Consider the following 72,089-nt stretch of genomic DNA (forward strand, 5'->3'; position numbering starts at 1 on the left):
AGACGTGGAAGAATGGTTCACTGTTCAGGTCAGTACCCGGAGCAAGAAAATGACAAGCTTCCAGACTTCTACCTTATTTGCATCCTCTAATCATACCTGGTTTACAGACAGAGGAGCTGAATCAGCAGCAGCTGTGCAGCGCAGAGCAGCTGCAGGACTGCCAGACAGAGATCCTGGAACTGAAACGCACAGCCAATGCTCTGGAAATTGAGCTCCAAGCACAGCAAAGCCTGGTATGTAAGGGAAAGACAGCTCTGTTTTTGTCACTGAAGAATTAAGCCCTGAGATGCTATTCCCTCTTCCATGACCCCAAGGACCCACAGTTCATGTGGCAGAAAGTCTGAATTTCCAATATTCAAGGAATGTATTCCTTGACTTACCCAACCAAATACTGCTGTTTACTGAGCTAGAAGCAGAAGTGATAGGTCAATAGTCTGTACTGTCCCAACAGGATTCCCTGACCTTCCCTCCTGGGCTTGAGCATGATCCTGCAGCACCTTCCAGAGACAGAAAAAGAACAGGAGGGCAGGAGCAGAATGAGAGTGGAACCTCTGAGCTGAAGGCACTGAAGCATTCCAGTGGGTTTTAACTGGCCTTTGGTTTGGGCCAACTTCTCAAACTCAGCATCATATAAAAGAATAATATTCAAACTTTGCATTCTTCCACTACCCTAAGCTTTTCCAGGATCCAGACCTCAACTGGACCCTTCACTCCACCCCATTTCACCCAGCAATGAAAATACTATGCACTGGGGAGCCTGGCTGGCTCAGTCAGAGAAGCATGTGACTCTTGATCTCAGGATCATGAGTTCAAGCCCCATGCTGGGCATAGAGGTTATTTTTTTTTTTAATTTTTTTTAAAAGGATACCATGCATTGAAGATCACACTAGCGAGTTCCAGTCAGACACCACTGTCTGTGCCACATTGGGGCCTATAGAGACCATCTGGGTGAATAATAGCTACATATTTATCTTGTGAGAGGCTTAAAAGCTTCATAATAACTTTATGGGATAAATCCTTTTACTAAACCCATTATCAGATGAGGAAGACTGAGACTCAGATTAAGTAGCAGGGGTCATGCAGTTGTTAAGAGGCAAAAGTGGAAGCTGGATCCAGCTGGTTCAATCCCAGAGCCTCTTCTCTGAACCACTCTATATGGCTCTTTCCTGCCTCAAGCCCATACTCAACTTCTCCCCTCATATGCTGTTGATCTTCTTTAATATATATTGCAGGTTGTGATGGGCAAGTGGTGATAGTAATAACTAACCCTTGCACAGTTTTGAAATTTTTTCCAGGCACTGTTCACAGTGTTTTACACATATTAATTCATTCAATCCACACAACCATCCTATGAAATAGGTACTTTGCATTGGTCATTTTTTATAAAATAAAACAGCCTCAGAGAAGCTAAGTAATTTTCCCAAAGTCACATAGATGCGCTAGGGTAGATCAAGGATTTGAAAACCAGCACTCTGGCCCCAAGGACTATGCTACACAGCCCTTCTGAATATACTCTTTTCCTTCTGCAGACAGAGTCTCTGGAATGCACTGTGGCAGAGACGGAGGCCCAGTATAGCACCCAGCTGGCCCAGATGCAGTGCCTGATTGATAACGTGGAGAACCAGCTGGCTGAGATCCGCTGTGACCTGGAGCGGCAGAACCAGGAGTATGAGGTGCTGCTGGACACAAAGGCTCGGCTGGAGGGTGAGATCAACACATACCGAGGTCTCCTTGAGAGTGAAGACAGCAGGCAAGTTCCACATGATTATTCTCAAAATCCCCCAAGTCACAAAGAAGCTCATGCAAGAGAATCTTGCCTCCTCAAGATCTGCCCAAGGTGAAACCTCCCTCATGTGTTAAAGGATCTCCTTACAAGAGTAAAAAGACAAACAAAACAAAACAAAACAAAACAATAACAACAACAAAAAACAGCTGAGGCTAATCACATGACAGTAGAAGTATTCAAAAGTATTCCAAAGTTCTAAAGCAGAATAAGTATCACATACAAAATTTCATGCTGGGGGTCCCCCTTTGTTCCTGACTTCCACCAAAGAGAAATCAGGAGCATGCATAAGATGACATTTGCAAAGTGAAATAAATACACAAAACTGTGTATTCAACTGACACAGGGGCAGTGAGCATTCCTAGTGGCAATGCTGGATCTAGGCCTGAAATAGGCTTAGGTCAAATGCTAAGAGTGTTCAGAACATCATTTGCAGGGCAAATTTTGGCACGATCTTTTCTAAGTTGAAATTTTACCCAGCTTTCCCTTGTTAAGCTTACTTCAAAATTTCCACAGGCTTCCCTGTAACCCGTGTTCTACAATAAGCACATCAAGCAACACTTGTGAGGCATGCTCAGCGTATCTGATTTGCACGGTCGAAAACTACTGTGCATGAATGTTCAACCCTCGGCGCAGTGGATAGAGGAGTCAAAGCCAGCAGTGTCCTGGAAAGGAGATGGGACTTCAATCAGATGCATCCAAACCTAAAAGTCAAGAAGGGGTTTCTACCCTAAATTTGTCCTCTAAACATCCTCATTATATTTCTGCTTTGTCATTTCCTCTCCTGCCTGCTTATTTGTGATATTCTAGGAGTCTATAAAGCTTTCTTGCTAATCTCCAAATAAAATATGTCTCATTCCTTTAGCATGGTAAATATAGCTTTGTGGCTTATAACTGTGGATATAAGAACCATGTGATGCCTAAACCCATGTCGATAGTTTGATTTTGCACAAACCGAGGCTGAAAATAGTTTTTAACTCCTCAAATACAAAAGTTAACTAATCCATGCAAAATGTCATACATCTTGGAAGACAGTTGTATGTATCTTTCTGAGAGGAAATTTAAGAATAAATGTCTTATTTGTAATTATAAAAGTACAGGATTCCATTTTTTTCTCAATTTGGCACATGAAAGGGGAAAAAATTAGTTATAATTCCACCCCCAAACACCCGTTATCAGTATTTTGGGAGCTTCCAGCTTTCTTTCATATAATAGGTTTTTCCACATAATGGAAATCATATTTACATATGCACATAGTTGAGTAAACTACCTTTTTCACTATGTCATGTAAGCATTTTCAATCCAAATAAACCTATGATTGTCCTGTGACTGTTATTTTAGTGGCTACATAAAATACCATAAGGTTATTGGCCTGTTATTGGACATTTGGGGTATAAGAATAATTATTCATACACATTTAAAAAGCAAAGTGGAGAACTCCACCACCAAAAAAATGAAATGGATGTACATTTCCTCATTCCTCTTCCTAACTCTGGCTGAAAACCCGGGAAATTACATATAAAAGAAATATAAGCAGATTCTGAAAGGTGGAAGAAGCCAAACCAACTAGAATCATATTCAAGGAACAGCAAGTGAGTTCCTTGGGTTTTCTTTTGGCCTCATATATCCCATGTTGGGAGCTGAAGAAACCAACAACCCATAAATACCAGCAGGGGCAGACAGAAAAGCAAAATCTCCAAGAGGAGAGTCAAGGGACATGAAGAGAGGTAAGGTTTCTATACTTCATCTGCAGTGATAAGATGTCAACACAAATAAGCATGATAAGGTTTATGTATATATACAAAATATAATATATATAATGTAATATATAATATATAAAATATAATACCTTGAGCAACTACTTAAGAAACTATGCAAAGAAATACATTTAGAACTTTGATTTATCTATAACTCATAGAATGAGTTTGGAAGTTTTCTTTCCCTTTTCATTTTTTAAAACAGCTTCAGAAGAACAGGTATTAGATCTTATTTAAATGTTTTGTAGAATTCTCTTGGGAGGCCATCTGACCCTGGACTCTTGTTGGGAAATTTTTTATTACTGCTTTAATTTCATTGCTGGTTATGGGTCTGTTTAGATTTTCTATTTCTTTCCGTTTCAGTTTTCGTAGTTTATAAGTTTCCAGGAATGCAACCATTTCTTCCAGATTGCCTCATTTGTTGGCATAATATTGCTCATAATATGTTCCTCTTTAAAAAGAAAAAAGATTTTATTTATTTATTTGATGAGAGAGAGAGCACAAGCAGGCAGAGCTGCAGGCAGAGTGAGAGGGAGAAGCAGGCTCCCCGATGAGCAGAGAACCTGATGCAGGGCTCTATCCCAGGACCCTGGGATCATAACCTGAGCCGAAGGCAGACACTCAACAATTTGTCCTTTCTCTTTTCTTTTTGATAAGACTGGCTAGGGGTTTATCAATCTTATTAAGTCTTTCAAAGAACCAGTTCTAGAATCATTGACCTGTTCTCCTGTTCTTTTGGTTTCTATTTTACTGATTTATGCTCTAATCTTTATTATTTCTCTTCTTCTGCTTGTTTTAGGCTCTATTCACTGTTCTTTCTCCAGCTCCTTTAGGTACAAGGTTAGCTTATATATTTGAGACTATGCTACCTAGAGCAATCTACACTTTCAATCCCCATCAAAATACCATTGACATTTTACACAGAGCTGGAACAAACAATCCTAAAATGTGTGGAACCAAAAGACTCTGAATAGCCAGAGGAATGTTGAAAAAGGAAACCAAAGCTGGGGGCATCACAATGCCAGACTTCAAGCTATATTACAAAGCTGTAATCATCAAGGCAGTATGGTACTTGCACAAAAACAGATGCACAGATCAATGGAACAGAACAGAGAACCCAGAAATGGACCCTCAACTCTGAGGCCAACTAATCTTCAACAAAGCAGGGAAGAATATCCAATGGAAAAAGGACAGTCTCTTCAATAAATGGTGCTAAGAAAATTGGACAGCCACATGCAGAAGAATGAAACTGGACCACTTTCTTACACCATTCGCAAAATGGATGAAAGACCTAAACATGAGATAGAAATGTAACAAAATCCTAGAGGAGAAAACAGGCAGCAACCTGTTTGACCTTGGCCACAGCAACTAGATAGATCTCCAAAGGCCAGGGAAACAAAAGCAAACTTGGTACTTATCACGATTAAAAGCTTCTGCATAGTGGAGGAAATAGTCAACTAAACTAAAAGGCAACCTACAGAATGGGAGAAGATATTTGCAAATGACATATCAGATAGAGGGCTAGTATCCAAAATCTATAAAGAGCTTATCAAACTCAACACCAATAAAACAAATAAGCCAGTCAAGAAATGGGAAGATGACATGAGCAGGTATTTCTCCAGAGAAGACATGCAAATGGGCAATAGACAAATAAAAAAATGCTCACATCACTCGGCATCGGGGAAATACAAATCAAAACCACAATGAGATACCACCTCACACCAGTCAGAATAGCTAAAATTAACAACTCGGGAAACAATAAATGTTGGCAAGGATCTAAAGAAAGGGGAACCCTCGTACACTGTTGATGGAAATGCAAGCTGGTGCACCCACTCTGGAAAACAGTTGGGAGGTTTTTCAAGAAGTTAAAAATATATAGAATATCATGTCATCGGTGAAGAGGGGGAGTTTGACTTCTTCTTTGCTAATTTGAATGCTTTTTATTTCCTTTTGTTGTCTGATTGCTGAGGCTAGGACTTCTAGTACTATGTTGAATAGCAGTGGTGAGAGTGGACATCGCTGTCTTGTTCCTGATCTTAGGGGAAAGGCTCCCGGTGCTTCCCCATTGAGAATGAGATTTGCTGTGGGCTTTTCGTAGATGGCTTTTAAGATGTTGAGGAATGTTCCCTCTATCCCTACACTCTGAAGAGTTTTGATCAGGAATGGATGCTGTATTTTGTCAAATGCTTTCTCTGCATCTATTGAGAGGACAATATGGTTCTTGTTTTTTCTCTTGCTGATATGATGAATCACATTGATTGTTTTACAAGTGTTGAACCAGCCTTGCATCCCAGGGATAAATCCCACTTGGTCATGGTGAATAATCTTCTTAATGTATTGTTGTATCCTATTGGCTAGTATCTTGTTGAGAATTTTTACATCCATGTTCATCAGAGGTATTGGTCTATAATTCTCCTTTTTGGTGGGGTCTTTGTCTGGTTTTGGAATTAAGGTGATGCTGGCCTCCTAGAATGAGTTTGGAAATATTCCATCTCTTTTTATCTTTTGGAACAGCTTTAGTAGAATAGGTATGGTTTCTTCTTTAAACGTTTGATAGAATTCCCCAAGGAAGCCATCTGGCCCTGGACTTTTACCCCAAAGATACAGATGCAATGAAACGCCAGAACACCTGCACCCCGATGTTTATAGCAGCAATGTCCACAATAGCCAAACTGTGGAAGGAGCCTCGGTGTCCATCGAAAGATGAATGGATAAAGAAAATGTGGTTTATGTATACAATGGAATATTACTCAGCCATTAGAAATGACAAATACCCACCATTTGCTTCGACATGGATGGAACTGGAGGGTATTGTGCTGAGTGAAATAAGTCAATCGGAGAAGGACAAACATTATATGGTCTTATTCATTTGGGGAATATAAAAAATAGTGAAAGGGAATAAAAGGGAAAGGAGAAAAAATGAGTGGGAAATATCAGAAAGGGAGACAAAACATGAGAGACTCCTAACTCTGGCATGAGGGTTGGCAAATAGATCAGTGAAAAAGAATATGAAAAAAAGAATATGGATTCTAGAAATAGACTCATGTACATGTGGTCAGTTGATTTTTTAAAATTTAGATTCAATTAGCCAACACATAGGTCATTATTAGTTTTAGATGTAGTGTTCAATAATTCACCAGTTGCATATAACACCCAGTGCTTATCACATCATGTGGCTTCCTTAATGCCCATCACCAGATTGCCCCATCCCACCACCCCTCCTCTCCAGCAACCCTGTTTGTTTCCTATAGTTAAGAGTGTCTCATGGTTTTTCTCCCTCTCTGATGACTCCCCATTCAGTTTTCCCTCCCTCCCTCTATGATCTTCTGAGCTGTCTCTTATATTCCAGATATGAGTGAAACCATATGATAATTGCCTCTCTGATTGACTTATTTTGCTTAGCATAATACCTTCCAGTTCCATCCATGTTGATGTAAATGGTAAGTATTCATCCTTTCTAGTGGCTGGTTATTTATATATAAATATAAATAAATATATATCTTTTTTAGCCTTTCATGTGTCAGCAGACATCTGGGATCTTTCCATAGTTTGGCTATTGTGGTCATTGCTGCTATGAACATTGGGGTACAGTGCCCTTTCGGATCACTACATTTGTATCTTTATCTTTAGGGTAAATACTTAGTAATGCAATTGCTGGGTCATAGACTAGCTCTATTTTTAACTTCTTTTTTTATTCACATTCTATCTTCATCATTTTTTTATAAATTTATTTTTTATTGGTGTTCAATTTGCCAACATATAGAATAACACCCAGTGCTCATCCTATCAAGTGCCCCCCTCAGTGCCCATCACCCAGTCACCCCACCCCCACCCACCTCCCCTTCCCCCACCCCTAGTTAGTTTCCCAGAGTTAGGAGTCTGTCATGTTCTCTCTCCCTTTCTGATATTTCCCACTCATTTTTCTCCTTTCCCCTTTATTCCCTTTCACTATTTTTTATATTCCCCAAATAAATGAGACCATATAATGTTTGGTTTCTTTATTTTGGTCCTTTTTAGAAAGGCCTTCTGACTTCAAATTTATAAAAGAACTCTCATATTTATTAGTACAATTATGATTTCCTTTTTTCATATTTGAATCTTTGATCAATTTGTAATTTGTCCTACTGTAAGGCATGAAGTATGATTCCAATATTCCCTGCCCCACCTTCTACCTCAAGTGAAATAGAATTGTCCTCAAATTATATATGATAGTCTATCTTTTCCCCACTGATTTTAAATGTCACACTTATCATATAATAAATCCCAATCTGTTTGGAAGACTATTTTAGATTTCTTATTCTTTTTTAAAGATTTTACTTATTTATTCATGAGAGACACAGAGAGAGAGAGGCAGAGATTTAGGCAGAGGGAGAAGCAGGCTCCCTGCAGGGAACCCAATGCAGAACTCGATCCCAGGACCCCAGAATCATGCCCTAAGCCAAAGGCAGACGCTCAACTGCTGAGCCACCCAGGCGCCCCTAGACTTCTTATTCTATTCTATTCTATTCTATTCTATTCTATTCTATTCTATTCATCTGTCTGGTTATTCAGGCATGGACAGTACAGTATTTTAATTATTGAGGCTTTAAAGTAGGAAGGACTAATATCTCTGGTTTTTCTTTTTTTAGAATTTTCCTGGCTATTCAAATTTGATTAATTTTTTCTCATAAAACTTCAGAATTATCTTGTCTGGTTGAAAAAAATCACATTTTCGAAGGGTCTCAATAAATTTATTGGAATCTCAGTTAATGTCAAGATAATTGACATTTTTATAGTGATGAATACAGTATTTCAGCCCAAGACCATGATATATCTTTCTATTTATCCTAGTTTTCTGTTCTTCAGTGTATTTTAATATTTTATTCATGTAGTCCACCTTCCTAAATTTATTCCTGTGTATTTTATGTTTGTTGGTGCTATTATAAATTATTATGTTTTTCCTTATATTATGTGATGTACAGAATAATGGGACCAAAAGATGTTGATGTCCTAATCCTACAGCCTTTGAATACAGTAGGCTACTTGACAAAGGTGAAATAAGACACTAATCAGCTAACCTTAAAATAGGAAGGTTATCCTACATGATATGCGCGAGCCCAATATAATCATAAGGTCCTTTAGTGTGGAAAAGGGAAGCAGAAGACTCAGTGTCAGAGTGATGCCATGTGAAAAAGATTTGCCACTGCTGGTTTTGAAGATGGAAGAGGCCACAGGCTAAGTAGTATAAACAGCCTCTAGAAGCTGCAAAAGGCAAGGAAATTATTCTCTCCTAGAACCTCCATAAAGGATCAGAAACAAATAACTTTCTTTAAAAATGCTGAGAAAGTATTCCTGAGAAAGTAAACACATGCCTTTCAATAGATCATGTTTAAACAATAAATATAAGCCAACACCGTAACACATTTTTAGCTAATGTAATTCCACAAGCAAACACTGAGTGCTAAAAATGTCATAAAATGTGGGCTTTAGAAAACCAAAAGGTAACCAGCCTCTTTCCCAAGAAATTTCTTGTTAGTAACCAGACCCTACCTGGCAAACTGAAACAGGAAACTAGCAACTATATTTAAAAAGAGTCTTACTTAAAACTAACATTTTAACCCATACAATGTCTGAACAATGAAAATGGGAAAATCGGTTGGGCAGAACAAAATAAAACACTGTTCTAAGTTCACCAATAATTATTAGATATTAATAGTTTCCCTTTTCTAGAGAAGAAAGGAAAAGAAGGATGAACTCATTCCTGATCAAGCTTAATGCCAGTTGGAGAGGTCAACAAGGATTTAATGAACTTAATATACTCACACCTACTTAATAATGGATGCTGTTAGAACTGTGACGACAGTTCCTTTTGAAGACTTCGTGTGAAGCTCTGGGTCCAATGACAAGCAGTAGTGGTGATGGGTAATAACTTAGTAACAGTTTAAATGCACATTTTTATGAGACAAGTAACTCTTCTCAGGCAAGTAAAAAGCAGACTAATGAGATGTTCCTATGGGATTTGATATAAACATTAGAAAGGAAAACATCCTGCCAGCTGTGACTCCACCTAGAGCAAAGGCTATATAAGCACTTCAAAGAGGAAATAACCAAGAAGCTTGGAATTCAAACACAGTCACAGCTGCTTGAGCTTTCCATCAGGACCACAGACTGAAATAAACCAAAACTGGGTGCGCACTATGGATACTAAAGGCTGTACAACAATTTCTTGTTCAACGCCACAGCAACGCTGCTCTCGGATTACAAATTTTCAGACCATTTCTTCTAACGCTAACTGCCAACACAGTGGTCTTGAAGCCAACAGCCGCCAACCAACTGGCCGTGTTCTGCGGGCTGCCAGACCCACTCCTTGTTTTTATTTCACACCCATCTGCTTAATAAACAACGTCAATGCCTGTCTACCTCTGGATGACTGCGGCTGGTGTGGTGAAGGCATCAACAGTAATGAGAAAGAGACCATGCAAATCTTGAATGAGCGCCTTGCTAACTACCTGGAGAAGGTACGGACCTTGGAAAAAGAGAATGCTGAACTGGAATGCAAAATCCTGGAGGAGTGTAACAAAGAGCTCTGTGTTGTATGTCCTGACTACATGTCCTACTACGCTACCATTGAGGAGCTCCAGCAGAAGGTAAGATTCTTAAGAATGTGTATATCAGGTTGTGTCATGATATTCTCCAAGCAATAGACATTTGCTAAAACTTAATATATTTAGTTCATTTTATTTTGGAAAAGATATTTTGTAGAATAAGAAAATCTCTTGAATGAAATTATCATCTTGAGGCAATATTCAGAGTTTTATACTTATTTGTCTTCCAGGGATACATTCTGCTATGTCAGAAGTGTGTCAACATGTGTCAAAATGTGTCACCTATTGCTGCCATTTCTTTAACAAAAATAAGAAAACAAGGATCTGAGAAAGAGCATTTTGCTCTAATAAGTCCCTTAACAGTTTCGGTTTTATCCATTTTGCAATCATCACCACTCTTTCCCCCTTTTATGCTCATTTCATCATCTCCAAATTGTTTCAATGGTTTTTTTCCAACACCAAGCCTATCTCCTAATCATAGTGATGTGCTGTTGCTACTGCACATGCCAGATTTATCCCATCTTACTTGTTCAACAACTATTTACTGAACACCACCAACAACACACTAGACATTACTCTAGGCTCTGGGAAAATAGTAGTGAACTAAAAAGCCCCTGCCCTCATGACGATTACATTCCAGAGGATGCAAATCAAATGCAGATTTTATATTTTAACAGTAATACACATACAGAAGTTTTTATTGGAGTGGCTTTTGCTGATTTTTTTAGGAAAATAACAAAAACTCTGACTTTCCAAAGCTTCCCAAGCTTCCTAAGCATAGCTATGAAAAGCCTAACTGGCCCTTCCCTGTTAACCGCAACACACACAAGCCCTTGGTTTTTAAAGAAGGATATCCTGGTGTTTGTCTCATTTGTGTGTACAATTTCTTAATTCTAGATCTTGTGTACCAAGGCTGAGAATTCCAGACTGGTCTCACAAATTGACAACACCAAACTGGCTGCTGATGACTTGAGAGCCAAGTAAGCCCACCCAGCACTGGCATTCACAACAGATTTCACCCTGCCTCTGACTCTGCACACTGCCATGAAGATTATCCCTAAATCTGCTAAACCTCCTGCTCCATACCATATTAGCACTAGCCCAGAAAAAAACTTTCACATTTGATAAATGATAAAGCTTATAACCACTCACATGTAAACAATCCTTGTAGTTTCTAACATACGAACCCATCTGATTACCTGCACAGTAATTCAGGAAAATAGGTAGGGCCAATCTGTAGTTACCTTGTTTAAGGTGAGAAAACTCTGGTTTAATGGGATTCAGCTATATCCTGAATGCACAACTAGGACAAGACACAGCTAAAACTTGGATGCAAATTTTCTAACTCCTAATCCACTGCTCTTTCTACTTCCACTGCATTGCCTTTGAGGGCAGGAGAAAGAGCATAAATTCCCTTATCTCAAAGACCAGCAATGTGGCCTCATGCTGGCAAACTGATTAAGGAATAAAAATTAAGTGGTTATTTTTATCAAATGATCTCACGTCTAAAGAGAATAAAACCCACAACAGAAATATAATAAATGAGAGGCCCAAAAGAAAATGTGGAAAGGAGTTCTGCTTGGCTTGATTTACACCATCTATATTTTTGTTTTGTTTAATTTAAATTCAATTAGCCAACATATAGTACATCGTTAGTTTCAGATGGAGTGTTCAACAATTCATCAGTTGCATATAACACCCAGTGCACCATTTACATTTTAATGCCTTCTTTTTATGTCTCATTTTTAAAGGTATGAAGCTGAGGTGTCTGTACGCCAGCTGGTGGAGGCTGATGCCAAAGGCCTACAGCAGATCCTGAATGCACTGACCCTGGCCAAGGCTGACCTGGAGGCACAAGTCCAGTCTCTGAGGGAGGAGCTCCTCTTCCTCAAAAACAAGCATGAAGAGGTTAGAGAACCAAGAGTCATTACAAGCCTCTAAAAATAGCAACTATTCCTTTGGGTTGAATTTGGCAAAAGGTGTCTCCAAAAAGTTTTTCAGCCCTGACAATACCTACTGCTATCACCACTGGCTCAATGTGTTTCAAATCCATCACCAAAACACAATATCTGAAGCCTCCTTCACCCTCTCCAGCTTTTACAAAAGGAAACAACCCAATTTTCCTGTCCTCACAAATGTCCCATCTTTTTGTAGGCATCCCTACACAGACTTCTACCACTATTGTTCTAAGTCCATATTGGCAAAAGCCCATATTTGTGTCTTAGAGACTATGGTCTCTTACTATAAATTCCACTTCTCTGCTGCTTCACCATTACCCATCCCTGGAAATGGTCTAAATTCCTTACGACTCTGATCTTGCTAATTAATTCCTTTTAATGTTTCACGTATTTGAATAGAGTCATATCTGAAATAGCCTTAAGTCATTTTATAGCATCTCAATGGCACCTATAAATCATCTATTCCTTTATTGTGAGCTATATTTCAGATACGATTAAGCTAAATTATTGCTATTAGACAAACAAGAATACAAGAGTGTCATCTATCCACTAAGTGACTTCACATTATTTTTTTTTCAATAGGAAATCAACTCCTTACAGAGCCAGCTTGGGGACAGACTCAACATTGAAGTGACTGCTGCCCCTTCTGTTGATCTAAACAGGGTTCTACAAGAAATGAGATGTCAGTATGAGTCCATCATGGAGACAAATCGCAGAGAAGTGGAACAGTGGTTCAACACACAGGTGGGGAGGGTAAAAAAGCCCAAAACAAAAAGTTGACATTGCATTTCCAGGTGATCTTTAATCAAAGTCGTGTTTTCTTTCATAATATTCATGGTCTTTAACCATGTTTCAGATGGAGGCACTGAACCAGCAGGTGGTGACCAGCTCTCAACAGCAGCAGTGCTGCCTGAAGGAGATCACTGAACTGAGACGTACCATGAATGCTCTGGAGATTGAACTGCAGGCCCAGCACCGAATGGTACCCAGAATGCCAACACAGCTGTGATGGCAATAGCCCTTGACAACTGCATGTTGCAATGCTTCCCAAATTGTGTGCCTCCAAAGTTCCTCTGTTTGCTGAAAGGTCTATGCCCAAAAAAGGCCCGTGGTCAAATAAGCCTGGGAAATGCTGGACTAAACATAGGTTGAATGGGGTACCTTCCAATAGGCCTTTAATAAGCTAATATACACTATGGATCTCCAAGAAGGAGATATATGGTATTCAGCATTCCAAACTTATTTGACTGTGGATCCCTTCCTTTAAAAGTATCTCATGGCAATAATGATCCATGGAGTACACTTTGGGAAACAGTAAGAGAGCTTTTTATTACATGCATAATAGTTTTACAAACTATCAAATTTATAAAAATAATCTTATAAAGGAGGTGGCATAATTACTAAGCAAATTTTACAGATGAGGCTCAGGGAGCAAATGTGACTTTCCCACACTAAATCCCAGGTGAGTTCCATCTTGCCTATTTTATAGCAATGGAGACACTGAGGTCCTGAGGCATTAAGTAACTTGTTAAAAGTCACAAAAGAAATGAATCTGAGCCAGAATTCAGGTTCCAAAGTTGGAACCACTTCTGCCTCATTGTACTGTCTCTATAAAGTAGGGAATTATTTAAATGCTCTGATATGAAGGGCATTTGGAAGACCCTGCCCCAAAGCTAGCTGTGTCACCAATTAGTCATATGACCATGGACAACTCATTTAACCCCTTGAACATCAGTTTTCTCCTCTCTAAATGTTGGGAAAACCATGCAAATAATAGATTATTCAAACCAAAGATTCCATTATCCCTAGGCTTATAGAATGATGGAGCAGGAAAGAACTCTAATCATCAAAATTTCAACACTTGTGTCTTAGATATAAAGGAATGGATTAAGTAAGAGAATTGTTTATGGCTAAATGCTGCTAACTTCTTTGCTAAGGTACAAATATTCATAGAATGAGATGCTATACTAACAGGTTCTTAAAACCCAGGTGTAAAATAAGTTGGAATATTTTTTTTGTCTCACAGATAGAAGTGTGGTAGCATATTATCAAGTGAATAAGAAAGAGAAGTAAATACTTAAAGGGAGGCAAAAATAAATAAGGAGGATAAAAGGAAGTGAGCTTTAGCATAGTAGATAATTTTTGTTTTGGATTTATTTGGTTAGGAAGTAATAAGAGGGTTTGGAGACTCATTAGTACCTGTCACAAAGAAACCATTGTTTAAAATGATTCATTTCACACATGACCTAGGCTCCAAGGAGTCACCATTGTAAGTCATACTTTCCTCCTCCATGGTAGAGAGATTCCCAAGAATGCATCTTGGTGGAGACAGAGGCCCGCTACACAGCTTTACTGGCCCAGATCCAGTGTCTGGTCGATAACATAGAGGCTCAGCTGGCAGAGATACGGTGTGCCCTGGAAAGACAGAACCAAGAATATGAGATTCTGCTGGACGTCAAGTCCCGGCTGGAGTGTGAGATTGCCATATACCACAGCCTTCTGGAGAGTTCAGAAGTCAAGTAAGTAAAATAAAAACAGCTTCTATGAGAAAATATGTTCACATACATGTATTACTACTGTCACTGGCAACAAGGGGCATGCACTTTGCTCTTCTTGCCAGTGATGGGAACTTGTGATATATAGTCTCAAGCTGTGCTGTTTGGAGATCAGTTGTAACCTACTCCAAATTTGAGGTCTTAGCTAAGCTGAGTCATTCTGAAGAGCCAGTGTACCGGGCTAACTCCTTATATGTTGAGTTTTTTAAGTAGAAGAGGAAAAATGGTTTCCCCAAATATTCAAATATTCCTGGCAACTTATAGATTCTCCCCCACTGAGATGTACTTTTATGAGATCCAATAGCCTGACCCTGTTCCCTTTGGAGGAACATTCTGCTCAGGCTGAAATGCCCACACCTATCCAGCCACTTGTCCTTGATGCCAATAGCAGCATGTAGATATGTGTGTTTTAACACCGTTTTTTAGAAAAAGAAATTAGTGTTTTTTCAATGCTAAGAAGCCAACCAAATCATAAGTAACTGACCTAGAGAGACCACAAGTTGTTTAGAGGAAAGCAACTCAGTCCAAACTAACACCCTAGGTGCAGACTTAGTTACAGTTGTTACAGAGACCTTTTTCCTCAAAATAAGCAGTGAATTCTGTTCATAGGATTCTTTTAACTGGCACATTTTAACTGCCACATTATACCAGCACAAGATTCACCCCTGCTAGTCACTTTGAGGAGCTACAATATACCAAAGTGCCTTGAATCATCAAAGAAAGATGATGCTTTCTAAAAAGAGTTCTGTTAACTGCTTCCAACTCCAATTCCGTAAAGTTTCATTTAAATACGCCCAGAAGGCACTTTGAAGCTTCCTGAAAAAGCCTCGAGGACTCTTCCATAAATGAGGTTCAAGCCATCAGTAGTATTGTGGCTCTCTGATAAGAAAAATATCTGATTAACTTGCTTTCCTCAGATAATAAGCCCCTTAACTTGTCCCTTATCACTGTTGACCATGTATGTTTAGTTCTCACTATACTTATTCTGCAGGTGAAGAACTAAAGCTCAGGAGGACTCACTGATTTATCTTAGGTCACCAGCTGGTGAAGGACAAAGCTGGACTACACCCCGGTCTTTAACTCCTGGCAGGACGTCCTTCCACTGTGTGTGGTAGCATTCTCCATAATAGCAGCTTACATAACCTAACGCCTCTAAACCTAACATGCTGCTTTCCCATGGATCTGGTCTCATTCTTTTTCTTCCACTAATGATAGAATAAAATGAATGAATAAGCATTTGGGAGTACTTGTTTCAAGTGATGCATGAAAAACTGCCCACCGCTATTGTTTTCTATCACCACATTACCTTCCCTCAGTCACAGGTAAAATTCTGGTTTTTTTCTAGGCTTCTCTGTAACCCGTGTGCCACCAAATGTGAGCCTTCCAGTAAGGCCAGCGCCATGGAATGCACAGCTCTGGCTTACAATACACCATCCTCAGCGTCCCACAGCACACAGGAGCCTTGCTGTGCCTACAGAGTCCTGCCTCGAATACTGGTTAAAATCTGCACCATCACTCAGGAGATTCAGGATGGCAAAATCATTTCTTCCCATGAGCATGTGCAGCCTTGCTTCCTTATCAGAATTGCCAGAGTTTGACATCCCAAGGTGAAGAAAATATCCCTCGTTCATGAAAGAGAGGTCAATACTTGTTCCTACCAGAAAGGCTTAAAAGTCCCCAGCCCCTTTAAGGTACTTAGCTTCTTATACCACAGTGGGTGTGCATTGCTAAACAGAATACCTTGTATTCTGATCCCTCCCTAAGTTGCAGCTGTCAACGTGATAATACATGAAATTTCTCTAGGAGCACATTACCCATTTCTCTGAGAGACAGGCAGTGATTTGTAGGTGCCCAGGAAGGTTCCCTACATTACTTGACTTCACAAGTGATATGCAGGTTTCTCTTTTGTTTACTCAGGTCTTGTGTACTTATATTCCTCACTAGAGCCAGTCAGACAAGTTCTAGGATTGCTTTTCGCCATGGTACATGATGTCAAAAGCTGCAACCTTCCCCCTTCTAAAATCCTTCCTTGGCCATGGAAAGAAGCCTCTATTCAAATAGCATGAATAGGGGAAAAGATCATTAATGTTCAGTTTCCTTGAAAAGTCATGAGTCTGTCTCCTGTTGAACTCCGCTGTCTGTTATCCATACTGACATACTTCATGTTGCCCAAGATATTTCTGAAGATGTCTGTTCTCCAAAACTTTGAAATGATTGGGCTCTCCAAATATTTTCATCATCAAGAATCAGGAAGAGTTGTGGAGTGAATCTAGAGCATTTTGAAGGAATAACATGGATCCTTTCACTAAATGTTTGCTATTTCTCTTTCCACTCTTTAGGGAATGCGAGTTGTTTCTGACTATTTAACAAAGAACATGGAGCTGGAACTCTCACACGCTGTTCCTCCATCTCCCTGGGACTGATGACCATGAAAACATAGCTTAGCTTCCTCCTTCAATCTATCCATCAGAGAGAAATGGATTTGATATCACAAACTTTGCAGAAAAGTAATCATTGAGTAATTGCTGCTTGCAAGCACAAGACAGTCCCAAGTGAGAATGGTATGTACATGGTACTGGCCATCATCAGAGCTTCTCACAGCAAGGTCACAAAGAGATTCAGTCAATCCCTACAAAAATTATTCAGTATTTCCAGAAGTTTTAGTAAACAATTACAAATTAAATATAGAATGTGGAGTCAAAGACCTGAAGTCCTAAACTAGTTTCTTGAGACCTTAGACAAAACATCTAGCCTTCATCAAATTTAATTTCCTTATTTGTTAAATGAGAACCTTGGCTACTTGACAGGTTTGTTGTGCAGATCAAGTGAAATTGTTCATATCATGCTACTTAGTACACTGGAGAACATGGTGCAAATGTTATTTTTACATAAGCTTTACTTTTAATTACAGCCCTAGACCTGTGTTATTATCTCATGTCAAAATTCTTTCCCCATAAATTTAGTTATCCACTCATGATTTGGGGAGTTTTAATAGTGCTTGGCTTTGAGGGGTGAAAAAAGAACAGAACAAGATCTTCTTGTCATCAAGCTTGCAATTTTACTCAGTAAAGTGTTTCTGAAGTTAGGATCTATATCAGATATCAGTTGATGGCTGGTGCCCACAGCAAAGACAAAAGCGTCCTTTAACTCATGCTCAGCAGCCACTTCCTCCAGACTAGTAGCAACTTGCACTGAGGGAGTGGAATGCAGAACTCCCAGAGTTATCTCTTTCTTGTCAATAACTTCCTTCCCATCCAAATTCCCAGATTACCCCTGGTAGCACATCACTGCATACCATCTCAGACTGAATGATGGAAATGTGGGAAGAGCAGGGGGCTTGCACTCAGAAGCCATAGGAGAGAGTCTCACCCCATTCTATGTGTATGACCTTGAGTAAAAGGGACATAAAGATGTAGGCCCTAACACACTAGAGAGATTAAATGGAATAATAATAGTGAAAGGGTCCTTTAAGTTATACAAGGCCAGGCAGAAGGGAGGTTTTGTCCCCTGACTGGAAACCAGGCATTTGTCATTTCCTTACATACTTCTTCCTTTGTGCCTGGTTAAGTGATGGTCCCCAGTGGATCACATATGTACTATCAACACTAACTGGAAAACCAATTGAGGAGAGGCTGGAGTTCTCAGTCTGCCCTAAGTTTTGATTCCAACAGGATTCAGGGTTTAGGAACCTTTCTGGACTCAGGCTAAGCTTGGGCTGCTATGGCAATGTCATTCTCAATTTATCCACAAAACAAGATCTCTTCTTCCCACTCCAGGCATGTGCCACACTCGGCCAAATTATAGGTATTTGAAACCAAAAAGACAGGATCCTAGTCCTGTAGGGCAGTTATAACACCAGGTTTCTTTCTCTGAAAGTCTATATAAAGTCCCAGTAAGACACAATCATAAAAAAGGATTGACTCCATGGAGCAATCTTGCTTTTTGTTTGCTAGAGCCTGTCTCAGAGAGGGAAAGAATATCAAAACCCATTTGGTGGTCCATAATTTTATTTCTAAACAAAGGAGGTTTAGGGATATATTTTCTCTAGATTTCATCTTTTTTCATGCTGACTCCACCTTAATATGACAGCTGGTTTAAACACTTCCAAATGCTTCTCTCTTCCCCTTCATCTCTCAATCATTAATTGCCTTCCCAATCCCTATACATGACTCACAATCTCTCCATCTTCAGCCTCTAGGGTCAATTCCAGCAATTTCTGCTTAGAAGAAGTGGTCTGAAAATTTTCGCTCAAGAGTTCAGTTAGTGGTAACCCCTTACATTACTTGTCACGAGGATTTCTCTAGTTAACCTAGAAACCACTTCTATCCAAGTCCCCTGAGGAACCTATAAAATTCAGATTCTTGGGCCCTACCCTAGACCTCCTACATTAGCATCTCCAGGTGTGGGACCTGGGCATCCAAATTTTACAAAATTTTCAGCCAAAGCATGTATGCCAAATTATAAAAGCCCCTGCTTGCTAACTGACAAATGTTTTTTGGTTTAAAGATCTGGATGACTTGCTGCCTTCGGGGATTATCTTTTAAGGCTCTGACACTAGCTTGATAGATGACCACACTCACAGACAATTCCTCCTCTACATATCTATCCATGTGTTTATGAAGGAGGATTAATACAAAAGCTAAGAAGTAACTCATTTAATAACTAATTCATTTAATCCTTACTACCACGGAAGAGCTACCACTAGTATTCCCATTTAACAGATAAAGCAATTAATGGGTAAAGCAATTCAATGTTTTCCCCAGTGTCACACAATAATAAGATTGAATTTTAAGTACTCTGATTTCCTTAAGAAAGTTAAAATAGCATGGGATACATTTCACAGTCTCCAAGAATAGAAGCAATTCACAGTAGCAACAGATTATTTTTCCAACTCTTCAAGGAACTATTCTATAGCCTGCTTGTCAATGATTCCAGTGAGAGACCATCCAAGGAATCTATGATATTAGCCTTTGTCATTCTTTTTGTCCAGAAATTCATAGACTGAGTTTTATATTTAACTTCATGTTATTATGGTAAGAATGCTTAACATGAGATGTACTCTTTTAACAGATTTTTAAGTAAACAAGACAGAATTGTTAGCTATAGGCACAATGTTGTCCAGCAGATCTTTAGAACTTATTTTATACCTTTTGATTAGCAACTCTCCCTTTCCGCTTCTCCCCAGGCAATCCCCTTCCCTGGTAACCACCTTTCTATCCTTTGCTTCTATGAGTTTGACTATTTTAGCTATATCTCATGTCTCATATAAGTGGAATCATATATCTCATATAAATGGAATCATGCATTATTTGTCTTTCTGTGACTGACTTATTTCACTAGTGTAATGTCCTCAAGGTTCATTCATGTTGTCACATACTGCAAGATTTCCTTATTTTTAAAGGCTGAATAATATTCCATTGCATTTGTATGTATGTGTGTTGCATAAACATACATACATATATACCTCATGTTCTTTTTTATCCATTAATCATCAAACAATCCATTTAGATTGTTTCTATCTCTTGGCTATTGTGAATAATGACTCGATGAGCACAGGAATGCTAATATCTCTTTGAAAATTAGAAAGATTTCTGATGACATCTAATAGCTTTTTTTTGTATCAGAGGTGAAGAAATGGGGTCCACAGACAAAGGAGATTGGTCCATGACTCATAGTCAGTAAGAGAATCCAGTGCCCTTTCTTCTACTTCTCATTCCCCACCACATCTGGAGTAGACAGCACTGGAACTGGGTTTGATGGAAACAAATTGAACCAAAATTGAACCTTCCATTCTAGTTCCTAAAAGCATCATTGACTTCTCTGCGCTTAGACCTGGAGATTTTTCTGATCTATTATCTAAATCCCGGATGGTCCTCACCTTATTGTGTCTTGCCTTCTGCAACTGTAAATAGAAAATAGCATCAAAGATAACATCCTCCAATTCCGTCTCTCTGAAGTCTTTTTTTAAAAGGCAATCAGATGCTATTGATAAGATCTTTAAGTTTTTTAGAAGCTAATTATTGTATGTTCTTATTAATTTTCATGTATCAAACAATGGATAAAGGTGTATTGCTCATTGCAGGAGTAGGTCTACCCTAATTCTGTCCATTTTGATTTAAAATGCAAGTTCTGATGATAAAGAGCATTTTATTTATTTATTTATTTTTGCCTTTTAGGTTTTTTTAAATAATAAATTTATTTTTTATTGGTGCTCAATTTGCCAACATACAGAATAACACCCAGTGCTCATTCCATCAAGTGCCCCCTCAGTGCCCACCACCCAGTCACTCCCACCCCCGCCCTCCTCCCCTTCCACCACCCCTTGTTAGTTTCCCAGAGTTAGGAGTCTTCCATGTTCTGTCTCCCTTTCTGATATTTCCCACTTATTTTTTCTCCTTTCCCCTTTATTCCCTTTCACTATTATTTATATTCCCCAAATGAATGAGACCATATGTTTGTCCTTCTCCAATTGACTTATTTCACTCAGCATAATACCCTCCAGTTCCATCCACATTGAAGCAAATGGTGGGTATTTGTCATTTCTAATGGCTGAGTAATATTCCATTGTATACATAGACCACATCTTTTTTATCCATTCATCTTTCGATGGATACCGAGGCTCCTTCCACAGTTTGGCTATTGTGGACATTGCTGCTATAAACATCGGGGTGCAGGTGTCCCAACGTTTCACTGCATCTGTATCTTTGGGGTAAATCCCCAACAGTGCAATTGCTGGGTCGTAGGGCAGGTCTATTTTTAACACTTTGAGGAACCTCAGTTCCTCAGTTTTCCAGAGTGACTGCACCAGTTCACACTCCCACCAACAGTGCAAGAGGGTTCCCCTTTCTCCACATCCTCTCCAACATTTGTGGTTTCCTGCCTTGTTAATTTTCCCCATTCTCACTGGTGTGAGGTGGTATCTCATTGTGGTTTTGATTTGTATTTCCCTGATGGCCAGTGATGTGGAGCATTTTCTCATGTGCTTGTTGGCCATGTCTATGTCTTCCTCTGTGAGATTTCTGTTCATGTCTTTTGCCCATTTCATGATTGGATTGTTTGTTTCTTTGCTGTTGAGTTTAATAAGTTCTTTATAGATCTTGGAAACTAGCCCTTTATCTGATATGTCATTTGCAAATATCTTCTCCCATTCTGTAGGTTGTCTTTTAGTTTTGTTGACTGTGTCCTTTGCTGTGCAAAAGCTTCTTATCTTGATGAAGTCCCAATAGTTCATTTTTGCTTTTGTTTCTTTTGCCTTCGTGGATGTATCTTGCAAGAAGTTACTGTGGCCGAGTTCAAAAAGGGTGTTGCCTGTGTTCTCTTCTAGGACTTTGATGGAATCTTGTCCCACATTTAGATCTTTCATCCATTTTGAGTTTATCTTTGTGTATGGTGCAATAGAGTGATCTAGTTTCATTCTTCTGCATGTGGATGTCCAATTTTCCCAGCACCATTTATTGAAGAGACTGTCTTTCTTCCAATGGATAGTCTTTCCTCCTTTATCATATATTAGTTGACCATAGAGTTAGGGTCCACTTCTGGATTCTCTATTTTGTTCCATTGATGTATGTGTCTGTTTTTGTGCCAGTGCCACACCGTCTTGATGACCACAGCTTTGTAGTACAACCTGAAATCTGGCATTGTGATGCCCCCAGCTATGGTTTTCTTTTTTAAAATTCCCCTGGCTATTCGGGGTCTTTTCTGATTCCACACAAATCTTAAAATAATTTGTTCTAACTCTCTGAAGAAAGTCCATGGTATTTTGATAGGGATTGCTTTAAACGTGTAAATTGGATAAAGAGCATTTTAAAAGCAAATGTCCTCTCCCAATGAGAGAGAAAGAGAAAGAGATTAAAATTCAAGAGAAACAGAAAGTGTCCCAGAAGAGAAAGAAAGAGCACCATCCATGTTAGAAAGAATTTGTAGGCTGAGGCAACCAGCATCCATGACACAACGCCATGCTTAGTATCAGTGCAAGCAAACCTGGAATGCACTGTTTCAACACTGTAATCAAATGTCTTTATAGGAAATGAATCTTTTGGTTGGTTGGCTAGCTAGAAATATCTGGCGTGTTCCTGAATGATTCACAAGCTTCATGGGAACAACCCACGCACCTAGTTCAAATGCGAACAACGAATCCTATTTGGCAACATTGGAAAGGTTTATGTAGTCAAATGATCATTTCAAGTTGAGCATTATATTTGGAGGGTTTTCTTAGATGATGGTTTTAAGCCACAGGCCACCACTTATATGAACATAAGAAAATATATAATATGCCAATGTTTCTAAATATTCCAGTTCAGGTGTCACCAGTAGCAAAGTTTCTAAACACACTTTCTTGCTGTTCCCACCACCCCCCTCCCCTCTCCTCTCCCTTCTTCTCTCCTTCCTCTCTGTCTGGGACAACATAAGTGGTGGATATCAAGGTGGACATGTTGGTGGCACCTGAAGTAAATATCTGAGATTAAAGTTTATCTTACTATTTCCTAGAAATAAAGCACGTTTGTGTCTCTCTTCTTTGTGTCTTTCTATAAAGAAAAAAATCAAAAGTCCTTCTTCTAAGCCAGGGGTGAACCCTCTGCTTTATAGCTCATTGTGGTAGCCCATTGGGCCCAGCAAGTGCTTGAGAGTTACCCTGCAGAGGACAGTACTTATCTACTTAATACCAACTCTACTAAACCAGAAGACCTAGAAAGACCACATTTGGGACTGAATTTCTCCAAATCCATATAGTTGATTGTAGAGAACTGCCTATCCCCAACTTGTTTGTCAGGATGGAAAGGTCTTCTCTTTGCACCATAAATGTTTTTCAGCTCATCTGCCACTGACCCATCAGAAAAAAAAAAAAAAACCATAACTGTGCCCTCCTCCATCACTGCCACTCTCTGAGAGACCACCTTCCCCAACACTCAGTATAGCTTTTGTGGGTGCAGAGAGAAGTCTCACAAGGAAAGGCAAATAAAAATCATAGCCCATTTAAGAGAACTCTGTAACTTGAGGGAGAAAAGGAGACTAGGGTGAAAATTCAAGACAAGTGGTGCCTACTAAGGCATTAGAAAAAGCCACAAGAGAACACTGGCCACTTGGGGTCAAGAAGTACAACCACATGCTCATTTGGAACAGATTCATGAAGCCAGACCAGCTGGGTCTGATTCTCAGCCCTGCCACCTACTGTGAGATCTTGGGAAAGTTACTAAACCTCTGTATCTCCACTTCCTCATCTTTAGAATGAGGCTATTGATAATATCTACTTCATAGGGTTGGCATGATTACATTAATGAATGTATGCAGAGCTCTTAGGCATGCCTGGCACCTAGTAACATTGTGAGTATGATTTCATTGTGCTGCTCTAAAACACTTACCTCCAAACAGTCACACTCAAGCTAGTGAAGTACTTCACTGGAACTGATAATGACATTGTCAAGCAAAAGCCATCCCAACAACTTAATAAAAGCACCAGATTAAGGATGGGACCTTTCTTTTTTTATTTTACTATTTATTTTTTAAGGAAAAAAATTTTTTAATTAACTTTTATTGGTGTTCAATTTACCAACATACAGAAAAACACCCAGTGCTCATCCCGTCAAGTGTCCACCTCAGTGCCCGTCACCCATTCCCCTCCAACACCCACTCTCCTCCCCTTCCACCACCCCTAGTTCATTTCCCCGAGTTAGGAGTCTTTATGTTCTGTCTCCCTTCCTGATATTTCCCAACATTTCTTTTCCCTTCCTTTATATTCCCTTTCACTATTATTCATATTCCCCAAATGAATGAGAACATACACTGTTTGTCCTTCTCCGATTGACTTATTTCACTCAGCATAATACCTTCCAGTTCCATCCACGTTGAAGCAAATGGTGGGTATTTGTCGTTTCTAATTGCTGAGTAATATTCCATTGTATACATAAACGCGGAAGAGTAGGGTCTCCAAGTCACCTGTCCTCAACAAATTTTTTAAGGAAAATTTGTATCTATTTAAGATGTTTTGATATATGTGTGTGTGTATGCGCATAGGGAAATGATTATCACATGTAGGCCCAATTTTTCTATTTTCTGGAATGTGACAGAACTCAGTTGAAAAGGACCTCCCCATAATATATCAACCTCATACTCTTTGTCAGCCAATAGTAAGAAGACGGTCCCAGGAAGAGGAGGGAAAACAGTGTGAAGTCAGCCCTATGAACAGGATCACTTTTGTGGAGATTGAACATGACAGAGCAGCCCAGATAGGACTGGGGGCACTTCTCCAAGAACAGATTCTGCTGCCCTTATCTCTCCCAGCCCCAATGTTCCCTGGAGTTAGGTTATGGGCTCAACAGAGAAAGTAGCACGAAAGTAGCAGTAGTAGGAGGAAGTCTCAAAAAAAAAACCTGTCCCAATTAACACAGAACAATCAACACATAATCAAAGCCATGAGACAGAAGCCACAGTGCCTCCTATGGTCAACAAGTAGAAAGAGTAATGCTTCTTCTAGCCAACTAAAAATCAGTTGAATATTATGCCTCAGACGCTGTGCTCAGTGCTGTACCTGAGTTAGCTTGCTCAATCATCACTACAACCTTACAATGATATTATTATCCCCACTTCACCAATAAGTGAACTAAGGCTTACAGAAGTTAACTACCTTGCTCAGCATCACACAGTGATGCAACACAGTAAAATTTGAACAAATTCGTGTCTTCCATTTTCCAAATGCCCTGGTTCTAATCACTCAAATTTGGCAGTATTATATATTTGTAGCCCAATCAAAGGCACAAATAGTTAAAGAAATGTGTTTGTCATGGAGTTCTGAAGAAGGTGAGCCCTAAAAGCAACTCAACAGTATTTATATCCAGCCCAATCTGGAAAGATGGGACATTGTACCCAAACACATTAGCACATGGAGAGTCAGGGCAGTTCCTCCTGCCACATTCCTTAAGACCCCACATCTCTCTTCTGGTTCCATTTTTACCAACCACCTTCCATATCACAGTCTGGTTTCTCTGATACTCAGACACAACACAGATGGGAATATTGTGGTTGCAGAATGGATCATCTCTCTATGTTAAATTAATAAGTTTGCATTCTGGCTAGTTCATCTGGTACCTAAGAATTAGGTTACTGTGAGTCGGCTCCTGAGAATCCCTTTGTTTCTGGTGCACTAATAAAATGGTACTTTTGAACTCACCAGCCTAAGAAGACGCTCAGACCACAGTGACTGCATAAGGGAGTGTCACCCTGTGAAGCTCTTTCTCAGAGACCAGACAGTCCAACTAGATAGCACCTCCGTCTCATTTCATTCTAAATACAGGAGTTAGGTGGTTCAGTTCATGTGAAGTTTACTATTTCAGGGCTGGCATGGAATGGCACAGCTCTATACTAGACCAAGAGGCCTTATTTGGAGGCGCATTAGGAAAGCATAGATCTCATTTTAACCCTGTTCATAGTCATAATGAGCACAAGGTCAAAACAATGGCTGCCAGCCATCCATGTTTCCAACAGATAATCTGTAGCTTAAATATCAGTCATGGGCTGCTATTCTGGAAAAATGTGTGGAGGTTCCTCAAAGAGTTAAAAATAGATCTGCCCTATGACCCAGCAATTGCACTGCTGGGGATTTACCCCAAAGATACAGATGCAGTGAAACGTCGGGACACCCGCACCCCAATGTTTATAGCAGCAATGTCCACTATAGCCAAACTGTGGAAGGAGCCTCGGTGTCCATCGAAAGATGAATGGATAAAGAAGATGTGGTCTATGTATACAATGGAATATTCCTCAGCCATTAGAAACGACAAATACCCACCATTTGCTTCAATGTGGATGGAACTGGAGGGTATTATGCTGAGTGAAATAAGTCAATCGGAGAAGGACAAACATTATATGTTCTCATTCATTTGGGAAATATAAATAAGTGGAAGGGAATAAAGGGGAAAGGAGAAAAAAATGAGTGGGAAATATCAGAAAGGGAGACAGAACATGAGAGAATCCTAACTCTGGGAAACTAACAAGGGGTGGTGGAAGGGGAGGTGGGCGGGGGTGGGGGTGACTGGGTGGCGGGCACTGAGGGGGGCACTTGATGGGATGAGCACTGGGTGTTATGCTATATGTTGCCAAATTGAACTTAAATAAATAAATAAATAAATAAATAAATAAATAAATAAATATCATGGGCTGCTGAAGCTGCAGGGGACTTTCTGGTTGTGACCTTAAGATTAACAGGATATAGGAAGAGGGTGATAGGATAGGATGTCAAATGCCCACTGTCGTCCCACACACACACACCAGAATCCCTTTTACTATAGGCTACAAATTATTGGAGGGTAGCAATCAGAAGTGGAATGAAATGTACTAGGTTTAGATGATAAAAGTGGAAGGTATCATGTTTGGCAAATTCAGGGGAGATACTGGGAGATGCAGACAAAATATGACAAAAGAAGAGTGAAAACAGATATTCTCTTATGGCCACAGAGGGAGATAAGACAAGGTCATTTACAACTCACCCAAACAGAACAGAATGTTTGGGGGCAGTGGACTGCAGGCATCATGTTCAGCACCCCAGTTATAGCACCACCTCTTCATATTAATGATATGAAGCCTATGCAGTAAACAGCAATTAGTGATAAACAAACCTGTGGTTCAGGTAGCTCTGAAAGGAAGGTCCACAGAGGTGTTCAGGAGCTGTGGCCAGAGGTAGGAGATGAGATGACAGGGGAGATACCCTTGGGTTATAATTAAAAAACAAATATTCACATCCACCCTAATGATGGTACCCACATATGCCCTGGATCTTCAAAAAAAGCCCTGGTTTTTTGTAATTGTATACCTTTCAATAAAAATCATTTATGAACTGTTTAAGTAAATATGGTTTAAATTATTTAATTTTGTAAGATATATAATATATTCTAAATTGCAAATTTAAAAATCTGCCTGTAATTTGGATAGTTTAGAGTTTATGAAATAGTTACTACAACCATCTTTGCTATTATGCTAACAACTAAAAATCCATGATATATGTGAAAATACATGTTTTATAAATGACATGGAAAATATTCTATTCACCTTAATTTTATCTTTAGCAAAAATCCATCACTAGAGTTCCTATTTGTATCTCTCTCTCTCTCTCTCTCACACACACACACACACACACACACACACCCGCGTGTACTGTATTAATCTGCCATTGCCACTGTAACAAATAGCACAGAGTGGCTCAGAACAACACAAATTTATTATATTATTTCAGAAGTCTGCCAAAGGTCCCACTGAGCTAAAACAAGTTATTGGCTGACCTATGTTCCTTCCTGGAGGTCCCAGAGGAGAACCTGTTTCCTTGCCCATTCCAGCCTCCCACATTCTTTGGCTTAGGTTCCCTTCTACCTTTGAAGCCAGCAACCTCATCACTCCAAATCTGCCTTTACCACATTCGTTCCCTGATGGGGACTCTCTTCTACCTCTCTCTTCCACTTCTTTATTTTTTTTCAAGATTTTATTTATTTATTCATGAGAGACACAGAGAGAGAGGCAGAGACATAGGCAGAGGGAGAAGGAGGCTCCCTGTGTGGAGTCCAGTGTAGGACTTGATTCCCCGGGATCACAACATTAGCCGAAGGCAGACGCTCAACCACTGAGCTGCCCAGGTGTCCCCTCCCTCTTCCACTTCTAAAGACACAGCCCCACCTGAATCATTCAAGATAATCTCCTCAATTTAAGGCCAGCTTATTAGCAACCTTAACTCTGGACCATTAACTCCCCCATTGCCATGTGCCACAACATATTCACAGGGTTCCAGATATTAGGGGACAGACATGGTGAGGGGAGGGCGTGATTCTGCCTGTTACACTCTCCTACAACTAAACCAAAAGAAAAATAAGAGAGAGAGAGAGAGAGAGAGAGAGAGAGATTTCATGTATTATCTCCATAAAACACCAAGACCCAAACTGGAGCTTGATGCATACAGTAACAAAGTCATGTGTGTTTAAATCTACCAACCAATCACGTTTTCATATTGTACTTCAAGCCTCAGGGAACACAGGTGATGTAAAGATAGTATATACTTAGGCTTATACCTTAACTAATAGTTTGAAGATGTAAACACACTCCATAACCTTCTGGGGGTCACCTTTTTATAGCAACAATAACAGCAATTAACATTTACTGAGCACTTCCAATGTACCAAACAAAGTGTTCAGTGTTCTGATGTGCATTTCCTACACACCCACTCATCTCTGAGGAGCCTCAGGCAAGAGACATTCATAACTTACCAGAGTCTCATGGAGAGTTAGTGTCAGAGCCAGTATTCAAACCCAGGACTGTGTGACTTCAGATCCTGCACTTTTAACCATCATGCAAAACTGCCTCTTCTTTTTTTTTAATCAACATACATTTTGCAATAATTTATTCACTAATTGACTTTTATGGTTTCAGTATTAAGGAAAAAGGACAACTAGCTGGAATGTTCCTGCCCCTCCAGCCAATCTGGCCACTCTCCCCTGACCTCTCCTCTCACTCTGGGAGAGAGTGGAGAGAACAAAGGAGAGAGAAAAGAGTCATGGTCCATGGGAGAAATGAGGGAGACAGAGATGGAAAGAAAGAATGGGAGTAAGATCTAATAAAAGGTGTTTGGGAATGGCTTTCACTTGCTCAAAAGAAACAGGATGCATTCAAGCCATCCTAGGGAGGAACAGTAAGACTGGTTCACTGTGCTTCATGCTACCTTAAACCCCAGTTATTATAACACAACATAACATACAGAATTCTCTGGTAATTTTGTCAGAGTGGAAAATATAAAGTGTCCATCCTAAAGTATAAATAATTTTAAACAGACAATATAGTAGGAGTAAGAATGAAATATACCAAAGAAATTGAGATATAATTAATTGAAAAGTGAGAATTTAAAAGATACCAAGGATACTGAAATAATGTATAAGTTTAGAGCATTCTTTAAAAAATATATAATTTCCCAGCATACTGTATCTGAAGCCAGAAAACAGAGTGATGTGGGCTTATTTTGTCTGACCAGAATAGACAACCATTCTAACACAGAAACACACACATGTGTTTTAATAAGCATCACTGAGCACTTTTATGTGCAGTGCATCAATTATCTAATTTAATTCCTACAATAACCCCTATCCATCAAAGTGAGTATTAAGCTCAGTTCACATTTGAGGAAATTGAAACCTGTAGAGTTGGGCAGCAGATGGCAGGGTCAAAAATCTGAACTTGAGGCTGGTCACTAGAACATTCATCAGCATAAATGTACACTAACCTTCACATGGACTGCATCTATAAAATGTAAACTCTTGCAATTAATGTTTATTTCCGGGTTCATTTGGGGACAGAAGTATGCTTGTAAGGCGAGGCTTTTTTATCAAGCCCTTGTGATCTCCTGACTACTTCATCGGTCTCCTCTTTCTCAAGACCTGTGGGATCGTGGCTACAGGGCAGACAAGGAGTGTATAACAATCGTCACTATCCTCCTCTCTCAACTGTGCACTGAAGCTTATGAATTACAAAGTTCATATGAATACATTATATGCCAATTACACAGCTCATGTATGTACACTGTACATAGACGACTACATAATTTGTCTCTACACATAGCATGCAGATTACATAGTTCGTGTACATACACTACATACAGATTATAGAGCTCACATATGTACGTTAACTCATTCACTCCCAACAACAGCCCTATTAATTACAGGGAAGACTGTTAGTCTCATTTCAATGATAAGAAAATTGAAACCAAGAGGTTAAGATTGCCCAGTGTGTTAATAGCAGAGCAGGGTCTTTAACCCCCAGGCCAAAGTCCCTTCCGCTAATCCACACTGTAACAAAGATATGGAAAAAGTACAGCAGCATCAGGGTGATTTTTTAAAGGGGCAGGAAATTCTTTGAAGCTAGAAGGGTAGAAAAAGCAATAATTCTGAACCAAAAGAAAGGAGAGAATGGAGAAAGAATAAATCCAATTTTCCCAAACCAAAAGCCAAGCCATGAATAGTAATAAGGAAATAGGTAAGGAGAATATCACTCACAAATATTAAAAGGAGCAACCAAGAAATAAATCTGCAAAGATACTGTAAACACATATGAAGTCATGGTAAATACATGGATGAAATTTGAAGCCAGTGGTCAAGTAAGGGATGGGCTCCAAGGCTCCTGTGCCATTGACACTGGACAACTTCAGGCAAATCTAAAATCTTTTTACTATGTAAATTATTTTATCTGTAACAGAGAGTAAACTCCATCATAGCAGTTAATTATTCATAAAACAGGTTAAGAGCCTTGAACAAAAGAATACTTTAGCCAACTATCTGATTAGCCTACTTCCTGCCTAAAAGCAGACTGATTAGGACATGTATCAAACATGTATAGTCTAAAATAGCATACTCAACACTGTGCTTACGATATAAGTCTGTAGAAAAGGTCAACACAGCTACATACTGTGGATACCGTAAGAGTCAGTAATAAGTCTAATTTTATGACATCTTCTTTTTCATGGTAGAAAACTAACGTGCTACTCCTCAAATATCCTTGCATATTTCACCAAATCATTCTCCTACAAAAAAATAATGAGTAAACCACCATCATCTCTCTTCTGAGTAGGTGCAGTAGCCTCCCAGCTGACCCACACACATTTACACTTGCTCTCATGCATTTTCCACAAGACAGCCAGGGTTACCTTTTCAGAATACAAATGTGGTCCATGGCATGGCACTCTCCCACTTAAAACCTTTCCGTAGAAAACTCTTACGTTTAAGATCAAAATACTCAGAGCTGGGAAAGCATGGAATATCCCAGCACTTGCGTGCATCCAGCTTCTCCCTCCTCGCTGTCTCCGCTCCAATCACTTAAAGTATTCAATAAATATTTGTTGAAGGAATGGATGAATGAATAAAAAGGAGAACAATACATTAAGGTTTTTTTTTTTAATAGGAAGCATTATTTTGGTGAACCAAACAAATAAATGGTTGGATTTCAGGCACCAACAACTCTCAAGTGGGAAAGAACCCTGGAGTGCAAAGGCCTTCCCACAGTCCTCCATACACTGACCCTGCCACAACATGAACCACACTGGACTAGAGGTAAAAGCTACCAGGACAGACTTCAGCAAACTGCATGACAGGATGTCTCAGCAAACCAACACCACAGATATTTCAAATGTCTCCTTAAATGGCACAAGAAAGTAACGCCCTATGAGCACTGAAGCTAATGTGCAGGTTAATTCAAGGATTATCAATGACAACAACCTTTGTATAAGGGATTTATTTGATTACCTATCGTGTTCATCAGATTAAGACGATGAAAAGGAAGAAAAAATGAAATCATTTCAGTCTTGCGCTAGCACTCCCCACCCACCATCTGTTTGTCTTCTGCAGCCTCAAATGAACAAAATCACCTCCACAGACCTGGTGGCATGCCAAAGGTAGTGCAAAAGGACACAGGGATCTTTCTAAAGCCAGGCTTAACCCAGATTGTCCTGGCACTCCTTTCAAAGAAGCTATCTGGCTAGAATATCTCTTACCTTCTCAGAAAGGTTCGGTGGCAAGTGGATAAGGAAACTAGGAAAAGGGAGGGGATGAGCCTCCTTTTTTGAAAGTGATAGTAATGAATAAGACTAAATTCCCAGTATCATGGGATAGGCCAATCCATTCTCCTCAAGCTCCACAATGACAGAGTGAATGACAAAAGTGTCACTCAAATGAGGATGACTTCATTGCTACCAAGTGAAAAGATCCCAACAACCAGGAAAATGTGACTTTTCTGTTGGTGAAAATGCTAAACTGTCATGTCTCCCTGAGATCTGGCAGCTCTGAACTCAAGGTACAAATGGGTAAGATCAGTAACTGCTCCTAAGCACCCCCAGCAAAGACCCTCACATAATAGGTTGGATCACTTGCAAAGTAGTGACTACAAAACACAAAACAAAACGAAACCATAGACTGAAGGCTGCTTGAAGACAGGAACTGTGCCTTATCAGTCTAGTCCCAAGCACCTCTAAAGGAAACTCTCAATAAATAAATAATGAAGTTATTTAAATTAGATTATTTTAACCCTAATTATGTGTGATTATGGAGTTTAAGTAGCAATAGAATCAGAGACAAAATGCATAGTTTAAGTAAGGGTGGGAGGAAAAAAAGGAATAGAAACATTTTAAACACAGCTGGCTATTTATAAATGAACAAAATGCACGAATTGACATCCTGCAAGTACAAAAATTTTGGTGAATCTGAAACATCAGCTTTATGGTTTTAAAAAATAGTAATAAAATAGAGAGGATAAGGAGGTGTACAACAATGTCATGGAATCCTTCTGTTAGTCCTAGCTCTGCTATTAACTGTCCAAGGGCCCTTGATCAAAGTACTTCCCTTCTTTATTTCCCTGTCTATAAAGTGATGGGTATGAGACAGGTGACAAACATGGTTCATTTTGAAGTCCAGTGTTGCATTCCTACAGAACATGAAAATCTTACACCTCTTACTGCTAACTAAAGGCCAATGAGAGAAAGGCCACCTTTAAAAGTTTTACATCTTTGGATTGTAATTTTTTTCAATTTATATGCTCCTTCAACAAGCTGACAAAAGCTTGGCTTCCTCTCAGAAGAGTGAACATATGAATATGCAGAGACAATCTTGCACACACTTTCAGAGATGTTATTACCTTCCTAAGTCTATCTATTGAATTCCAAGTAAAAAACCTCAGTTTAGAATAAGGCACTGTCTTGTTTTTTCACCTGGGAAATGTTCCTCTGGGATACAGAAGCTACAAGAGTCTAAGCACTGACGGTCAAGCAAGGCAAACATAAGGCATTTTTTATAGCATGAATAAGAAAAACACAACACTTCCCAGAAAGCATTCTTGCCAAAAATGTCACACATGAATCTAATAAAGCCTACAGATCAAACTACTACCTTACAAGAAACACAGGGGTCAAGGGAATGTGTTAAAAAAGCACCGTGGGGATGTGATCAGCAAAATCTAGAATTTGGGAACTTCTAGGGAATTTGTCTTTCCTTTCCAGCCAATCTTTTTTTGAGATTTTATTTATTTATTCGTGAGAGACACAAAGAGAGAGGCAGAGACATAGGCAGAGGAAGAAGCAGGCTCCCTGTAGGGAGCCCGATATGGAACTCGATCCCAGTACCTTGGGATCATAACCTGAGCCAAAGGCAGATGCTCAACCACTGAGCCACCCAGATGCCCCTCCACCCATTCTTTCTGATTCCATTACCTGGGACCTCTTGCTCCCTCTCAACCATGAGAGTCCCTCAAGTATCCACTCCACTGGAGTTTTTTTTTAACTACACTCAGCCACCATCATCTTCCTTTTTCTTCTCATCTGTATCTCGTGTAATCTATTCCATGCAATCTATAGAGCAGTAGTGGAACTTCCCAAACCAAGGTTAACAAACTATTTATGGAGGGCCCACCACAGCTCTCTATAAAGTGAAAATAGTATTGAACACTTAAAGGTGAGCAGGCCAGAGCCTGGCCTTTCAGCTTCCTTACTATTAAGTGCTGGGATAACCAGGCAGTTGCTTGACTTACAGTAAATTCAGCAAACATGTCTTTTGCTTCTTATATGTTCCAAATTGCTCAGAAGTATGTTAATATGGAATGAGACCGTAATAAATACTTATGGCCAGATTTTATTGAATTGAAATCTGCTTTCTCTTTCTTTATTCTGCTATCTTCTCTTTAAATTTCCTAACTCTGCTTGCCCATAAGGCCCCAAATGCTCTTTGAGTTCACTTACAAGGCTCTGTCTACATCTGCATCCTCATCTAATTCTTTCTTGTTTTTCAAAATCAGATAAAGAAGAATTTCCAACACAATTGTCTCATCACCTACCATTTGAGAAAATTTCCTTCTATGATCTTGCAATTCCTTTTGTCTGCGCATGTTTTCATTATTTTTCCTTGTATGTCATTCAATATATATACATATTATTTGGAAGCAACTTTAGGTTGACTTGCCTTCCCCTTCTAGTCTAGAATACTATATTGAATATTTCATTTAAATCTTCTATCTGTAGGCCCCCTTTTCCTAGAAAAATCAAAATATGAAAAAATGTTTTTATTTGGCCACAGTTTGATAAACTTAGGTACCTACAGAATGTCTGACCTGGCTGCATGGCAGGTGCTGTGTTTTACTTCTATAAATGTCTAATCTTTTAATGTAGCTCCCCAAATCCAAATCATAGTAATTTTGCCTGAAGATCTATTACTCGTCTGTTCTGAAATATCATGCAGAGTAAAAATCTATTTGGGGATTGCTCTGGCCGTTCTTTTCTCACTCTAAAGAAAAGAGTGCCTAGGGAATGTCTCAGTGATGGAATGATTGTCTTTAAAAGGCATGATTGTCTTTAAAAGGCATACAACACTGTATGCCCAGTAAATGACAGTCAATGGCCACCAGGGCTCTCTTCTGATCCCTGATACACCCACATGCAAACCCCTTTATTCACTCATTGTGCAAGGTCTCCTGCAAAATACTCATCCCCTGTAGCGACTACATCTCAATTTATCAGAAAGATGAACCAAATGTGAAAATTATGAAACTTCTAGCTGTAAAGTCATGCAAAGAAGAATAATTTAGAAACAATTTGAACTCCATAAAGATACAAAAAAAAATCATGAAATCAGATCATAGGTGAAATGCTCATTGACCAAAAAGATGAGTAAATGTTGGGTATCTATTAAGAAGGCAATTGAACCTTTATCCCTTGAGTTCTTTAAAAAAAAAAAAAAAAAAAAAGCTTAAAAATAAGCTCAACAATTTGTAGTTGACCTACCTAGAAGCAGAAAGCTGCAACAAATGACGTGTTGTTGCCCTTCTTTCCAGCTCTGTGATTCCACAAATGTACAGGTCATGTTTTTTCTCCTTAAAAAGTATAAAATTAAAAGAATGTGATTAAAGTTGAAAAGTCCTATACAAAACATGTAACTAAAGTGAAGTCATTTCAGCTTCTTATTTATCAACCAAATTTTTAAAAATCAATTCTTCTAAACTAGAATAAACTGTATGAGCTCATTTTTCTAAAACTATTCTAGTCATCCATATGTCTACCAATATATACAGGTAGAGAGTGTCTGAAACAATGTTCACCGATTTACCAATGGTTGTCTGTGAGATAGAATCTTTTTTCTTATACTTTCATGTATTATTTGAGTATTTTTTTTATAATAAGCATGGATAATTTTACCAACCAACCAACAAAAAGAAACAAAAACCCACCATTTCTTTTATAATCCAATGGAGCTCTACAGATTGGGAGCTACGAGGAAAATCTTTGCATAATAGTTCTAGAAGAAGTGACTTCTCTTCCGTCTTCTCAGATGGCACCACCAATTTTTCCCTGCCATGGTGCTGCTATAATACAAGAAGTATTTTGCTCGAGGTTAACTCCTATAAATCCAAACTCCCACACACTGATATAAAATGACGCATGGGCCAAATTCACAGGGCTAATAGGTCACTGCCACTTCAGACATGCCTGCAAAGCACAGGGAAATGATCATTCCCATCGCCAGTCATTGAGAGGGAGTTTCAGGAGACAGGGCACAGACTGGCCCTTGCACAACCTACGGATGGATGTTGTCATTTGTGAGTCTGAGTCCATGTGAACACAGAGCTGACCCTAACCTTGAGTCAAAACAAATGATCAGACACCATCGATGTCTAGCAGAGCACTGCTTGCCACCACACATTCAAACAAGTCTCTATGCTTCCCTCATTTGCCCTCTTTTTATCTTGTCTCCCTTTTTTGTCTTTCTCATGTTCAAAGGTGTAAGTGACCATAGAACACTTTAAACACCCCCTCTAAGCACCCCCAAAGTTTCCTTTAGTCTTGACTAAATCATTCCATCCTGCCCACAGTGAGATGAAGAAATCCCAAAGGACTTTTGCATGGTTTTGATGCCAGGATGGACAAGCAGAGCTGATGTGCTTTAGGTAATTTTATTTGTAATTAGGAATGAGGTTGCCTTTATGGCTGGCTAGTTCGCACCTGGAACCAGGCCTACTACCTGGTTTTACAACTCACAATCCCAAAAGGGGCAGGAGGTGATGCTATCAGAGGACCAGAGTTAAAATCCTAATTCTAGAAAGTTCATTACTGAGTTAACACACATTTACGAAATGCCTATTAGAAGCCAGACTCTGGCACTTGATAGATGGAAGACATAATCCTGGTTTTCAAGATGCCTGCAGTCCCAGAGAAGTGTGACAGATACAGAATTATGAGTTACATGATGAGTGAAAGAATGGGGGTGGAGTCAAGAACAGAAGGTAGCTGGGCCCACTTGGGGCCTCCCAGCTTCCACAGTGGGGTGAGGATACTAAACTGTCTGCCCCTCCAGAGGGTCCAAGGATCCAGAACAGGTGGTTTCTTCATAGAAAGGGCACCCAGCTTGTACAGGAAAATTCAGCAAATGATCGTGGAAAGAGATAGCCCTTGAACTATGTCTGGAAGCCAAGGGAGCAGGTGTGGGCAGTCAGGCAGTGAGAATCCAAGCAGTGGAAACAGTAGACCAAGGCAGTGACACCTACAAATTCATGTGCTGAATTACATTGCACATGCAAATCAGCTTTAAGTCAGTCACCTCCATGAGCCTTTGATTCTTTATCTGTAAAATGGGGACAATAACCCTTGCATGAATACATCAAGAGTGGTCATACACATTTAATAAAGACCATCAGGGATCCCTGGGTGGCGCAGCGGTTTGGCGCCTGCCTTTGGCCCGGGGCGCGATCCTGGAGACCCGGGATCGAATCCCACATCGGGCTCCCGGTGCATGGAGCCTGCTTCTCCCTCTGCCTGTGTCTCTGCCTCTCTCTCTCTCTCTCTCTCTCTCTCTGTGACTATCATAAAAAAAAAAAAAAAAAAAAAAGACCATCAAAGGGCTGTGTAAACTGGAAGTCCCATTATCCCATGATGGAAGAGAATCTTCCATCTTGACTCTGTCAAGATTCAGTGACACTACTGTGTGGTGGCAAGAATCCCACCGTGGCTTTGCCTCTAGTTCACAATCTGTCCTCTGCCACACCTCGCCACCCCTCCGCACGGGTCAGTTTTCCACATCTGTAAAATAATTGATTTGGATGGAGGTACACTAAAGTCCCTTCCAATGTTGCCACTTTATTTCAAAGTCCCCTTTAAATCTAATTGCTATAACCAGCACGTGGCTCCCCACCCCCAGACTATTTCTTTATTCATTTCTAACCTTTACCTTGGCAGACGAAGCGTAAGATTCATCAAGCACATTCGACAACCCATGGCACACTTCCTGTTTTTCTCTATCACCTTACAGGTCACAGACACACAGAAGCCAGCCTTTTCAGGGCTCAGCCAGGACAGGGCTGCTGGCCAGTTACCAAAGGCTGCATTCCTCCCAGGGGCCAAGGAAGTCCTGGTGCAGGCGGGTTGTTTGGTTTTGAGGTGTGCTGGGGATGAAAGGCACCCTGGAAGTGGAAGGCTCGGTCATTCATTAATTAATTATAATTGAGGGTTTGTTCTTAAGAATGATCCTTTGAAATTACTTTCCATCAAACAGTAACTGCCACAAAGGCATCAGATATTCAGAACATTCTCCATTTCCTCAGCATGAGTATTTTTATTCTAGGACCTGAGATTCTGATCTGGTTCTCCCTTGGGAGTCTCTCCCACCCTAGCTTTAGAGCTAGGGTTTGTTTATTTCGGGTGGGGGAGGGTGTGTGTGTCTGTGTTGTTAACGTCTACTTTTTCAAGATAAATCTATACTACACCAAATAGCCTTTTTGTAAACTTCAGTCTGATCCTTTTCAAATAAATAGTCAAAGGAAAATTTCCACAGAAAGATTAGAAAGGCACCTGAGACTAATACCTACCTCATGTTGTGGGCCACACCTCCCGGTTACAACTAGAAGGGAGCAGCAAACTGGTATATTGATGTGGTTCTAAACAACAACAATGTGTGTGAAGGCCCAGGGGCACTTCAAGATTGGCCAAGAGGAAACACCTGTTGCACAATGATACGATCTTGTTGGTACAGTTGTCAGAGAAGGAAACTCCCACAGCAAAGGGCATAAAACCATCCAGGGCAGTCTGGGGCGGCTCAGTTCTGCAGTGCCAGGGAGCAGAGCAGAGCCCAGCCCTGCACCAAACACAGATGGGACCATGAACTCCAGCCACAAATTTAGCCAGACCCCCTCAGGCTCCCTCCGTGGCACAGGAGGCAGCTGGGGCCAGCTGGGGAGCTTCCCTCGGGCTCCCAGTGTCCATGGGGGGGCTGGGGGTGTCCGCATCTCCCTTTCCTTCAGCTCACCAAGCTGTCTGCCTCCTGGAGGGCCTTGGGGATCTAGAAGAGGCAATTCTCTCCCGGGCGCAAATGGGAAGGAAGTGATGCAGAACCTCAATGACCGCCTGGCTTCCTACCTGGACAAGGTACGTGCCCTGGAGGAGGCCAACGAGAAGCTCGAAAGTCGCATCTTGAAGTGGCACAAGCAGAGAGATCCTGGCAGTAAGCAAAATTACTCCCAGTATGAGGAAAACATCAGCCACCTGCAAGAGCAGGTAAGATCGTGGGTGTCCCTGGAACTCAAGAGGGGGCTGCATTTCCAGAGAGCCATGGGAGGAGAAATCAGTACAAAAGACAATTTCCAGGAAAATGTCAAAAGAGCTGAAAGTAATTGTGAACAAAGGTGTTTGAGGATATTTTCCTGTTATACCTTTTGGACTCGGGAAAGCCTGGTTTGTGTATTTCATCTTCTAAACATAAATTATACAGAGAATCCAAAAAATGTAGGGCAACCAGCTGCTGTCTGGTATCAGTTATGACCCAGTAATGTCATAGTAATGATAAGGGCCGGTATTCATGGTATTCATTCCTCATGCTCAGTGCACAAGACACAAGAGGGCATTTACTTTCTCATTACATCAGTTCTGCTCCACCTCAAAAGTCCTGGCGACAGCATGATTACCCACAGAAAGAAAGGCTGAGTTAACTCTTGGAGATCGTACCTAAAAGCTGTCACTCTAGCTTTGGCAGATACATCATTCTGACACCCCCGGATATTTCCTTTTGAGGGCTGCTAGAAGCTCTGAGTTCTTCCTGCACCAAGTTCTGAAAGGGCATATTGCTAGAAAAAATAATAATAAAATGAGCATAATTTTTGGAATCTTATAGTTAAGATGGGTTATGGAGACTTCTTTAAAACATAAAAAAAAAAAAAATTCACCCAAAAGTTTAAAAAAAAAAAAGCTGAGCTCCTATCTTCCAAGACATCTCACATTACTGGAAGTGCAGGGAATCCAGTTATCTCACAAGTTATTTTTTAAAGCTATGTAACTTTCCTCTTATGTAAAGTGGTCCCAGAAAATTCCCCATAAGATCATGATTTTACCCATCCTAGAAAGGGTTTCCAATATTTATACAGTATTATTTCTCAACCCTCAGTTGTCCTTGCTTGAATGTAGAAAAGACCAATCAAGATAACATAAATCTGTCCTCATAATGAACCCTAATTATTGAATAATCAACCTAATAACTGACTGTGTAATTACCCTAACTATACAGTACATGGTTGTCTTTATGGAAAAAACAAGGTGACTCAACAAACCTCATTATAATTTTTTTTCATAACTAAAGTTACTTTTGTTTTAGAATGAAGAGAACAGAAGTTTTTTTTGCAAATGGACAGCTGAGAACCTAACTTCCAGAATAAACATGAGGTCAAACCTAGTCAAATAATTCACTAACTGACAGGAGAGAGGAGGGAACAGGGAAGAGGGAGGAAAGTATTAATTGGGCTCTTCCTGTATACCATCCTTGATGTTGGATGTTTTAATGCACATACTGACACCATCCAAGAGCTTTTTGCACTGATGGAAACATTCGATGTTACCTGATTCAATTCTTACAATGACCCTGTAAACACCCTGGAGCTCAGAGGTGTGACGTTGCCACCAAAAGCCACCAGCAAGAGGCAGACATGAGATTCTTTTTATGAATTTATTTTTTTATTGGTGTTCAATTTGCCAACATACAGAATAACACCGAGTGCTCATCCCATCAAGTGCCCACCTCAATGCCTGTCACCCACTAACTCAGATCTGCTTCTAATGGTCTCACAGTTTCCACACTGCATGGTGCTCACTAGCCTAGCTTCTACAAAAACAGTGCTGCTTGTTAGTAGAAATAATGCACTGCTAATCCTATGACATACATTTCATACACATTATCTCATTTCTTACCCCCAATTTATAGATAAGGAGACTGAGACTGATTGGTGGCCTAAATTCTTTGGAACAGAATTGAGAAAAGTGAGTGGGGGCTTGCCCACTCTCTAAGTGGCCCAGGATTCTGGGTTCTGACTTTAAATTCTGGGTTATCAATTAAATTCAGGTTTGAATTCCACTCTTCTCTAGATTTATTTTAGTTGCATTTTTTCATGGTTGAAGAAAACAATTCTTTGAAATTGAGGTTATTCTATCTGTCCTGACCTCCTTGACTCACAGGCAAGAAAACAGAGGCCCAAAGAATATGATAACCCACTACAATATAGCGGTCGACCCCTTCCCAGGCCTGATGAAATGCTATCTTCAGATATAGTATCCTTTTGTCCCACCATAGGGATCCTAAATATTACTCAAAAGATCTATAAGAAAATTAGTTCAAAATTAATCCAATCCTTTTGAAATATCGAATTAGACATGGTCATAAGGATACATGTATTTTAGAATGCTCTCAATAGTACTATATTTGGCACTGTGGTTTATTATTTTAAAAATCCTATTTTCTTGGAACAAGATTATACACCCTGGAGCAACAATGCTATACTAATACACCAACTCCATTTTTTTTAAAAGAATGAACTCAGAGCCTTAGGGGAGAATCCTCGTGATTAATGACAACACACAATGCAAAACCTATGCTTCACAAATTATGTCTCAATCCATCCTCATAATACATTCATTACTGTGAAGGATGTCCCAGAAAAAGTGACTATACCATAATATTATACCAAGTAAGCCTGAACAGAGGAAATAATTTTGGTTTTTTTTTTTTTAATTAATTTTTATTGGTGTTCAATTTACCAACATACAGAAAAACACCCAGTGCTCATCCCGTCAAGTGTCCACCTCAGTGCCCGTCACCCATTCCCCTCCAACACCCGCCCTCCTCCCCCCTTCCACCACCCCTAGTTCGTTTCCCCGAGTTAGGAGTCTTTATGTTCTGTCTCCCTTCCTGATATTTCCCAACATTTCTTCTCCCTTCCTTTATATTCCCTTTCACTATTATTTCTATTCCCCAAATGAATGAGAACATACACTGCTTGTCCTTCTCCGATTGACTTATTTCACTCCGCATAATACCCTCCAGTTCCATCCACGTTGAAGCAAATGGTGGGTATTTGTCGTTTCTAATTGCTGAGTAATATTCCATTGTATACATAAACCACATCTTCTTTATCCATTCATCTTTCGATGGACACCGAGGCTCCTTCCACAGTTTGGCTATTGTGGCCATTGCTGATAGAAACATCGGGGTTTTTAAAACGTGTTCTAGGGTTCCTGGGTGGCTCAGTCAATTAAGCATCTGCCTTCGGCTAAGGTCATGATCCCAGGGTCCAGGGATCGAGCCCCACATTGGGCTCCCTTCTTGGCGGGGAGCCTGCTTCTCCTTCTCCCCCCATTCGTGCTTTTTCTCTCAAATAAATAAAATCTTTTTTAAATAAATAAATAAGTGTGCTCTCTATAGAGTACATTTCAGAACTCACCATTCACGTACACTGAGAAGAATGCTGACTGGGGGGAGTCAGATTCTTGGTGGGTTTTGCAACAGATAAATTATCAGTTTAACTCAAAAAAGCCAAATAAGCCCACAGATTGTATTTTTTATTTTCTGATCCCGTGTTGGGAATACTGTTTGGTTTCCCTGGATGTCAATCAACACCTAAGTGCACAGGGCCCCTGGGCTTTCCTGGATGGAGCTACATATCCTATGAGTTTAGACAATGGAAGAATAAAGAGCCTGGAAGGAAAAGCATTGGTATGAAAATCCCTAAGCAGCACTGCAGCAGGGAGACAAGGAAATATCTACAGAATCCCTTTTTTAGAGCAAAGGAAGTAGTCATAGTACCATTTGGAATACACCAAGAGAAGAAAGGAGTTGGGCAGGGCAGCAGCCTGGTTATCTTCCACTATGAACAGCAGAAGTTTGAGGGACGCATCTCAACATACAGAACCTGGACTTTATCCTATTGGCTCACATTACAAAAAGTGCAAGCTTTTTCCTTTTTCCTTTTTCTTATATTCCCTATACCATACTTTTCTTCCCCATGCTTTATTTATGATATAACTGGAAGTTTGCATCTCTTAATCCCATTTACCTATTTCACCCACTCTTCTCTCCTCCTCCTCTGGCAACCACCAGTTTGTTCCCTGCATTTATGACTTTATTTCTATTTGTCCATTTCTTTTGTTTTTAGATTCCACATACAAGTGAAATCATATAGTATTTGTCTTTCTGACTTATTTATTATTTCTATAGCATTTTACTGTCTAACTTATTTCACCTAGCATATACCCTCTAGGTCCATCCATGTGGTTGCAAAAAGTAAGATTTCATTTTTGTACACAGCTCAGTAGTATTCCATTTGATATATATATAGCACATCTTCTGTATCCATTCAGCTATCGATGGACACTTAAGTTGGCTCCATATCCTGGGTCCTACAAATAATGCTGCAATGAACATAAGGGTGCATACATCTTTTCAAATTGTTGAGTTTTTCTTCAGGTAAATATCCAGAAGCGGAATTACTGTATCATATGACAGTTCTATTTCTAATTTTTTGAGGAACCTCCATACTGTTTTCCACAGTGGCTGCACCATTTTACATTCCCACCAATGGTGCACAGGGGTTCCCTTTTCTCCACATCCTCTCCAACACTTACTATATCTTGTCTTTCTGATACTAGCCAATTCTGACTGGTGTGAGGTATTACCTTACCATGCTCATGGATTGGCAGAATTAATATTGTGAAAATGTCAATGTTACCCAGGGCAATTTACATTTCTAATGCAATCCCTATCAAAATACCATGGACTTTCTTCAGAGAGTTAGAACAAATTATTTGAAGATTTGTGTGGAATCAGAAAAGACCCTGAATAGCTAAAGGAATTTTAAAAAGAAAACCATAGCTGGGGGCATCACAATGCCAGATTTCAGGTTGTACTACAAAGCTATGGTCATCAAGACAGTGTGGTACTGGCACAAAAACAGACACATACATCAATGGAACAGAATAGAGAATCCAGAAGTGGACCCTCAACTCTATGGTCAACTAATATATGATAAAGGAGGAAAGACTATTCACTGGAAGAAAGACAGTCTCTTCAATAAATGGTGTTAGGAAAATTGGACATCCACATGCAGAAGAATGAAACTAGACCACTCTCTTGCACCATACACAAAGATAATCTCAAAATGGATGAAAGATCTAAATGTGAGACAAGATTCCATCAAAATCTTATTATGGTTTTCATTTGCATTTCCCTGATGATGAGTGATATTGAGCATCTTTTTGTGTGTCTTTTGGCCATCTGTAGGTCCTCTCAAAAGTTCTTTTATAAAAGAAAATTAAACATTTTACATTTTTCTAAATTAATATATAGTTTCAACTAATTCTTCAGTGTCTACAGTATGCCCAGATTATACTATGTTACAACATTATTGTATTTAATCTCTTCTAATATAACTCTCATTAACTCTTTGATAAAGTGGCTACTATTATTATCACTATTGCCATTTTATGGATGAAGAAACTGAGATTCAGTAAGGTCACTCAGCTAGTAGGTGGGAGAACAGGACCCCTATCTCTGCCCTTTGAGCTCCAGACACAGTGTTGTTACCACCTCTGAATCCTGCTATTGTGCATTCATGATACCAAATTCCAAGTAATCAGTGGAGCTTTGAATAAGAGTGGGTCCTTAGGGACGCGTGGATGGCTCAGTGGTTGGGCGTCTGCCTTTGGCTCAGGGCGTGATCTCCGTGTCTGGGATTGAGTCCCTGCGAGGAGCCCGCTTCTCCCTCTGCCTCTCTCTCTCTCTCTCTCTGTCTCTCATGAATAAATAAATAAAATCTTAAAATAAAAAAAAGAGTGGATCCTTAAAAGATGTCTTTGTATTGAGGTATAACTTTGTCCTGAGGAGATCTTTTCTGGGCAGCCCGGGTGGCTCGGCGATTTAACGCCGCCTTGGGTCCAGGGCCTGATCCTGGAGACCCGGGATCGAGTCCCACGTCAAGCTCCCTGCACAGAGCCTGCTTCTCCCTCTGCCTGTGTCTGTGCCTTCTCTCTCTCTCTCTCTCAAATAAATAAATAAAAATTTTTTTAAAAAAAAAGGAAATCCTTTCTAAATAAAAGAATTATCTCTTCAAATATGATGGGAATGTCACAGGATTCTCTGCCTCCAGCTAAATCACAGAAGTTTAGAGCTAAGATTTTTAGTAGTTTCTACTACAAACTCCTTATTTAACAGATGATGAAATTGAAACCCAGGGAACAGGGTGACTGGCCCAAGTTCACACTAATGGTCAGTAAAGCAAGTAAAAAAGAAAATCTCCAGTTCCTAGTTCAGCACAATATGTGGTACAAAAGTAAGTAGTATTACACTTTTGATGTTCAGACATCTTCCACTCAATTTTCTGAAGACAGTGACATATATCAAATGTGCACTACTTGTTACAATTGCCTAGAAGAATTTACAAATCATATACATAAACACAGTTACCCAAGTAGAAACTTTCAACAGTATTTTTCATTTTAAGGTCAAAAAGTATATAAACACCCAGTACAAGTCTTAACCAAAGGCTTTACCACAGTTAAAGTTTATTAAGCTGCCAAAAAATTATTTCAGTTAATATTTTAATAGCTACAATTAGGGCATTCTCATCATGGAATATTTTATGAACATGTACACCTATCTACAAGCTTTGTGAATGGTTATAGTCACTTTGAACAAAAAAATAATTATGGCATGTGATGACTATTATAAAATTCACTCAAAATCAGTTTGACAAGCTAATATCAGTGACATTTTGATACTTTGCTCAGTGTCACTGATCAGAAACATGAATGCTACTGCAACATGAATGCTACTTGCAAAGAAGAATTATGTTCATCTAAAATAACTATTGCACTTTAAGGGAGCCAGACTTATAGTCACAATAAAAACAGGATTATAACTTAAAACTCTTTTAACATCGTCAGATGTGGATGAGCTGAAACAAAACACTAAGATGTTCGCAGCACTGGAGAGTCATAAGGCACTTTGAACAATGTCTTTCCCCCTTCCAATGTCATTCTTCTTAGAATGCACCAATCCCAGTCTGTTAAACTTAGGGTAAAAAAAGACAGTGAAGTGGCTGCAGACCATGTTCGTACTTTAAAAATCATTCTGATGGTTTGTACCTAGTAAGTGCTCAATATTTGTTGATTGCATTACTTGTTGTTCCACTGCCAGAAAAGAACAGCATCTATGCTAACAAGTGTGTACCCAGAAACTACAGAGCAGAAATCCAGTTCTCCCATGGAAGTGTGTCTGATTTAAATGACTCTTGATGTGTGTTTTACAGATCATGGATGGCAGGCTGACCAATGCTCAGATCATTCTTCTCATTGACAATGCCAGGATGGCAGTGGATGACTTCAGCCTCAAGTAAGTTCCTTCTTCATCATATTGTGGGGAGTTTTCATTTGCTGTTTTTGTTTTGCTTTATTTGGGGGGTTCCTCTTGTTTTTGTTTTGCTAAAGGAAAACTTATCTCACTGTTAGCCACATGTAACATCTTAATAAAATATAATTAAAAGCATAATAGGAACGAATACTTGACTGAACTCTAAACAACCTAGATATAAAATACACCTTGTAGCATGGGAAAGTTTGAATATGAACCAAGATGATATTAAAGAGTTATTATTAGCTCTTTAGGTGTGATAATGTAATTATGCTTATTTAGAAAACTCCTGGGTTTTTTTTCTTATTTTAATTCTAGTATAGTTAACATACAGTGTCATATTCCTTTCAGGTGTAGAATATACTGATTCAACACTTCTATACATCACCCAGTGCTCATCATCACAAGTGCACTCCTTAACTCCCATCACCTGTTTCCCCATTCCCCTACCCATTGCCCCTCAGGTAACCATCAGTTTGTTCTCCATAATTAAGAGTATGCCCATCACTTAGATTTAACAGCTGTTAACATTTGCTTCATTCTTTTTTATTTTTTAAGATTTATTTATTTATTTGAGAGAAATGGAGAGTGTGTGGTAGGGAGGTACAGAGGAAGAGGAAGAGAGAGAATCCCAAGCAGACTCTGCACTGAGCACAGACCCCAACTCAGGGCTCAATCTCACAACCCTGATATCATGACCGAGGCCAAAACCAAGAGTTAGACACTTAACCAACTGAGCTCTGGGTGCCCCCTTTTGCTTCATTCTTAATGAAAATTCTTGTTTTTTTTTATTAAATTTTCTTTTTATTTATGATAGTCACAGAGAGAGAGAGAGAGAGAGAGAGAGAGAGAGGCAGAGACACAGGCAGAGGGAGAAGCAGGCTCCATGCACCGGGAGCCTGATGTGGGATTCGATCCCGGGTCTCCAGGATCGCGCCCTGGGCCAAAGGCAGGCGCTAAACCGCTGCGCCACCCAGGGATCCCTGAAAATTCTTGTTTTTAAAAGATATATTCCTAAATACTTAGGGGTTAAGTGTTGTAATGTCTATAATTCAGTTTAAAATACAAAATAGGGGATCTCTGGGTGGCTCAGTGGTTTATTGCCTGCCTTCAGCCCAGGGCATGATCCTGGAGTCCTGGGATTGAGTCCTGCATCAGGCTCCCTGCATGGATCCTGCTTCTCTCTCTCTCTCTCTCTCTCTCTCTCTCTCTCTCTCTCTCTCTCGAATAAATAAATAAAATTTTAAAAATAAAATAAAATACAAAATAGAGTATAGATGAAGCAAAATGGTAACAGTTACTAAGTCTAAGTGATGGGCACAGGACTGTTTATTATTTCATCCTCTCTAATTTAAAAAAAAAACATAACAACATTGTTATTAACAAGTCTTCATCACAGAAAAACCTGCATGAAACAGACATATGAAAGATGTGCATTTGCTCTTATTAAACCTAAAAACTAAGAAATTCACCTCCAGACTGAAGTGAATCCTTACAAGGCCATAGTCTTCCAACAATAGGTGTATTCTTCTCTTCCTTCCAACCAAAGGTATGAAAATGAACACTCCTTCAAGAAAGATCTGGAAATTGAAGTTGAAGGTCTCCGAAAGACCTTGGATGATCTGACCATTGTCACAACAGATTTGGAACAGGAGGTTGAGGGGATGAGGAAAGAGCTTATCCTCATGAAGAAGCGACATGAGCAGGTAGGACTACCCAGGACCTCCTGGTAACTAGCACAGCTTTTAACAGGCACTTTCAGATGATTCAATAGCCCAGAAGCCCAGAAGAAACCATCACCTGAATGCCGGTCCTAGTGTCCTTCAACCTAAGTAATTATAAGGAACCATATAAACATCTAATTTTTCCAGCTTCAAGCTTATCTATTCAGTGTCAAATCCAACAGCCAAAATATAATCATAATTAATGACAAATCAGTCAACAATTTTGCTAATACACAATGTTTACCTCGACTTATTTGTTAATATAGTACTGTAAGAATAAATGCATGAGCTTGAACTTCCTTCATTGACCCAATGTGCAAAAAACTGGAGGACAGTAGAATAAAGAGAACTTGCCACTAACCAAGGTAAATAAAACTAGTGGCAAAACTGAAGAATCTTAATTTCCATAAGCATTTAAATGACTTTGAAAAAGTTACCATCCATCTGAAGTCCCTGAGACTCTGATGCAATAAAAAAAGCAATCCCCATTTTAGGCAAACAAAATTGCTAATGAACATCAAAGAACCTCAATTCTGAACAGTTGGTTAGACAATGATTGTAAATTAAACCTGTCCTATGGTTTCTTGATTTTCGTGATATTCTATGGGTGCCAGCCCTACAGAGTCATAATGCATTGACAAGATATTAAAAGGCTTTATACCTTTTGGCTTTGGGTTGCTGAAATGCCTCCTGAAAGCCTTAGCCTATAATCTGAAATGTTAAACTGTTGAATTGTGCCATCACTTCACCCATGAACATGTGATGAAGAGTGCTTTACATGCTATGTAAGTATAATTCTTTGTGAAACATTTCTAAACAGGGATTAATTCAATAATCACAGAAGCCATTCGACTACCTATCTAATCTAGTGCTATTTTTTATTTTCTAAAGTTATAATAGAAAAATATACAATGTTTTGCCATTAATGAATAATAACTAAGAAATCAAACCATACCAGTAAAAGAATAAAAAACCACAAGAGCTGAATTTTTAAAAGACCTGTTAACTGCTGCCAGTCAACACACTTCTGGCCTTCCGATTACCAAAGCCAGTTCATTTTCTTTCTCTATTACTAAACAGGAAATGAAGGAACATCATATGCCAAATGACTTCAAGGTCAATGTGAAGGTGAATACAATTCCAGGAGAAGATCTGATTAAGGTCCTGGAGGATATGAGGCAGGAATATGAATTTATAATAAAGAAGAAGCATCAAGACTTGGACACTTGGTATAAAGAGCAGGTAAAGGAAAGGTGCTCAAACTTCCCAAAGGTTCCATTTCCATGTGGTCCCAATGCCAATGCCTCTGCCCTTTGCTTGTCTCATAGGCAGCAGCCATGGCCCAGGAGGTGGCCAGTCCAGCAACTGTGCAGAGTAGCCAAAGTGACATCCATGAACTGAAGCGCACTTTCCAGGCCCTGGAGATTGACCTGCAGGCACAGCGCAACAGAGTGAGTCTGAGCTAGGGTCAGGTACCACCTCCTCCTTGACTTCTCTTGACTCTCTTGATTTCTCGCCTGGGCCTCTCTCTCCAACTCCCTTGGGACATTTCTTACTTCCCACTTTCTATCCAGATTGTTCAAAATGATAATGGTAATAAGAGCTATCATTTATTGTGGCACAAGGTAAAAACCTTGTGCCACATTGTATGCCAGGGAGTTCATTATGTTAACTGCCATAAATCCTCACATTAACCTTTCCAGGCAGGTCTTTGTGTTCTCGTTTTTTTTTTTTTTAATTTTTTATTTATTTATGATAGTCACAGAGAGAGAGAGAGGCACAGACACAGGCAGAGGGAGAAACAGGCTCCATGCACCGGGAGCACGACGTGGGATTCGATCCCGGGTCTCCAGGATCGCGCCCTGGGCCAAAGGCAGGCGCTAAACCGCTGCGCCACCCAGGGATCCCAGTGTTCTCGTTTTATAGATGAAGAAACCAAAGCTCCAGATAAATTGTCCAAAGTCATACAAATAGTAAGTGGCCAGTGGTATAACCACCTGGTGTTTGAGGAGAAGTGTGGGGGGTCTAGTACGCCCTCATAATCTCTACCAGTACTCTCCCCACTTACAACCAGGATGCCCTCTGAAGCCCTAATACAAAGAAATTCTGGTGTCAACATGAATTGGTGGCAAATCCAGCCCTGTCTAACTCCAAAGTAGTGCTCTGTCCATTATATAGATGTCTTATCATCCAGTAAACTATAAATTCTTATTTCTAAGTCATTTCTATAATTTTCATGGTTTTTAGTAAAATGCTTTGTATGAGTGTCACAAGCACTCAAAATCATTAAATGAAATCTGTCATTTGATTCCCATTCGAATCTTCTAATCATTTATCAATATCATTTCCAAGTGCCCTTGATCTTGAGGAGAATAATTGGTTCATTCTATTGGAGATACACATGGTAAATTACTGTTATGTTTTAGGAATAAGTGATGGTAAACAGACATTTAAAAGGTACATTGTCAAGGTGATAATAATGAGCACAGAAATAATTACAGTGTTTAATGGCTTTCAAAGCATTTGGACATGCAGTATTTCACAACAACCATGTGAGGTCAGCAAGACATTTACCTTCATTTTTATGCATTCTACTATCTGATACTATTCTAAATACTAAGGATTCTATAATAAGGGAGTTTACATTCTAGTATGGATGACCGATCATAATATATATGGAAGGAATTTGGAACAGCAGATACAGAGAAGCTGTACACTTGGAGGAGCTTTGCTCCTCCATACCTGCTTGAGACCCTTCTCTGAAGATACAAAGAGACAGCTGTCCCAGTTTCTGTTTCTCCCAGGAGTTTTCTATATGGTCACAGATAAAATATAAGTATGAGGAGGTAAAGGATAAATCAGAGCAAGGCAGCGTATGCCCAACCCCAAATGAGTAGCATATTCAATAAACACTGCCGGAACATAGCAAAGCTGCCAAGAGCTCCCCAACACAAAGAAATGCCCAGAAACTGGGCTTCAAAAATTCTGACTCTCGTGCACTCCTCACTGCCCAAGCCCCAAACCTGTGAGTCAGTCAGCTGCCCACTTTTGCATCCCAGAAGCCACCAGAGTGATCAGTATAATCCAACTACTCAATAAGCCTATATTATTGAAGCAGTCAAGCTATCAGCCAATTAATGGAAGAAACATCATTTCCTCTTTCAGAAATCTGCTTTAGAGAACATGTTATCAGAGACCCAGTCTCGGTACTCCTGCCAGCTCCAGGACATGCAACAGATCATCTCCCACTATGAGGATGAATTGAGGCAGCTACGCCATGACCTGGAGCGTCAGCACAATGAATACAAGGTCCTCCTGGGCATCAAGACCCACCTAGAGAAGGAAATCGCCACCTACCAGCAGCTTCTAGAGGGAGAGAGTGAGGGGTAAGCAAAGGCTGGCAGGGGAGGAGGACAAAAAGAACATTGAGTTTTTGTGCGTGCCTTCATATACCTCAGGGTTCTGTTAGCAATCATCACTCCAGAGAAAGAAAAGTTTATGTTGAATTTCTTCTGGATATTTAAATCAGGTTGTATCTCATTAAATAGCAAGTATGAATTAATCAGCTATTATTCCCAGGGTACTAAGATTTGAAGTCAATTGTTAAAATTAATATGTTAAAATCTCCAAAAAGAAACAACTAGGAAGGCTTGGCTATAGTATTTCCCACTGGGAATGCATACAATTTTGGCTCCAAAAACAAAACAAAACAAAAAGCCCAGAAGGTTGGAAGGATATTTTAGTCTGACAGGATAAGAAGATTCCTAAGAGGTTGAGAAGTCTAGATTCTTCAATGTGGCATTTCTGACCAACTTGGGAAATGACAATAGTTGTCTGGGTGGGAAAAAGGACACATGCATTCTATGACCCAAGAAAAACGTTTTAGAATTTTTTAAAAAAATACATAGAGGCACTTGGCTGGCTTAGTTAATAGGGCATGAGGCTCTTGATTGTGGTGTTGTGACTTGGAGCCCCACATTGGGTGTAGATATTGCTTAAATAAATAAACTTTAAAAAATAAAATTAAATAAAAATACATAAATAAAAGACTATCAGACCAAACTTTGAACAGTCTGAAAAGCCCAAGGGCTCCAGGCTTCAAACCCAGACCCTGAAAAAGATCCCAGTGGAGGCAAAGCCTGCAGCCAGCTGAAAGAATGGAGGTAGTTTGGTAGACTTCCCTTGGTCCTAAGATCAGTGGGAGGCAGTACTCACTTCCTTCTGGATCCAGGAAGGTTTTCCCATGAACTCATGAACTTGAGACTACAGAACTCAGCCAATTATCCTCATTAAAGAGCTATGAATTTACAAGCAAGCAAAGGAAGTTAGTTCACCTTGAGGAATTTTTATGATTGTTGCTAACACTAGAATGAGCTGTAATTCTTATCATTTTTATAGGACAATGGAGGAATCGAAGTCAAGTGTTAAAGGTAAAAATTTCTTTCATTGTTTGAATCTACTTTTTAAAAATGAATCAACATGTTTATTCATTCTATAGTACACATAATCCTTAGTGTAATCCCAAATATCCTGTGTTCGATTTTTATTTTACCCCAGATGGCAAGGAATTTTGAATTAACTCAAATTAGATAAAAAAGAAAAAAGTGAGCTCTCAGTATTGTCTTCAATAATACACATGCAAGTCCTCTGCCAGCAATAAAATAGATAGCAATGATCATTCATATTATTACATCTCTGTTAAGTTATGGGGTCTGTTTAATAAACTGCTAGATTACAAGAAAATTATTTCACATAATTTCCCAAACTACATTCTGTTAAACATTAGTGTTCTGTGAGACTTTAATTGTGTATTACAAAAAATGTGTCCCATGACCAGAAATGGTTGAAATGCTAGGTACCACTATCCTCCTCATGAACAGTCATGCATTTCAGTAAGTTAAAGATAGACCAGGCACTCCTGTGAGGGAGAAAAGAAACAGAAAAGAGAAAGAAATATCAAATGTTTTACTTGCTTAACTTGGTGTTACCAAAAATCCTTGACCTGGGAACCCTACGTTCTCAGATTGCCTTTAACATCTCATGGAAAAGTTCTAAGAAACCATAGTTTGGTACAAGTGGCACTTTTCTGATTCGTTTGTGATAAAAATGTTCTAAGGCATTAGATTCAGAGAATCAGGGTTTCAGGCACCATCATGGGCAGCTGGTCTAACTGCTACTTCTCTGCAAGATATTGACAAATGGTCTGTTAACCTACTTACACGTGTCCAGAAACAGGGAACCCATTACTTGATGGAGTGGCCTACTCTACTGTTGGAGAGGTTTGATTTAACAAAGTTCTCCCTGTATCTCTATTAATGTTAGATCTTCCCTTTGGTCTATAATCAGTTTCCTGGTGTCTCAACAAAGCTCATATTCAAGTAAATCATAACTTTGAAAACAGTGACCATGATAAGCATCTCTGGCTTCTTAGCCATCTTTCATGCTTTCTAGATCTTTAAATGAGGTGTCCAGAATGGTATTTGGTGCTCTGTTAGCTCATAGAACCTGTGATACAAGTACAACAAAGCATGCAGAAGCCAGAAGGCCTCCCAAAAAGCATATAGTCAGAGCCTAGATTCTGTATCAGACAAACCTAGGATGCAGGTCTTGGCCTCTAGACGATGACACTATTCACACATTCTTGTTTCCTGGAGGGTGGGAAGAAAAAACCTTCTTTGGTGAGATCTCTTTAACCCCAGCAGAACCTGCCATATTGCTGAGTGATCATTTTGGAAGGGACAGAGAAGCTTCAGGTACTGAGAACAGGGAACTACAAATGAGTATTTCAGATGGTAAGAGGAGCAAGGCAGTCATCTCTTCATTGCTTTTTTCCCTCAGCTCCAAAGATCAAGGCCATCACACAGGAGAGCATCAATGGAAGAATAATTCTTTCTCAAGTGAATGAGATCGAAAAGTATGCATAAGGCCAATAAAAGTTTTGGCCTATTATAAGAACTACTTTTCCCCCAATGGAAATTCTTGCCCAGAAAAAGGGGTGAGTCCTAAGAGGTATCCTTGAAGTTAACAAACTCAGAATCTTATTTTTTCCTCTGTAAGACAATCTCACCAGACATTCCATAATGATCTTAATATATTGCTATACTTTTTGAATCAAAGTATGAGTTTATGAGCTTTTTAAAGCTCTACTTTCCTACTACAATCTTCAGATTGCCATTGCTACATATATGTTTTGTAGTCAATAAAACTCTATACCAACTGCATCATGTCTTTGTTTATACCACATCATATTCATGTCATTTTTATAACAAGGTCTCATCCTAAGAAAAGATTCTTAGGGCACTGTCCATGAAAGAAAGGGACCTTAATGCTTTGACCATGTCTGCGGCAGCCAAACACTGGGCAGAATTGTTACATTGCAGCCATTCAACCTAGGGACAAGATGCGGCTCATGAGGCTTTCCAGACCTCTGCCAACAGGAAGGGGAAAAACAGAGAAGGAAGGCCTAGAAAGTCTCACTGGGAATGTGAGATGACCAAAAATTATTCTAGCTCACATACATACAAACATACAATTAGAGAAGGGAATTCAGGGTAAGAAAACCCTTATTACAAACAGACACTAAGACCCTAAAGGGGGAAGTGACTTGTCCAAGATCTAAAATACAAATATTAGGACCTGAGTATTATGGGAGGTGGAGTAGGGGCTGAAGCACAGAGACTTTGCACCTCTGTCCTCTCAAGAAGATGCCTTTCTCTCAAACTATAGCAGCGTAAGCCACTGTTCCAAGACTGGTACAAAGGAGCAATGTTGGAGAAAGGAAGATGGAAATCCATATATCTGCTAAGGCATCATCAGAATGCTGTACATGGAATTATAGGATATTCACAATTTTAAGGGACCACAAGCATAGGCTAGTCAAACTCTCCCATTTTACAGACAAATAAACTGAGGCCCAGAATAAGAAATGCATTTAATCAAAGACTCACTGGATTGTTGTTAGGCTACATCCAGCTCTCTCAACTCTGTTAACAGTTGTTAAACTACAAGTGGTAGGATGTAGTTAGTGCCATTATTATCTAACACATTGGCAATGTCCCATGTGTTTTTTGTCTCTATGTTTTAATACTTTCTTGGAAAGGATAGCTTTTGATATTTTCTGAACTCGGCATTTGTCAAAACTGAATTGGTCTTCCCTTTAAGGAATTTAAATAGTGTTTCTGACTCCTCATTCCCAAAGAATGGAAAACCATCCCCTAACATCTGAAATTAGGCAAAAGGAACCCGAGATAATCATGTCATTATCACACATTTCAAAAATGTGTTACTGGTTTAACTACACTAATCATCTGGAGTAAATTTACAAACTTATCATTTAAGATAACCTCAAAAAATAACCATTACACCAATACTTTCAGTGAATTTTCTTTGTGCAGTATTTGTGGAGACTTTTGATGTTTTGGGGAGCAAGAGTGGATCCATATTAGATTTCCTTTTTTCAATTTTTTTTCTTTTCTATTGGAGCTCAATTTGCCAACATATAGCATAACACCCACTGCTCATCCCATCAAGTGTGCCCCTCAGTGCCCGTCACCCATTCACCCCCGCCCACCTCCTTTTCCACCACCCCTTGTTCGTTTCCCAGAGTTAAGAGTCTCTCAGTTCTGTCTTCCTCTCTGATATTTCCCACTCATTTTCTCTCCTTTCCCCTTTAATCCCTTTCACTATTTTTTATATTCCCCGAATGAATGAGACCATATGTTTGTCCTCTGATTGACTTACTTCATTCAGCATAATATCCTCCAGTTCTATCCATGTTGAAACAAATGGTGGGTATTTGTCATTTCTAATGGCTGAGTAATATTCCATTGTATACATAGACCACATCTTCTTTATCCATTCATCTTTCAATGGACACCAAGGTTCTTTCCACAGTTTGGCTATTGTGGACATTGCTGCTATAAACATTGGGGTGCAGGTGTCTCGTCTTTCACTGCATCTGTATCTTTGGGGTAAATCACCAATAGTTCAATTGCTGGGTGGTAGGGCAGTTCTATTTTTAACTCTTTGAGGAACCTCAGTTCCTCAGTTTTCCAGAGTGGCTGCACCAGTTCACATTCCCACCAACAGTGCAAAAGGGTTCCCCTTTCTCCACATCCTCTCCAACATTTGTTGTTTCCTGCCTTGTTAATTTTCCCCATTGTCACTGGTGTGAGGTGGTTTCTCATTGTGGTTTTGATTTCTATTTCCCTGATGGCAAATGATGCAGAGCATTTCCTCATGTGCTTGTTGGCCATGTGTATGTCTTCTTTGGTGAAATTTCTGTTCATGTTTTTTGCACATTTCATGATTGGATTGTTTGTTTCTTTGCTGTTGAGTTTAATAAGTTCTTTATAGATCTTGGATACTAGCCCTTTATCTGATATATCATTTGCAAATATCTTTTTCCATTAATAGGTTGTCTTTTAGTTTTGTGGACTATTTCTTTTGCTGTGCAGAAGCTTTTTATCCTGATTAAGTCCCAATAGTTCATTTTTGCTTTTGTTTCCCTTGCCATGATAGATGTATCTTGCAAGAAGTTGGTGTGGCCAAGTTCAAAAAGGGTGTTGCCTGTGATTTCCTCTAGGATTTTGATGGATTCTTGTCTCACATTTAGATCCATTTTGAGTTTATCTTTGTGTATGGTGTAAGAGAATGGTCCAGTTTCCTTCTTCTGCATGTGGCTGTCCAATATTCCCAAAACCATGTATTGAAGAGACTGTGCTTTTTACAGCAGATAGTCTTTCCTGCTTTGTCGAATATTAGTTGGCCATAGAGTTGAGAGCCCATTTCTGGGTTCTCTATTCTGTTCCATTAATCTATGTGTCTGTTTTTATGCCAGTACCACACTGTCTTGATGATCACAGCATTGTAGTACAACTTGAAATCTGGCATTGTGATGCCCCCAGCTCTGGTTTTCTTTTTTAATATTCCCCTGGCTATTTGGGGCCTTTTCTTACCCCCACACAAATCTTAAGATGATTTGTTCCAACTCTCTAAAGAAAGTCCATGGTATTTTTTTTTTTAATTTTATTTATTTATGATAGGGAGAAGCGGGCTCCATGCACCGGGAGCCCGACGTGGGACTCGATCCCGGGTCTCCAGGATCGCGCCCCGGGCCAAAGGCAGGCGCCAAACCGCTGCGCCACCCAGGGATCCCTAGTCCATGGTATTTTAATAGGGATTGCATTGAATGTGTAAATTGCCCTGGGTAACACTGACATTTTCACAATATTAATTCTTCCAATCCATAAGCATGGAATTTTTTTCCATCTCTTTGTGTCTTCCTCAATTTCTTTAGACAGTGTTCTATAGTTTTTAGGGTATAGATCCTTTACCTCTTTGGTTAGGTTTATTCCTAGGTATCTTACGCTTTCGGGTGCAATTGTAAATGGGACTGACTCCTTAATTTCTCTTTCTTCAGTTTCATTGTTAGTGTAGAGAAATGCCACTGATTTCTTTCTGTGCATTGATTTTGTATCCTACCATACTGCCAAATTGCTGTATGAGTTCTAGCAATCTTGGGGTGGAGTCTTTTGGGTTTTCTATGTACAGTATCATGTCATCTCTGAAGAGGGAGAGTTTGAATTTTTCTTTGCCAATTTGAATGCCTTTTATTTCTTTTTGTTGTCTGATTGCTGAGGCTAGGACTTCTAGTACTATGTTGAATAGCAGTGGTGAGAGTGGACATCCCTGTCTTGTTCCTGATCTTAGGGGAAAGGCTCCCAGTGCTTCCCCATTGAGAATGAGATTTGCTGTGGGCTTTTCGTAGATGGCTTTTAAGATGTTGAGGAATGTTCCCTCTATCCCTACACTCTGAAGAGTTTTGATCAGGAATGGATGCTGTATTTTGTCACATGCTTTCTCTGCGTTTATTGAGAGGATTGTATGGTTCTTGTTTTTTCTCTTGTTGATATCATCTATCACATTGATTGTTTTATGAGTGTTAAACAACCCTTGCATCCCAGGGATAAATCTCACTTGGTCATGGTGAATAATCTTATTAATGTACTATTGGATCCTATTGGCTAGTATCTTCTTGAGAATTTTTGCATCTGTGTTCATCAGGGATATTGGTTTATAATTCTCCTTTTTGGTGGGGTCTTTGTCTGATTTTGGAATTAAGATGATGCTGGCCTCATAAAAGGAGTTTGGAAGTATTCTGTCCCTTTCTATCTTTTGGAGCAGCTTTAGTAGAATAGGTATTGTTTCTTCTTTAAACGTTTGATGGAACTCCCCTGGGAAGCCATCTGGCTTTGGACTTTTGTGTCTTGGGAGGTTTTTGATGACTGCTTCAATTTCCTCCCTGATTATCAGCCTGTTCAGGTTTTCTATTTCTTCCTGTTCCAGTTTTGGTAGTTTGTGGTTTTCTAGAAATGCATCCATTTCTTCTAGATTGCCAAATTTATTGGTGTATAGCTGCTCATAATAAGTTTTTAAAATCTATTGATTTTCCTTGGTATTGGTGGTGACCTCTCCTTTCTCATTCATGATTTTATTAATTTGAGTCTTTTCTCTCTTCTTTTTAATAAGGCTGGCTAATGGTTTATCTATCTTTTTAATTCTTTCAAAGAACCAGCTCCTGGTTTCGTTGATCTCTTCCACAGTTTTTCTGGTCTCTACTTCATTGAGTTCTGCTTGAATCTTTATTAATTCTCTTCTTCTGCTTGGTGTAGGATCTATTTGCTGTTTTTTCTCCAGCTCCTTTAGGTGCAAGGTTAGCTTTTTTATTTGAGTTCTTTCCAGTTGTTGGATGGATGCTGGTATTGCGACGTTTTTTCCCTCTTAGTACTGACCGCTTTTGCTGTATCCCAAAGATTTTGAATGGTTGTATCTTCATTTTCATTAGTTTCCATGAATCTTTTTAATTTTCTCTAATTTCCTGGTTGACCCTTTCATCTTTTAGCAGGATGCTCTTTAACCTCCACGTGTTTGAAATTCTTCCAAATTTCTTCTTGTGATTGAGTTCTAGTTTCAAAGCATTATGGTCAGAAAATATGGAGGGGACAATCCCAATCTTTTGGTATGCATTGAGACCTGATTTGTGACCTAGTATGTGGTCTATTCTGGAGAAAGTTCCAAGTGCACCTGATAAGAATGTGTCTTAAGTTGCGTTCGGATGTAAAGTTCTGTAAATATCTGTGAAATCCATCTGGCCCAGTGTATCATTTAAAGTTCTTATTTCTGGACACCTGCACCCCAATGTTTCTAGCAGCAATGTCGACAATAGCCAAATAGGAGCCTTGGTCTCCATCGAAAGATGAATGGATAAAGAAGATGTGGTTTATGTATACAATGGAATATTACTCAGCCATTAGAAATGACAAATACCCACCATTTGCTTTGACGTGGATGGAACTGGAGGGTATTATGCTGAGTGAAATAAGTCAATCGGAGACGGACAAACATTATATGGTCTCATTCATTTGGGGAATATAAAAAATAGTGAAAGGGAATAGAGGGGAAAGGAGAAGAAATGGGTAGGAAATATCAGAAAGGGAGACAGAACATGGAAGACCCCTAACTCTGGGAAACGAACTAGGGGTGGTGGAAGGGGAGGAGGGCGGGGGGGTGAGGGTGACTGGTTGGCATGCACTAATGGGGGCACTTGACGGGATGAGCACTGGGTGTTATTCTGTATGTTGGCAAATTGAACACCAATAAAAAATAAATTTATTATTTAAAAAAATAAAGTTCTTGTTTCTTTGGAGATGTTGTGGTTAGAATATCTGTCATTTGCAGAAAGTGCCATGTTGAAGTCTCCCAATATTAGTACATTATTATCTAAGTATGTCTTTACTTTGCTTATTAATTGATTAATCTTTAAAAAAAAAAGAGTGGATCCTTAAAAGATGCCTTTGCATTGAGGTATAACTTTGTCCTAAGGAAATCCTTTCTAAATAAAAGAATTATCTGTTCAAATATGATGGGAATGTCACAGGATTCTCTGCCTCCAGCTAAATCACAGAAGTTTAGAGCTAGAATTTTTAGTAGTTTCTACTACAAACTCCTTATTTACCAGATGATGAAATTGAAACCCAGGGAACAGATGATGCAATTGATTGATATACTTGGCAGCTCCCACATTAGGGGCATAAATATTCATGACTGTTAGGTCCTCTTGTTAGATAGATCCTTTAAGTATGATATAGTGTCCCTATTCATCTCTTACTACAGTCTTTGGGATAAACTTTAATTTATCTGATATGAGTGAGGATTGCTACCCCAACTTTCTTTTGAGGACCATTTGAATGGTAAATGGTTTTCCAACCTTTCCTTTTCAGGCTGGCAGTGTCCTTAGGTCTAAAATGAGTATGAGTCTCTTGTAGACAGCAAATAGATGGGTCTTGTTTTTTTATCCAGTCTGAAACCCTGCATCTTTCAATGGGATCATGTAGCCCATTCGCATTCAGAGTAACTACTGAAAGATATGAATTTAGTGTCATTGTAATATCTATTCAGTCCCTGTTTTGTGGATTATTTCTTTGGGCTTCCCCTTTCTTTTACAGAGTCCCTCTTAATATTTCTTGCAGAGCTGGTTTGGTGGTCACATATCCTTTCAGTTTCTGCCTATCTTGGAAGCTCTTTATCTCTCCTTCTATTCTGAATGAGAGCCTTGTTGGATAGAGTATTCTTGGTTGCTTATTCTTCTCATTTAGGACCCTGAATATATCCTGCCACCCCTTTCTGGCCTGCCAGGTCTCTGTGGAGAGGTCTGCTGTTAATCTAATATTTCTCCCCATATAAGTTAGGGATCTCTTGTCTCTTGCTGCTTTAAGGATTTTCTCTTTATCTTTGGAATTTGCAAGTTTCCCTATTAAATGTCAGGGTGTTGAATGGTTTTTATCAATTTTTTTGGGGGGGGGACTCTCTATCTCCTGAATCTGAATGCCTGTTTCCCTCCCCAAATTAGAGAAGCTCTCAGCTATTATTTGTTTAAATATGCTTTCTGGAACTCTGGCCCTCTGGGTGCTCTCTGGAACCCCAATTATATGTAGTTTTTTCCTTTTGAGGCTATCATTTATTTCCCTTAACTTTTTCTCATGGTCTTTTAATTGTTTTTCTCTTTTTTCCTCAGCTTCCTTCCTTGCCATCAACTTGTCTGCTATGTCACTCACTCTTTATTCTACCTCATTAACCCTCATAGTTAGCCCTCCTCCCCCAGTTTAGATTGTATCTCATTTAATTGATTTTTAATTTCGGGCTGATTAGATCTAAATTCTGCAGTCATGAAGTCTCTTGATTCCTTTATGCTTTTTTCCAGAGCCACCAGTAGCTTTATAATTGTGCTTCTGAATCAGCTTTCTGACATCAAATTGTAATCCAAATTCTGTAACTCTGTGGCAAAGAGTACTGTTTCTGATTATTTCTTTTGTGGTGAGTTCCTCTTTCTAGTCATTTTGCTCAGTGAAGAGTGGTTGTATGAGCAGGCTGAGTCAAGAATATCAGCCACAACCTACATAAATTTCACCCTAGATGATTCTGCCAAGGTCAGAGACCAAAAATTGAAAAGATCAGAACGAAATAAAACAAAAGGACCACTAAGGTGAAAAACATATTTTAAAACAAAGTAGTAAAAAATAAAAGGCCAAGAAACCCAAAGAAGAAGAGAAAAAAAAGAAAAAAGAAAAAAAGGAGAAGAAAAAAGGGGGAGGGCTGGGAGATGGTGGTGTTGAAGAAGTTGTAGTGGAGGGAGAATGTAGTCTACCTGCAGGTTCTAGAGGGTGATCCTCTTGGTTCTGAGTATATTAAGTTCTGTATGTTTATGCTCTTCTTCTGTATGAAGATGCTCAGTCCCAAATTTATATAAACCAGAAATACTGTAGAAGGCCCCAACCTTGACCACCAAACATAAATGAGATAAAGGAGGGGGGAAGAATGGGAATGAGAAATCTCACAAAACAAACTAGCATGGTATACCACTTGGTTCTGGGTGCATACTGGTCATGTTTTTGAAGGTATTAACTTCCACCATTGTAGAACAAAATGAGGCAGAGAAAACAAAACACACACACACACACACACACACACACACACACACACATATCTTGTATATCTCCCAAAATTAAGTTGAGTATGCCGAAGGGAATCTAGAAGTGGAAAATATATCTAGGACCTGTCATTGTAGAAATACGAAAGTCAAAAAGGAAGAATCTTAAAAATGAAGAGGTGGTAAAATATTGTAGTTAAGGTAGGAAAAGAGAAAAAAAATGGAAATTTACAGTCTGATATAAAAACGAGTTATACTGGAAAAAGGAAGAAAAAGAAATAGGAGGGGTACCCTTTGGTTCTATATACTGTAAATCCCTCGACATCCCCTGGTGCTTTCCAGCACTGCTTGGTCCAGAAACCTGCTCTTCCCCTGTCCTTCCAGCTGGTCTTCTGGGGCAGGGGCTGCTGTGCTGATTCTCAGGTGTGTGCACCTGAGGGCGCTGCCCCGCCCCCTGTTGACGCCACGTGGCCCCTGTTCCTTGGCGGCCCCGCCCCTCCCAGGCACAGGGTGACACAAGGAGGAGCACCACCACTGGCGGCGGCCAGGTCTCCAGCCCTGGAGTCGGCTCCCCGTAGTTACTACTGCATCTCCCAGTCCGCACTGGCCCAGGTGCTTCTGGGGCGGAGGTGCTGATCTGCATAGCTTGGGGGCACCTGGCAGCAGGAGAGTCCTTGCTGTCCTGTGCCCTCCCCGCCTCCACCTGTCCCACGGGAAGCGCAGGATCCTGGGCTGTGTCTGCTAAGCACCCTGGGATCTGGATCTGGAACCTGTGCTGCTGGAATCGCGTTCCGGGGGAGGTCGGGGGGGGCAGCTTCCGAAGGCAGCAAGGCGCAGACCCTCCACGGGAGCCCCCGCCTACCCACCAGCTTCTCCCCGAGGCCCCGCCGAGCTCGCGCTCCAGCCCTTTACCAAGATCAGCCGGCGGTGGGTGGTGCGCCTTCCCCTGGGTGCACTTCCTCTGTTAGTGACCCCAGGAACCTGGAGGCTCCACTGCCCCTCTGGCAAATCTGACCAATTTCCCTGCTAAGCACCTTTCCGTCCAGGAAGAATCCGGCGGGGATTTTTAAAGTTCCTGCTTCTTCGGGACTGGGCTCTCCTGGACCAGAGGCTTTTGCTGGCGGCCTTAGCCCGGCTCCTCTCAGGCCCCTTCCCCCCTTGATTCTTTTTTATTTTATTTTTTTTCGGCCTTCCTACCTTGTTAGAAGCGAAAACCCTTCTCTCTGTGGCATTCCAGCTGTTCTCTCTTTAAATCTCAGGTTGAATTTGTAGGTTCTCAGGATGGTTTGAAAGTTAACTAGGTAAGTTGGTGGGGACAGGGGACTTGGGGACCCTACTCCTCCACCATCTTGCTCCGTCCCCCTCTCTTTTTCTATTTCATCTTACTATAAGAGCTTCCTTATGTTAATAGGGTACTAGAGTCTCAAGGTAGGTCTAAAAATTAAATTTTTTCCACTTTAGCACCAATTCATTCTGCAACTTTAGACATTACCTTTTTCTTAAAATCTAGAATGCATTAAATATTCATATTTTCTCAAGGTGAAGTTTGAGCATGGCTAGGAAAATTTTTTGAAGTATATTCAAAAAAATGTGATAAGCTGGAGGGAAAGTTATAATACTAATCCCAGAAAATAATCACTAATCTTCACTTACCATCATAATTTATATATGATTTAGTAATAGGAAATCATAACATATGAATAATTTTTCATTCAAGGGGCTAAAATATCCTTAAAGTCTTATTAATTTTCACCATATCAATTAAGGTAACCAATTCCCAGTGTGCCCAGGAAACCCCTCAGTCCCAGGCAAACTGAAGTAGTTGGTCACCCTATTAATAAAGAATTAATTTGCTCTTACCTTAATCCATATCACACACTGAGTGGCTTATAAGCAACAGAAACTTATTTCTCACAGCTCTGATGGCTGGGAACTTCAAAAAAAATCTAGGCACCAGCTTGGTCTTCTGGTAAAGGCCCTTGTCCTGATTCATAGTTTGTGCACTCAAATGGCAGAAGAGGTCAGGGAGATCCTGGGGTCTCTTTTGTAAGAAAACTCATTCATAAGGGCTCTACCCTCATGACCTAAGCACCTCCCAAATGCCTCACCTATTAAAACCATCACCTGTGGGGGGTGGGATTTCAATATATAAATTTTTTTAGGCCATACCATCTCTATTTCACTAAGTAGAGACAAGTAGGAAAATGAAACCATTTGCCTGAATAAAAAGACAATTGTGGGGCACCTTGGTGGCTCAGCTGGATGAGCATCCAACTCTTGGTTTCAGCACAGGTTATGATCCCAGGATGATGAGATCAAGCCCTGCATCAGGCTCCACACTCAGCAGGGACTCTGCTGGAGATTCTCTCCCTTTTCTTCTTCCTCTATCCCTGCCCCTACTCTGTCTCTCTCTCTCTCTCAAATAAATAAATAAATAAATAAATAAATAAATAAATATATTTTTTTATTTTTTTTTTTAAATTTTTTTATTTATTTATGATAGTCATACAGAGAGAAAGAGAGAGAGGCAGAGACACAGGCAGAGGGAGAAGCAGGCTCCATGCACCGGGAGCCTGATGTGGGATTCGATCCCGGGTCTCCAGGATCACGCCCTGGGCCAAAGGCAGGCGCCAAACCGCTGCGCCACCCAGGGATCCAATAAATATATTTTTTTTAAAAGACAATTGTGTGCTAGGCAACATAGAATAACTTCTCCTCTGTATCTAAATCAGCCCAAAAATATTTCAAAATACCCATTACAAATTGATTAGTGCCTGCATGTTTAGATGAGTTACTAACCACAGAAGTTTTCATTTGTATTTGGTTTTGACCAATACACACCCAAACCACATAAAGGACTTGGTAATGAGTTACACTGTTTTCATTCCAGAAACACTCTAAGTAAATGGCACCTATTCCATTACCTAAGACCAAACTAAACACATAGTTGGCTAACCCAGAGAAATGTAAAATATTACTTTGGAATTTAATATTTATGGCAACATATTGTCCAATAGTACCGTAACATGGTTGAGTGGATAGATCCCCTTAATATGTGTTCATCCCATCAAATGCATGCCTCTAGTAAATGTTTATTTTTCCATTAATGTTTTTTGACACCTACCCTGTTAATGATGTGTAAAATTGGGAACTAAATTTATAAAAATTCATTATTGAGGAATATAGCAATTGTATGTTGGGGGAGAGACTATAAAGTTGAGAAGGGATAAAGGACTATAGGAAAATATGGTAAGAGAAAGAGGTCCAAGAAAGTTTGTTTAGAGCAGATGTTCTCAAACTTGGCTGCATATCAGGATCTCCAGGGCAGATTTAAAGATTCTAATGGCCAAGCTGCATTACAGGTCAATTAAATAGTGGTTTTTGAAAGTTGGGATCAGGCATCAATATGTTGAAAGATCCCCAACTTATTACAACATATACCCAAATTTGAGAAGCTACCACTTCAGGAGCTTCGGTAAGTACTTCTGTATTTGTTTGTATATTTCCTATTACTAGTTTAATATTCTCATAAGAATTAATGACAGCTAATAGAAAAATAAGAGCTTCCAACGAATGCTTGTGAATAGAGTTCATTTTTACCAGACTAGAGATTTTTTAAAGTTTACATTGTGTCAAATGATACAACATACCATATCTTTGGGATTAAAAGTAACTCTAAAAATACATTTTATGTACATAAAGCAATTCTGAACCATAGTTGAATATACACCTACCTATCCTTTCACAATAGAAAGCGGATACTAATTAATAGCAAAATTTTCTTTCTGTAGTAGATACTGGTAGCCCCAGTGAACCCACACCACCAGGTCTCAAGCCTTTCTGTAGTCTTTCCCACATAGACTCTGAGCTTGACCAAATGACTTGATTTTGCCAACAAAACATCAGCAAGCAAGACACCAGCAGAGGCTTAATAAATGCTTACACACTGGGGCTTATATCTTCTTAGAATGTTCCCTCTAGGAAGCCAGCTGCCATATGAGAAGTTCATTTACTCTGAGCCTACCCTGCTGTGAGGAAGTCTAAGCTAGCCTAACAGAGAGGCCACATGGAAGACTGAGGAATCCAGCCAACAGCCATAGCTGAAGTTCCAGACACATGACTCTGTTCTAGCCATTGCAGCCAGTTCCCAGCCATTTAAGCCAAACAGGCTGAGGCCCCAGGCATCATGGAGCAGAGATAAGCCATCCCCAACATTCTGAATCTGAAATTCTGATCCACAAAACTATGAACAAATAAAATAGTGGTTGTTTTAAGCTAGTAAGTTTGGGAATAGTTTTTCATATAACCATGGATAACAAAATAGAGTATTTAAAATAAGAGTCTATTATTTGCTCAGTGACAATAGCTGGTTTAAACCTATATAAAAGAAAAGTCTCCCACCAAACCTTTCAACTAGGATTTCAGTCATTTTAACAGTGAAGTGGATCTCTGTGGAAGTCCTGGTCCAATAACCATAGATGAAGCACCAAAGTATCCAAGAGAAAAGTCAAGATCCTCACTCTTCAGAGACAGCAGGGAGTAAAGCCATGTATGTTTGTTTAGAGCTCTCCTCCCTGCTTCACAAATGAGGACCAAGCACTGTAACTCCAACCCAGAATGGAGAGACATCCCCTGCTCTTCACTCAAGCATGCTGGGATGCCCAGATAAATTCTCCTTCTTCTTCTCATTGAGTTTTGATTCCTTTTGACTTTTGGTTCCTTTTGTCTTTAAGTTCCTGATTCCAGGGACATTAACAGCTTCTCTATAAATATGCTAACAGTATCACACAGATCAAAAGCTTCACTGCTGATCTGTTTTCAATATAGGTAAGTGAAGTTCTCCTTCACCTAGAAACTATAAGGCCTTTTATGGGTTAAAATGATCATAATTATCAGGTAGCTCTTAGTTATAATGTTTAAGTTTTTAAGTCATTAAGACCCTTATATATTGTCCATTTGTTCTAGATATGCTTTACTATGCTATACTCTCATATCAGTAAATACTTTCAGGATTTTGGGTGTTTATATGTACCCTCTGAAGTGTTCTGTTGGTTATTTGTGTACCATAACAACATTGGTTTCTCTGCCTTACTACATGACTGAGATCATTCCCATGTGGGTGACTCATCCCCATCTCATTTATTCTATCACAACATCTATATGTCACGTTCTTTCTGAAGAGGATTAGAATTTCTAAAATATATTTGCAGTGAGATCATGCAAAAAGGAAAAGATGACAGTGCTTCTGACATACTTCATGATCTAATATAAACAGACTTAGCAGTTTTACTGAAGAACTCCGAGTATATGTGTTTGTGTATGTGTGTTTGTTATACCGGTACATGGACTGTCCTATGCACCAAAACTTCTATTTAAAATTTAAATTAGAAAAAATAAAAAATAAAATAAAATAAAATAAAATAAAATAAAATTTAAATTAGAAACCATCTAATAAAATTATGAGTCATTGAATAAAGACTATATGTCAATTTATACTAATTTTTAAGTATGCATACACAATGTAAACTCATGAGTGTGACATATGTACACACATGTATTAGAAGAAATTTTAACAACTATTCTTATTTTAACAATAATAAAAATTGTGACCTTTGCATTCACAATTTCATTTAACACTTGTCACATCCCAGCAAGGTACTATTAGCCTCATTCTAGGCTGAGGAAATTGGGGCTAAATGAACTAACTGACCTCTGGTCATATAGCTAAAAATGGTAGAACCAGAATTTGTACCCAGTGTACTTGATCTTTTTATTGTATCACGCAAAGTCAAAAAATGGTTGCTAAAGAGTTATATAAAACTTTAATGCAGGCAACATGTTTTGATGAACTCTTGCTGATTTTTTTTTTTTTTTAAGATTTTACTTGGACACAGAGAGAGAGGCAGGGACACAAGCAGAGGGAGAAGCAGGCTCCATGCAGAAAGCCCAATGTGGGACTTGATCTGGGGTCTCCAAGATCATGCCCTGGGCTTAAGGCAGGTGCCAAACTGCTGGGCCACCAAGAGATCCCCACTGATGTTTTTTATATAAGGTAAGAGTCCAGAATGTACCATGAAATCTGAATGTACATTATACTAGAATAATACAAAGGAGTCAGAAATACACACTAGAGAGGGATAGACTTTTATGACTAAAAGCTACTCTCCCATTACCCAAACATCAAAGCATTCAATCCTCTGTACATAGAGGTCAATACCAAGAAAGGGCTTATCAAGTTCCAAAACTTAGAGGACCCACCTCTTAGTCTGTCCAGTTAGACCTTACACTCACTTCTACCAAAGTTATCTCTCCCATACAGTCAGAGACTAAGCAAGAAAAAGGACTAAGAGAAGATGGTAATGATGGATGAGCCATAGTTACACAAAATATGTTCAAGAGTCATTAGTTGGAAATATTTTATCTAGAGTGTCATCACAAAAGCATATTGTGAAATTTCCTATTTATCATTTCCAATATTCTGGGAAGCAGTTATTTGGGGTCAACATCTAATCCCAAGACTTATATGTATATCAGTGCTTCTGAAATTTTAATGTGCTTATATATATAATTAAAACTGCAGATTCTGGGATGCCTGGGTGGCTCAGCAGTTGAGCATCTGCCTTCAGCTCAGATCGTGATCCCGGGGTCCTGGGATTTAAACCCACGTCAGGCTCTCTTCAGGGAGGCTGTTTCTACCTCTGTCTGTATCTATGCCTCTCTCTCTGTGTCTCTCATGAATAAATAAATAAAATCTTAAAAAAAAGCCTAAACCAGTTTGAACTGGATGCTTTCATTATTGTTATTAATTTTATCATTCTTTGGATAAAGAAGATGTGGTTTATGTATACAGTGGAATATTACTCAGCCATTAGAAATGACAAATACCCACCATTTGCTTCAATGTGGATGGAACTGGAGGGTATTATGCTGAATGAAATGAGTCAAATCGGAGAAGGACAAACATTATATGTTCTCATTCATTTGGGGAATATAAATAATAGTTAAAGGGAATAGAAGGGAAGGGAGAAGAAATGGGTAGGAAATATCAGAAAGAGAGACAGAACATAAAGATTCCTAACTCTGGGAAACGAACTAGGGGTGGTGGAAGGGGAGGAGAGTGGGGGGTGGGGGTGAATGAGTGACGGGCAATGACGGGGGCACTTGACAGGATGAGCACTGGGTGTTATTCTGTATGTTGGCAAATTGAACACCAATAAAAAATAAATTTATTATTAAAAAAATAAAAAAATTTTTTTTATCATTCTTTGTTTTCAAGAAATTCATGTATGAGCTGGAACTAAGAACCAGTCAGGAAGTATTTATTAAGCTTCTCACATATGTCTACTATGAAACCAGGCACTATTAGGAAGACAAAATAAGGAAGTTCATGAAGTCAGAACTTCTGAGAAGGAAATTAAAATATACAAAACCGTCCCTTTGCCCAACTGTAATTCCTGTCACCCATAATCATAGTAAGTAGTCATAATAATTACACGTTTGCTGTTGTTATGATAAGGAAATTGAGTTGAGAAACAAAAGGAAAGAATGTCTCTCCAATAAAGCTCTTTCTATCCTCTTGAAATTTTCTTCCGCACTCAACAAAAACTTCTTAAAATCATCCATGACCCTTCTGCCCATTTCCAACAAGTCAACACCTATGACTGGGCCTCACACCCTTCTCAAGTATCCACATGGCCTTCCTTCGTGAGGCCCAGCTTGTTTTTCCAGAGGGCAGCAGTCATTACCTGAATGGCAGGTTTGCAATGCAAGCTGCCTTAATGTAGGGCTTTGTAGACATCACGCCTGGGTTGTCATTAGTGTCCTCTGAAAATAATAATCAGCTGGCAGACCAAAAAAGGGCATTCCAAGAAAACTCATTAATTCAACTGTTTGGGGAAGCCATGGAAAATCTAAATGTATTTCTCTTTCAGTTTTTCAAAGAATAGGCTAGCATACACACAAGGATAATGATCACCTAAAAGTTTACAAACTACACTTGCTACAATGCTGAGTTGGGAGGGGTTACATACCTATGGGCTGGCAGCTCTGGGGGAGGAGGTAGCACTTATAATCATTACTGCATGGACAAGGCGCTGAGCCATGGTATGTAGACATGGGTAATTCCATTTCACACTCTGCCCCTCTCTTCTTCCCTCTACAATGTTAGGTGGTTAGAAATTCTGGAAGAATCCTCTGTACAGGAGACAAGGCATGATCATCTGTCTTCCTCCTTTGCCCCCACCTCTAGTATGAATGCACGTAGGGCCAATAGGCAAGGGAGAGATGACAGCACTCAAGTCTTCCCTCTTCCACCCCAGCCACACTGTTCCTGGGCCAGCCAGAGCTCAGAGTGACTGGGACTAGATTCTATTCAGACCATACTGAGGTTGTCTTCAAATAGTAGATGTCCAGAGTCTATTCTCTCCTCCAACATAGGAAGCAGAAATAAGCCCTCCAGGGACAACCACAGGCCTGCTAACTATTTTTACAGCCCACAAAGGGTTAAAATCACAGCCTCCAGAAAGGTGCCTGCAATGTCTTCCAGCAACTGGCAGAAGGAAACTGGGAGCCTGCACCTCTGACATGTCAGATACCCATATGGGGCCCAGACAATGGGCAGGTGGGTTGGGAGGAACCCACAGAAGACCTGAAGTGGGAATGATGGAGGGTAGGGTCAGGAGCTGAGTTCAAGCCTTTGATACACAAATATGCTGTGCCAGTTTCTTCCTGGTAGTGTTTGGTATTGGGTCCTCCCCCACCTCACCCACCAGAAGCATCTAAGGGGGAGAATTCAGAGCCCATTCCCATAATCCTCTAGAAATAAAACTTTCTAAGTGGCTCTACCACTTAAAGGATCCAAAAGATACCTAGAAAGTGCTCCTGTGCTGGTGTGGATCCCAGGAGAGGGGGAAGCTTGGAGGCCTCTCAGATACTCACTTCCTGCCTCCAGCTTTGTGTCAGTGCCTTGAAGTAACCTCTGACATTTATGTATTTACATAAAGTCATCTTGATATAAAAGCTTCTCAGCTCTTCATGCCCTCCAGCTTCCCCTCTGTAGTGGCTCCTGATGAAGGTTTCTTTACAGGGAGGGAGACAAGTAAGTAGCCTCCACTATCTGAAGCCAGGAGGGGCAGGGGGAGCTTAAGCCGAGGTGAAGAGGACTGAGATCCCAGGCAGCGATCCTGTTACCTCTCTATCTCAAACTCCAGAGAGACAGAATCCATTCACAGAAAGAGTACAAGGACGGGTTTGAGATAAGGCAGTAGACCCAAAAGCTCCAGTTCCTAACCTTATAATGATCCCTTCTCTGAGTGCTGGCTCCCTCCACAAAACAACTTGTCAGAGTTTATTTCCATATTGGCATCGGTGTCCTCAAAGCATCCCAGTAGCTTGTGTATCTTTCAACGGATCAAAAGGCAGAAAGAAAAATGTTCTTGGCTCAACTCCTAGAAAAACCTTAAACCAGATTTTCCTGGGATCTTTCAGGCCAGTTGGTTCCTGTTATTTTATACTGTGGCATCTTTCTTTTTAAAATATGGATTAAATGGCGTGACAGATGAAAAGATTAAGAGTTCACGAATCCAGCATTGCTGGTTTCTAAATTATTGTATTATCTTCTTACAAAATTCTGTGGACTTTTATCACCTTCTCTGCTCTTTGGGGCACTGCCTTGCTTACAGGAAAAACAAATCTAAGCTTTCCAAGTAGAGGGCAATGAACACTGTTCACAAATGTTGTAAGGGGGACCAGGCATCAATTCTAAACAGAAGTAGAACCAGACAGCAGGCATTCGGATTTGATTATTCTCTTGCTCCTGAAACTGATATTACAGTGTATGTTAACGAACTGGAATTTAAATTAAAAGTTTTTTTTAAAAAATCCTAATTGTTCTCTTGTTCGTTAGAAAAGTTTGCACTTAGAATCCAATTTCTTCTACTTAGAAGAATATAAAATAACAGATATATGAAAGATATGAACTCGTTTTAAAGTATCTATAGATGCCTATAGGTTGGCCACGTTATAATAAAGTCTCATTAG

At 39.7% G+C, this 72,089-nt stretch overlaps 3 protein-coding genes across 5 annotated transcripts in view; all 3 read left to right on the plus strand.

Moving 5' to 3' along the window:
- Window positions 1-2,877, plus strand: part of KRT40 (keratin 40) — a 5,322-nt gene extending 2,445 nt beyond the window's left edge. The window contains exons 4-7 of the mRNA XM_025996270.2: window positions 1-28; window positions 108-233; window positions 1,530-1,750; window positions 2,300-2,877. The exon at window positions 1-28 is cut by the window's left edge and continues 134 nt beyond it. Of these exons, the coding sequence (XP_025852055.2) occupies window positions 1-28; window positions 108-233; window positions 1,530-1,750; window positions 2,300-2,399 (475 nt within the window). The 3' untranslated portion in view covers window positions 2,400-2,877. The remainder of the gene's footprint in view (window positions 29-107; window positions 234-1,529; window positions 1,751-2,299) is intronic.
- Window positions 2,878-9,533: 6,656 nt separating this feature from the next.
- On the plus strand, window positions 9,534-19,942 carry KRT39 (keratin 39). 3 transcript variants are annotated; one of them, XM_072747274.1, is made up of 8 exons: window positions 9,534-10,166; window positions 11,022-11,104; window positions 11,876-12,032; window positions 12,665-12,826; window positions 12,939-13,064; window positions 14,381-14,601; window positions 15,983-16,244; window positions 16,977-19,942. In XM_072747274.1, exons 1-7 carry the CDS (start codon window positions 9,717-9,719, stop codon window positions 16,233-16,235), a joined length of 1,452 nt encoding a protein of 483 aa, XP_072603375.1. In that variant the 5' UTR covers window positions 9,534-9,716; the 3' UTR covers window positions 16,236-16,244; window positions 16,977-19,942. The 3 variants fall into 3 exon arrangements, 2 of the variants coding, with proteins under 2 accessions (XP_072603375.1, XP_072603376.1); XR_011999649.1 differs by having other exon boundaries at window positions 9,540-10,166; window positions 15,983-16,328; XM_072747275.1 differs by lacking the exons at window positions 15,983-16,244; window positions 16,977-19,942 and adding an exon at window positions 15,629-15,871 and having other exon boundaries at window positions 9,540-10,166.
- Window positions 19,943-38,698: 18,756 nt separating this feature from the next.
- On the plus strand, window positions 38,699-54,285 carry KRT23 (keratin 23). The gene is made up of 8 exons (XM_072742824.1): window positions 38,699-39,172; window positions 46,240-46,322; window positions 47,890-48,046; window positions 49,145-49,306; window positions 49,393-49,515; window positions 51,230-51,450; window positions 52,463-52,494; window positions 53,903-54,285. The coding sequence occupies exons 1-8, from the start codon at window positions 38,777-38,779 to the stop codon at window positions 53,986-53,988; spliced, it is 1,260 nt and encodes a 419-aa protein (XP_072598925.1). The 5' UTR covers window positions 38,699-38,776; the 3' UTR covers window positions 53,989-54,285.
- Window positions 54,286-72,089: the final 17,804 nt, after the last annotated feature.

This window comes from Vulpes vulpes, chromosome 2 (assembly GCF_048418805.1).
Source record: "Vulpes vulpes isolate BD-2025 chromosome 2, VulVul3, whole genome shotgun sequence".
Classification (NCBI taxonomy): domain Eukaryota; kingdom Metazoa; phylum Chordata; class Mammalia; order Carnivora; family Canidae; genus Vulpes; species Vulpes vulpes.

Excerpts from the sequence above, each read along its gene's own strand:
- KRT23 (XM_072742824.1), top strand. The coding sequence starts at position 38,777 with ATGAACTCCAGCCACAAATTTAGCCAGACCCCCTCAGGCTCCCTCCGT. Across the intron at positions 39,173-46,239 it reads TCAGCCACCTGCAAGAGCAG|ATCATGGATGGCAGGCTGAC; the intron begins GTAAGATCGTGG and ends TGTGTTTTACAG. Across the intron at positions 51,451-52,462 it reads CTAGAGGGAGAGAGTGAGGG|GACAATGGAGGAATCGAAGT; the intron begins GTAAGCAAAGGC and ends TCATTTTTATAG.
- KRT39 (XM_072747274.1), top strand. The coding sequence starts at position 9,717 with ATGGATACTAAAGGCTGTACAACAATTTCTTGTTCAACGCCACAGCAA. Across the intron at positions 12,033-12,664 it reads TCAAAAACAAGCATGAAGAG|GAAATCAACTCCTTACAGAG; the intron begins GTTAGAGAACCA and ends TTTTTTCAATAG. Across the intron at positions 14,602-15,982 it reads CTGGAGAGTTCAGAAGTCAA|GCTTCTCTGTAACCCGTGTG; the intron begins GTAAGTAAAATA and ends GTTTTTTTCTAG.